This window comes from Oenanthe melanoleuca, chromosome 4 (genome assembly GCF_029582105.1).
Source record: "Oenanthe melanoleuca isolate GR-GAL-2019-014 chromosome 4, OMel1.0, whole genome shotgun sequence".
NCBI classification, from domain to species: Eukaryota; Metazoa; Chordata; class Aves; order Passeriformes; family Muscicapidae; genus Oenanthe; species Oenanthe melanoleuca.
Genome location: NC_079337.1, coordinates 63,946,431 through 64,017,633, shown reverse-complemented (window position 1 = coordinate 64,017,633; position 71,203 = coordinate 63,946,431). Strand labels below are relative to the sequence as shown.

General features: G+C 47.9%; 1 protein-coding gene across 1 annotated transcript; it reads right to left on the bottom strand.

Moving 5' to 3' along the window:
- Positions 1-47,335: 47,335 nt before the first annotated feature.
- ATOH8 (atonal bHLH transcription factor 8) lies at positions 47,336-70,444 on the bottom strand. Its single transcript, XM_056490051.1, has 3 exons — positions 69,779-70,444; positions 55,882-56,073; positions 47,336-48,146 (listed from the first exon to the last, which is right to left on the bottom strand). The coding sequence occupies exons 1-3, from the start codon at positions 70,199-70,201 to the stop codon at positions 48,141-48,143; spliced, it is 621 nt and encodes a 206-aa protein (XP_056346026.1). The 5' UTR covers positions 70,202-70,444; the 3' UTR covers positions 47,336-48,140.
- Positions 70,445-71,203: the final 759 nt, after the last annotated feature.

Sequence of the window (71,203 nt, the reverse complement as noted above, 5' to 3'; positions counted from 1 at the left end):
TGGCAGTAGTCAGGCACTGGAACTGCTCATTGGAAGGGGCTGCCAAGGCTCAGATAGAATGTGGTGGGCAAGTTGGAGAAATCCACATTTTTCAAAAGCTGGAGTCATCTCTCTGAAAAAGGAAAATTGGAAATCCGAGCAGCTGTGGCTGTGCTGAGCCTCAGACACTTCCTTCCCAGTGATCTTCGTGTTGCTGCTGTGTAGCTAAAATAATTATTACTGAATCACTAGGTTGGAAGAGACCTTCAAGATCGAGTCCAACCCATGCACTAACAGCTCAATTAAACCATGGCACTGAGTGGCACATCCAGTCTTTTTTTAAACACGTCCAGGCATGGTGACTCCACCACCTCCCTGGGCAGATCATTCCATACTTTGTCACTCAGGGAAGTCTTGAGCCCTAGCTAGGTCCTTCAGCATATAAACCAGCCTGGAGGGAAGCAGAAACACTGCTATTTGCAGATTTCCTCTTTTCCTACCTGATATCAGCTAAAAAACCCCCAAACAAACCCATTTTGCAGATCCTGGAATTATTTTCCCACCACCTTAGGCTGAGTTAAGGATGAGATGTGAGGACCTGGTGGAGCAGATAGAGAAGCTGCAATGAATTTTGTGTTCAAGTGGTGTGAAGGCATTGGCTGCTGGGTTAGATGGCTGAAGAAGAGAAACCTGAGGAAAAGACTTGGGGCACAAGGGATATGGTCAGGATGAGGAGGTTTGGCATAAGCAGATATGGAGGACTAGGCAGGAATATACACACATCTCATTTGAGCACCTGAGTGCAGCCTAAGGAAAGTTTGCAGCAGGACTGTGGCTGCCAGGATCACCCCTCTGTGTCACTGTGCTTGGACCTCTTGAGCTGCTGTAACATAAATGGCCACAGAATAGCTCAACAAAAATTTCTGGCCAACTTTTCCACTGAGGAGGGTAGGAGCTTGTGAAAAGCAGCTTTTTTTTTTTTTTTTTTTTTTTTTTTTTGATGTGGCTTTTCAGGGCTTGGTGCTACCAAAAAGAAAAATATCAGGATATATGTCCTGGGTAGTTTTATGACCCACTGTACTGCTCTGTCCAAGAAAGAAGTGTACAGGCTACCACAGTTGTTCATATTGTGCCTTTTTAATGCAAAATCTTCACAAAGAAAGAGGGGTTGGTTTGTTCTATCAGTTGAGCATTTTCAGTTTTAGGACTGGGTAGAGAGGTCTGGGGTTATTTTTAAGTAGGTCCTTTCCTATTTGTAGAAGCAGATAATTGGGTCAGTTCATGGCTTAGCTCAAAAACCCAAGCAGTTTTCCTCTGCATGGTCATGACAGTCTGAACCCTGTCACCATTTCTGCTGCCTGGTTTTATCAGGCTTAATTTCTAAACCTGCTCTATGACCCATCTAGCACATAACCTGTGCTCTCTGCTCTTCTTGAAGTCCTGATTTAGACTGATTTGTGCTAGGCAAGGGACACAGGTGCAGTTGGACACCCAAGTCCCTCAGCAGCTCTCAGGTACCTTGGTCCAGCTCTCAGACAGTCAAGGGAGAGGATTCTTTGTCTCAGAAGAAGGGGAATTTAGGGCTGTTGTTGATACAGGTTTTGCTATGTTCATGCCTGCACAGATGAGAGGAACTGAATGTGAGTTTGCAGCTCTTCACCTTGGGGGATGGCTCCTGCTGCAACGGGATATCCCCAGCCACTGCTTCTAACAGCTCAGGCTGCATTAGAAATTCCCATGATTTTAAACAGCTGGGTACCAAAACGCTGCCCCGTGCCTGACAGCACGCAGACAGGAGATGCTGAACTTTCCGCGGCGGTGTAAAAGCAGATCCCAGGTGAGGCGGAGGAGCCAGGGAGGGCTGCCCTGGGTGAGCAGAACAGTTCGGGCTCCGCTCCCGGCTGAGCGCAGTTCCCAGGTGAGGCGGAGGAGCCAGGCAGGGCTGCCCTGGGTGAGCAGAGCAGTTCCCAGGTGAGGCGGAGGAGCCAGGCAGGGCTGCCCTGGGTGAGCAGAGCAGTTCCCAGGTGAGGCGGAGGAGCCAGGCAGGGCTGCCCTGGGTGAGCAGCTCAGTTCCCAGGTGAGGCGGAGGAGCCAGGCAGGGCTGCCCTGGGTGAGCAGCTCAGTTCCCAGGTGAGGCGGAGGAGCCAGGCAGGGCTGCCCTGGGTGAGCAGAGCAGTTCCCAGGTGAGGCGGAGGAGCCAGGCAGGGCTGCCCTGGGTGAGCAGCTCAGTTCCCAGGTGAGGCGGAGGAGCCAGGCAGGGCTGCCCTGGGCGGTCAGCGCAGTTCGGGCTCTGCTCCCGGCTGGAGCTCAGTTCCCAGGTGAGGTGGAGGAGCCAGGCAGGGCTGCCCTGGGTGAGCAGAGCAGTTCCCAGGTGAGGCGGAGGAGCCAGGCAGGGCTGCCCTGGGCGGTCAGCGCAGTTCGGGCTCCGCTCCCGGCTGAGCGCAGCTCCCGGGCGCGCAGCCCCATCTAGTGCCGCGGGATACGCACAGCTCTGCCAAGCTCCACCGAGCCTTCACCACGGGAAAAACCCTCAGCCACAACCAAACACACCTGGGCTGCTGCTGGAATGTCAGCCTGAAGTGGGGGGAATGGGAATGAGTCGCTTTCCTTGTTTAACGCACAAGTGGAGCTCGAGAGAAGGGCTTTTATCCCGTGGTTCGTACAGCTCTGTGGAAAGGAGCATCCTCAGCTCTAGAGGGAGCATTGCCACACGGCTTGGTGTTGGTCCTGCCATTTCCCAGGGAGCTGGGCTGATGCACAGAGGTCTGCCCAGCCTGACTCAATCCTCCATGCCACCAGAGAAATTTGGAGGGCAGCAAAAATCCTGAGATCTCTGCAAACGTGGCTGGCAAGGACACTTGTGTCCAGAGAAGACCAAGTAAAGGGTCAGTAGCAGAGACATTGATTACCTTCTTCTCTCTGCATCATTCTGAGGAAAAAACAAGAAGTAACTGACAAAAAGCACTCCTGGGAGGTTTAGGTTCAATAAGGAGGTTTTTCTAACATGAGATTAGAGAAGCATTAGTGTGAATTGGGCTGGGAGGCCTTCCAGCACTGGAAAGTTTGAAGACTGTATTGGATAAGCTCCAGCCAGGACTGTTTCAGCTGCAGCTGATCCCACTGTGGGCAGGGGATGGATTTAGCTGCCCTGGGGGAGGAAGGGAGTGTTCTTTCCAGCCTCTCTTTTTGCCCTTTCGATTTGATGCATGATATTAGACACTGATATTGGGGCTGTGGTTACTCACCCTTGCTCCTGAGGCATTTTTGGCTCTCTCCTAGAAGGACATGCCATGAAAAAGTCATAGAACTGGGGACAGACTCTTCCCTGTAGCTAAAGCTGATGCTGGGGCAGAGGGGAGATTGATTCAGAATGAGCTGTGAGCTGAACTCCACCAAATTAGAGCATTTACTGGACTGATTAAAAATGTACAATCTTGGAAAAAGCACATTATCAGCTTGCAGAGGTTGTTATTTATTTGGGATTGTGTCTTCAGGTATGTTTGAGCACTGGGGCCAGAACTTACCTATCTTACTGGGTGATGATTGGGAATGTCAGCTTAGAAGGGGAAGTCTGGGGACAAAAGAGGTTCCCCATTGTCCAGAAATAAAGAGAAGGCTCAAAAATTGAAGGAAACCTGTTCTTTTCACTTCCATTTGATTTCTCTCTCCTCCTGTGAAAATAATGTGTGCAATCTGGAGAAGCCAGCTGGAGCCAAAGGATGTAATCGACCCTGACACTGTAAAACACTTCCCTGTGAAATCCTGCCTGCAGCCTGTCCAGGGAGGATTTGCTCCGTGGCTCATTGCACTCCCAGCTGGCATTTTGCTTCAGCTGCTCCTTGCACCTGCAGCAGTGGTGGCAGGGGGAGGAGCTGCCAGTGAGACCTGCAGCACAGGTGGGCTGGGGTGGCACAGGGGAGATGTGCTCCACTCTGTGCAGCATCCACCTGGTGAGACCAAGTGAGAGGAGCACTGGGTTCTTTGCAGGCACAAACTTGCTCAGCTGGGGGCTGCACTGATTGATGCCCCAGCAGGGTGAGCTCACCCCTCAATATCCACTGCAGCTGCTTCTGCTGTGTCTGATGTCCCTGGGCAATCTCACCCTTGTGTCTGAGGAGCCTCTGCTTTGTCTCTACTCCAGGTTTTCTGATCACTGTATCAGTGAAGACAGAAAGAGAAGTAAAACACTACTGGTTAGGACACTAGCCTGGAATTCTCAAGCATTTTTCCCAAGCTCTTCTTATCTCTGACCCTCAGCCCAATCCTTGACTCCGAAGGGATTGTGTGCATACCACTGCTGCTCTTGTTTTGGGATAGACTTGCAAGCATGACTTGTTCTTGGCCCCTTAGCTAGTCTTGTGAGCCTGTTCTGACTCCTGTTAGGGGATGCAGCCTGTCCCTGATCCAGCCCATGTGACAGTCCAACCTCCTCCCCCACTGTGGACAGCTTTCCTGGCTGCTGGTGATGCTGCAGGGTCAAGGCAGTGCAGTGACATCTTCTGGGCCCCCACTCCAGCTGACATTGCTTGGAAGTCTCATCCTTTTTAACTCTAAGCTGAATCCTAAGCACATGTGGGCCAGACAGGGACAACACCACTGCTCTCTGTCCAAACAGCATTTCCAGATCAGAGTTTTGCTGTGATTTCCCTCTGCAGCCCACAAAAGACAGCATTGCCATAAAATGATCACACCTGGTAGTACAACTTCCTGATCTATCTATTGTGAAGAGATCCTGATGTTGGACCCAGCAATTGGCAACCATCAACATGCAGAGTTCCAAATGAAATACTTTCCTGTGCAGCTTTCAATCCTTTGACAGAGATATTTCCCAGTGTAAAGCTGCCATGAAAATGTAAGCCAAAAACATATAATTTCTCAACCAGTGGTGCTAGGAACATGCAAAATCCAGGAATGAAGCAAAAGCACATGGAGAGATTTGATTCTGGTTCTGACTTTTTTTCCCCCATCTGTACTAGCTGTTAGGCAAGAACTGAGTGGTGCTCAACTCACCATCTCAAAAACAGCTGTGTGGAAGAAAGGAAGAAAGAAAGGAACAGGAACATCACAGGGAGATGCAATATGCACTTTACCCCAGCAGGTGAAACTTCCTATTGGAGAACCATGGAATATCTCCAACCTTTGAAGAACACTAAGGGAAATTTAAACTGGTGGATCTTTAAGCAGGTCAATTTTTTTTGTTTGATTGTTTTTGTTTTTTCCCCTTTATTTTTATGTTGCTGTTTTGCTTTTGCACTTTTTGTTTTTTGGTATCTGTGAGCGCAGGTTGAATTGGGACCCTTGATTTGGGTCCCAATTCTAATACAGGAGCAGTGTATATTTTAATGTGCCTGCAGTCAGGGATGGCCACAGCAGGCAGGGCAGGGTAGAGGGGATGTGGCTGCCACTCAGCATGTTGCCTGTGCTGTAGCCTGCACCTGGCTTTCACTTTGTCCTTGAACAAGTTATTGGTAAGTTGAATGAAAGTATTTCTTCCTTTTTTCTCCTTTTTTCCTTTTTTTAAAACCTTTAGGTTTACTGAAGAAATAAAGATTATATACTGTGACCTCTGCCTGCTGGTCCCTAGTTCATGGCCATTTAAAAATAAACTTTACATGTGGAAAAAGTTGTTAAAAGTATTACAAGTCCATAAGCAATGTAAAAATCTCTGCCTGGACAGGGCAGAAATAAAGGTAAGTAATTTGCCACCCAGTTTCAACCAGCCAGCTCTGGCAGCAGTACTTGTTGGGAATCCAGGCTTGATTAATCCTGCTGCTCACACACCTTCTAACTGTGGCTTTTGCAGGTGCAGTTTTAGGAGTGAATTTAGAGTTACAGAAGCATGATCCATGGGGTTTTCAATGTGCTGGAAAAGAGGATGCATGAAATTTCAACAGGGAATCTTTGCAGGCAAGGGTTTCATCCTCACCAGACAGAACTGATGGATTTGATGGCTTCCTTGGTAGGAACAAGCAAGGAATCATGATAGGGCTAGGAAACACAACCCAGCCTCATCTCTGGGTTGGACTGGAAGGAATGGAAGGATGCTGTCACTGCTGTGGTTATCCAGCTTGTGCAGCTTCTCCTCCAAAGCTCATCCTGAAGGGAAATCCTCTGGACATTCATGCTGTCCTTGGAGAACCTCGTTTGCCATTGGCTCTGCTTTTCTTCCAGCAGGCAAAGCTTGGTGGGCATAAATCAAAAGGGACAAGGGGAGTGTATGAAACAGGGTATTTCAAAAATCAGAAAGTCCTTTGCAGCAGCCAGGAGATTCCAGGTTTGGCTACAGGACTATAGTCCATAAAAGTTGCTGGGATAGCTCTGGCTCTTTTTCCCCCAAGAGAGAGGAAACCTTTTTCTCTGTTTCATTTGCTGCTTCTACTGATGCCAGATTTCCCTGTGAGAAAGAATTTCTTTTCCCTCACACCCTCAGTTAGTCTTTCCATTGATTGCTGCCCAAATTTGTGACCCTTAGATCCTGGAGCTTAGCTCTGAAATAGCTTCCTTCCAGATGAAAGGGAGGGGAGAGGAGCTACAAAGCAGTGGGTTTCACTTTTTTATCAATTATAGTGCTTCCCAGGCTATGTGGTTAGAGAATTGCAGAGCTTAGGAAAAATCCAGGCTGAGGATCTGGCCCCTGCATCAAGGATTTCCTTTCTGAGATGAGCTGTTGGTCTGCTCTCCAAAGTAAGGATCTCCCACTGTTTTATGTGATTGTATTGGGGTTTTTTTTATGTCACACACCTCATTCAAGGGGCGTCTGCACAGAGTTTTCTCATGGAAAGTGCAATCATTTTCTGGAAAGTGTTGCTGTGGAGTATTGCTGGATCCAGCCACTTAGCAAAATTCAGAGGGAGGTGGGATATCTGCAGGGATCACAACACTAGTCCAGATCTATAAGGGATTATGCTGACAGGTTTTGGAGCAGATCTGAGCAGTGCTTTCAGCCTTAGCTGCTCTCTTGTGCTTAGAGCTTAGGAGGAGGCTGTCACGTTCAAGAGGTTGTAGTCCTTCCTCAGCAGAGCCTTGTGCTGCATTTGAATCAGACCATCCATCCATCCATCCATCCATCCATCCATCCATCCATCCATCCATCCATCCAATGGTCAGTCTCCAGCAGTCCCATCCACATCAGTGCACAAACACACAGCTGGGTGCTGTGCAGTGAGTGCTGTGCAGTGACTGCTGCTGGCTCCCACTCACCCAGGTCAAGGTGGCCAGGCTTGAGGGAGCAAGTCAGAATCAATCTGCTTGTTTTCTTTTTTCCTCTATTTTCCAGTCTGTGCCTGATTTGCTACTGCCCAGTCCCATAAAGGGGAAGGGTGTTGATGGCAGTGTGCTCCTCTGCTCCTAATACTCAATATTCAATTTTATTGTTTTACCAGCCATCTTCCTTGTGTTTTGAGAGGATGCTCTGACTTTTTGCAGCCCCTTGTGTTTATCTTGGCTTCCCTCTGGCACCATTTGTCACCAGGACGCCTCCTAAGTGCACCTACATCATCTCTGCTGCCTTTTTGGTAATCACTGTGCGGATACACGTGTAATTCTGTCTGGCTAAAAAAGGACCCTCATGCTCTTGCTTGCTGTGCAGTTTAAGTAAACCTGTATTGTGGTTCAAGGGAAGTTATTACTGATATTACACCACTCAGTGTGTTTATAATTTATGGGTGCCATAGGTACCTGAGTCATCCCAGCAGGTTTTTGTGTGGGGGTGCCTCGGCATTGTGGCACCTCTAGCTGCTCCAGTCCGGGTTCCATCATCTCTGTGCTGCAGGAGGGAGCCAGAGCCGGCCCGGGAGCAGCAGCAGCAGCAGCAGCAGCAGCAGCAGCAGCAGCAGCAGCAGCAGCAGCAGCAGGTTTGCATCCTCCCCTCTGCACCCGCGGCACCGCAGCGCCGGTGCTCGGTGCCGGCTCTGTGACCGCGGGGAGCGCGCTGCCCAGCAGAGGGCAGCGACAGACAGACAGACAGACGGACAGACGGATGGATGGGTGGATGGATGAATGAGTGGAGGGATGGATGATGGATGAAGGGATGGATGGATGATGGATGGATGGAGGATGGATGGATGGATGGAGGGATGGAGGATGGATGGATGATGGATGGATGGATGGATGGATGGATGATGGATGGATGGATGCACAGCCCACGCCAAGCTCTGTTCTGCTCTCCTCCTGGGCTCTTTATCCAGGATCAGAGCCCAGCTCAGCCAGAGTGTGAGCCCTGTGTGTGGCTGGCAGGGTCAGGGCTCCGTCTCCTGTTTCCACAGCTGACAGCAGTGCCCATAAAACCTGAGCTTGGTGTGGGGCTTTGCTAGGATGGGATGTTGGGGGGGAAGGGTTTAAAGAGATCCCTGCACATTGCTAGTCCCTGCACAGTTCTCAGGGAGGATTTTTCTTTTTGGCATAATTTATTTTGTATCAGTGTTCTAGTGTGGGCTGGGGGAAAACATGGATGAAGTCCCATGTTCTGACCAGATTTTTGCCTGAACAAGTACACTGAGAGCAGATTGCTGACTGAGACCTTACAAGATGATGCCAGGAGAGAACTGCCACCCTAAGATATGCATAAATGTAATATATTTTTTCTCTTTGACTAGCCACCTCCTCCTCCCTTTAGATTCCCTGGTCACATACATACTCTGTGCCCCAAAGCATTGCACTCAGGCACCAGTATGCACTAACAAAACCTGTGTGTTTTGCCCAGCAACCCACTGATCAGTGAAATTTGAAGCAGGAGAGCTGAAATAAAATATTCAGTATTAACCTAATAAAAATTCCAGGAAGGACTTTCTACAAATTGACTGTCTCCTGGTTTGCCCCGAACAGCACAGTGTCCTCCTTATACTGCAGCTGCTCTTGTGAGGTCTCAAAAGACATGCAGCTCCAGGCCTGGTTAGCATTTAGATGGGAGACCTCCAAGAGCTTTGGCTGGTTGAGAAACAAGTATTGGAGTTTCAGTAAGTGGCATTTTCCTGTCCTGAGTCATTGTTGAACACGCTCCCATTCCAGCAGCAGCAGAAGATCTCATTCTTCAGTGCTGTCATTCTGGCACCCAAGAGCTCTCCAGAGTTAAAGCCCATCTTGTCAACACCAGATGCACTGAGATACTCTGGGTGTTTGCTGAAGAGGAGAGACATATGTGCAGGACATGGTCCTGGCAGCCATCACAGTGTTCAGTGACGGATGGGACCTTGGAATTCAAGAACTGAGCAAAAATTACATTTTTAATACAGCAAGGGTCGGGTTAGGTGATACCAGAGGAAGGAACTTTGAAGGAGGGGTTCAGATCTCCCTGTGCTTCTCTGTATTGCTTGATAGCATCAAATTGACAGTAGCTGGTCCTGACCCTTCCCTCCAAGGGTTGCTAATAGCAGCTTCACTTCTCTCACTGTGACTGTTCTCTTACAGATACATCACTTGCTGTCTTCTGGAAGCAGAACATCTGTCCAGTCTATGTTTCCCCCAGACTCTTCCAGGTGGGAACCATTACTGCTGATTTACACCTGATGATTCAGAGCAGAAGATGGAGAAGATGAGGATGTTCTCCTCAAACAGGAGCAGGACAAACTGCACCTGGAGTTTCTTAGCTGGAATGAGCTGGAGGTCTGGAGGGGGCCAAGCTCCATAAGCAAAGGGATTCATCTTGGTGAGACAAAAGAAAGTGTTCTACTGCCAGAAATTTATTGCATGGAATCTTTCCAGCAAGACCCTGAAGGTCACCAGAAGCTTCACAAATTCAGAATGGTTGCAGGGTACAGTATGGAGCAAGGGCAGGTTATTATTTCAGAGCAGCTGTATGACATAGATCTTTCTTTTATTCCTGTGGTCCTGTGTCATCCTAAGGGCTTACAGCTCCAGGATGTCAGTTTGATGGCTCTGGGCAGAGTGACATACAGGCAGAAGACACCCTCACACAGCAGATGTGGAGCTGGGTACCTTTCTCTGAAATACATACAGCAGAGGGGAGGAGAGGGTGACTCTGGTGCTTCCAGCAGGGCTGGGGACAGCCTGGCCCCTGTGGCCTGATCCTAATTGCTCTGTACTCCAAAATGGTGCATTGAATAGAAATTACACTCATTAGTGTGTTCACCTGCAGAGGCTTCCCACAGGTGGGCACTTACCTGGAGGCTGCTGGTGCTTCTGAGGGGGCGTAGTTTCCATGGGCTATTGGCAGGGTTTTCCATTGTCAGCAGACAGAAGGAGCCAAATAACAGATTTTCCCTGATTTTATCCTCAGACTGATGTGGGTGGAGAGGCTGTGTGAATTACTGAGGACACAGCTGATGTTTTGTGGGGTTCCCAGGAATTTGGCGTGGGCGCCTTCAGCCAGGGCTGTTTTGTTTTAAAAGCAAACGTGAGCTCTTGGTCCTGGCCCTGTGGGATGCTGACAGCACCTGGCAGAAGGGCTGTGCTCAGATCAGGGCCACTGTGTATGTTTAATTTTGAGCTGGAGGAGGAGAGCTATGGTGAGTCCTGGGTCAGTGACAGTGAGGTCTGGAGTCCAGATGTGCAAAGCCTGGCAGCACAGGATGGGAAGGCTGTTTAGAGAAGAACATTTTGGAAGCCTGGGGGAGTGCACAGTGGGATACTAGATCTCAAATTAAATCTTCAGCCAAACGGGGAGGAATCTAGCAGCAGTTTTATCAGGCTGGGCTACTGCAGGAATTGCTTCAGTTGCTGGCCAGGAGTGTTGCTGAGAAATTGGATCCTGCAGCAGCCTTATCTGATGGGGCAAGGGAGCAGCTCCCAGACTTTGCAGAGTGGCTCCTGTCAGGATGAGGCAGTGGGGCAGTGAGCTGGCTTGGGCTTGCTGTGTGAGCTTCTGAAGGTGCCCAGTGCTGAGCAGTGCTTTTTACTGAAGTTGTGCCTGTCTGGAAGAAACATTGCAGAGACAGCAGAGACACATTACTGCTTAAAATCTGCAGAGTTTCTGTTGCTTTTGAAAGCTGAGTTATCCTTACTGGTTTACCCCCATGGATGGGGTTGGTGAGGCACTGGGACTGGCTGCCCAAAGGAGTTGTGGATGCCCCTGGATCCCTGGAAGTGTTCAAGGCCAGTTGGATGGGGCTTGGAGCAGCCTGGTCTGGTGGGTGCCATCCCTGTCCATGGCAGGGGTGCTGGACCCCGTGATCTTTAAGGTCCCTTCTGACTCAAGCCAACTAATGATTGAAAATGGGAAGGAGGCTCTGCAGCACATGGTGCTCCTTAGATCCACAATCTCATGCTTCAGTGTTGGTTAGCCACAGAGTCATCTCTTGAGGTATGAGTGTGAGTCACTGTGGAGAATGAAGCATCTCCTGCTGCAAGGTCGCCTCTGCCCCATCTGTTCCTGTTGCTCTTGGCTGGTCTTTAGTGCCTCCTGTGACAAGTCTTGTCATGGCTGCTGTGCCATGGATGTGGGATCCATTTCCAGAACAAAATCCAAGCACTTCCCAGCACCATGACTTTCCTTGAATGCAGTGTGAGAAATGAGCAATGCCAAAATGAACAAAGTCAAAATGTGTCTTGAGTCTTTTGCAAGGACTGTGGCTGTGAATAGGCAAACCAGACATTTCTAGTGTGCTTTTCTTTCTGCTCCTGCTGCTCTTGGTGTGCCTCACATGGTGAGAACCATGCTCATTTTTAAATTGGATATTTAAATATTTCGTTCCATTAAAGCAGGAGTAAAAGGGGAGTAGAAAAATAGTGACATAGAGAAAGACACTGCCCACTGACAGGCAGGAAAGCACTTTGCTGGTGGGAGCCATAGTCTGTACAAATCTCAGGTATTTCCAGAAGTAAACAGCAGCTGGGCAGATTTGAGGTGTGTGAATTTTGAATTGAGCACTGAAAGTTCCTGCTATGTGTCTATCAGGTACCCAGCATCTTTGGTGGATGCAGACTGCAGGAGATGTTCCCTTGGAAAGCTCAGATGGGGAAGGGCCTTGAGGAGAAGCTGTGTGAGGAGAGGCTGAGGGCACTGGGCCTGTTCAGCCTGGAGGAGACTGAGGGGAGAGCTCAGTGCAGGCACAAATTCCTGAGAGGGGAAGAGGAGGGACAGACACTGATCTCTGCTCTGTGGTGACAGGGACAGGCTGAGGGAATGGCCTGGAGCTGTGCCAGGCAGGTTTAGGTTGGATATCAGGAAAAGGTTCTTCCCCCAGAGGGTGTTTGGCACTGCCCAGGCTCCCCAGGGCAGTGGGCACAGCACAGGCTGACAGAGCTCCAGGAGGGTTTGGACAATGCTCTGGGCACAGGGTGGGACTCTCTGTGCATTGGACTCAATGATCCGTCTGGGTTCCTCCCAGCTCATATTCTGTGATTCTATGATACTGCCATGGCAGTAATTTTGGATATGACCCCCCCATTCAACAGAGAGAACCTGTAACTGGTTCACTGTGGAGGCTGCAGCTCCTCCCTGGGCTCTGGGGTTTTCCACAGGTCAGGACTATCAGACATCCTTGTGTTACAGGGGTGTTCATGTGGGAGCTCTTTGGTGCTAAGCTGAAGGTTTCAGCTTTGGTTCACCCCCTAACTCAGGTCCTTAACTTTAAGGCAGCATCTGAGTTCCCTTTGAAGTCAATAGAGATGAATTGCTCTAGAGCTAAGGTTTGAATTGACCCCACAGGCTGTAAAGAAAACACAGAACAGTGGGACATCTTCCTAAGAATACAGGATGACTCCAGTCCCCAATCCCCAGCACTCCTGACACTTGTAAAGTCCATTGTCCATCATTTTTGCCCATTTCTCTTTCAAAACTACATCATTAATAATGCTTACCCCTGCAGACCTTGGGGATACCCAGAATCCCATCTCCCAAGGTGTTACCCCAACACACCTTGTTGCCATCCTGCTCCTCAGGGATTATCAAAGTACCCTGTGAACCTTGTAAAGATTTGGGTTGCTGTTATGGATTGCTGACACTAATGATGATAAACCCTGAGCAAAGTTCCAGCTCTAGGATCTCTGAGGGATAGCTGAGTTGGGGACATCTGTGCTTAACCTGCTTTCATGTCCCCTTTCCTCCTCCCACACCCTAATCCCAGCACTTTGTAAAGAAGAATGGGTTCTAAAACAGCATCCTATAGAGAAGCACAGCTTCTGCATGACCAGAGAACCATGTCCCTGCACCACAGGAGCACAACACAGCATCTCAGCTCTGCCCTGGGAGCACCTCCTTTTGTTCAAAGCCATTGCATCCTGCCAGGGAGCTCCCAGGAAAGCCTTGGGAGTGGGATTTCAAGAGTGGGTGTTGTGGGGACCTTTCTGCCAGCAGGTGTGGGGCAGAAGGCCAGATGACACCTCAGAGCAGAGCAGGGAATGGGGCAAGCCCTTACAAGGGAATGTACAGTATGCAGGGCACACACAGGCAGGTCCCTCAGTACAGTAGCAGCCTGGAATAGTTTGGCTGGGTAGCCCTGCATGAGGGAACAGTCCTGAAATAGGTTGATAGCCCTGATGTTATTTTTGTTGTGCTGGAAACCACAGCCCTGGCATCCTGAGTGGCTGCTGGCTCCCAGGTGGCTGCACTGGGGTGGGTGCATCCTAAAGTGGGAGGTGAGGAAGTCACCTTCCAGTTGGGACAGGAGGGGGATTTAGAGGCAAACGGTGGAAGATTTGTAAAAATGAGCTTGCTCTGTTGAGGAGCAATATGAGCATGGCTTGGGAAGTCAGTAACTTGGGATGCTGAGGGCCAGAGATGGAGGAGAGAGCCCAGGAAGGAATCCCTGCTCCCTTTTGCACAGATTCATTGTGTGCATGGCAGGCAAAGCTCCACTGCTGCAGTCACCTTTGTCTCCAAAGTCCACACAGTACTTGCTTCTCTCAGAGCCACCACCTTGAAATACACCTCAAATTGTAAAATGTCTCCTAAGGTGACAGTCTTCACAGGAAGCTGACCAGTGGCCAACCAAATTTCTGGTTCAAAGACTGTCCCAAAAAACAATCCTAGGGCTGTAACCTTAAATCACTCAGGACCATGGAGTTTATGAGGTCTGTAGAAACTTTCTGACCTCAGTGATTCATTTTTAGCCAAAAAAGCTCTGTTTTTTAGATCTCAGCATGAGGCAAACTTTAGCAGGAAAATAATTCAACACTCAGAAGCAAATTTTGCAGAAAAAAAGGTGTTAAGCCTAAAATTTCATGTAGGAAAGTTGGGAGGAAAGCTGTGCCAAGCTCCACGTATGAAGCAGGCTCTGGCTTACTAGGTCCTCAAAATAAGTGGCCACTTTTATAAGGTGACAATGATTTCCAGATTGCATGTTCCTGCCTGCTGTGAGTGGGGATAAAATTGGCCAATTTGCTGTCACTGGGCTCCAAGGTGGATTCCTCTTCCTCACTGCATCTGAAAGACAAGCACAGCAAACAAATTGACTTTGAAATTGAGGGACTTTGGGGTCACCATATGGTTTCAAAGAGTTGTGCTTGAAGACACTGCAGCTCTAACTACTGAGGTGCCAGCACAGTGACAGCAATGTGACACAGGATCATAAAGTGGAGAAATATCTCCAGAAATAGAAGCACATTTAGCTGCAGTGTGTTCTCCCATGCTCCTTTACTTATGGAGTATGGAAAGCAGGGAGGGATCACCTCCTTTGCTGCTTCTTGAGACAGTTCCTTAGGCAGATCTGGGGCTTGTTATCCCCTGTGGGAGGGTATGGAGAAAAGGATGTCCTCTGGGTGCACAGGAGATGCTCCCATGCAGGAACACTTGAGCATCTCATGTTCTTGTGGCTCCCTGGTGAATCTAACACAGTTCCTGTGTGAGAACAGGGAGCTGAAAAATGAGAGTTTCAGATGAATACGGGGAGTGGAGGAGCCTGTAGGGAACTCATGGTTTTCATGATATCCATCTATGAATTCCCCATCTACTGCTCTTGGAATGAAATGTCATGGCTCATTTATTCTTGTCACTATTGTGAGCTGCTCTGTGAACACTCTCAAATTAAATTATTCTTTGTAAAACGCCATCAACACAGGCACAAGAAAAATGTTCATGGGTTTGTCCTGCTCCACAAAGAGTTTAGTTCCTACTTTTGCAACCAGAATCCAGGTTTCTCTTGCAATTTCTCATCCTCCTTTGGAAGGACAAAACCCCTCCTATGGCTGGAAACCCCAAAGCTGTGACTTCATTTAAAGCCTGAAGGGGCCAGCTCTGGACTGTGTCTGGCAGGATGTCCTGGGACTTAAGGTCTTGAGAAGAAGTGATGGGTAGGACAAAAAAATAACAAAAAAAGAAAACCAAAAAAGGAAATAAAATGCCATTTTTATTCCTTTTCCCAAAGGTCTCCTTAACACCATTTCATTTTGAAACAAAATGTGCAAGAGCCATGTGCTTGAATGGGAAAATGGTCTCAATTCACAAGTGTGGGGTTAGCTCCTGGCCTCACACAGTGCTTCTCCAGGACACATGATGAGGAGGAGAATCACTTTGGACAACCCAAACTGGAGAGGACTTTCAATTATTCCATGCCTTCATCTTTCTTGGGAGGAGTGGGAGCACCTTCCTGAAGTCTGCACACCAACTGCATCTGAGGTGAAAGTGCTTTTGGAATAAATATTAAGCTAGACAGACAGGGGCTATTGCATGGTGGATTATTGCACAGCTGCAAGAGTGCATTTCTCTCTGTTGTCTAAGTGAGTAAAATTCAGTTATTTTCCTCTGGATGCACTTGTAGATGTGGAGCTTTTTGTGGCTCTTTTGGAACCAGGAGAATTCCAGAAAACAGTTTCTCTCTGATGGTTCATTCACCCTCTCTGATATAATTCCTCACATTTTTGGTCTCCAATGATCAAAAAGATCCTAAAAAGGTTTGTAGATCATGGAATGGAAGAAGAGCTGGAAAGGTTTTATGTAAAATGATTCTGTGCCTGTGAGAACAGCCATGGATTTTTACTGAAAAAATACATGTAATGAGTGCTATGCTTGGTAACAGCATCCCCAAGATTAAACCTAAAAGTACAGAAAAATCTGATAGGGGGTGGGGTGGGAAGGGTTTATTTGCCCTCATTTGGGATGACTGGGATAATACAGCTGGAGTAGATGTGAAAGATAACCTGGAAGTGTTTACAGAATGGATTTGAGTTACAGCACCTGAGTTAACCTGAGAATGGTTTAGGGATATCAGGGAACAAATCTACCTCTGCAATCTCTTTGCAACAGAGCCCTGGTGGGCATGAGAAAAAAAAAAAAAGGTTACAAAAATGGCCAAACTCATGGAAAAAATGATAGTGGGCTTTTTACCCTGACCTACATTTCCAAACATGGACACTTTGATGGGACCCCAGCGTGGACATGAGCTGGCCATGTGCACTCAGCCCTGAAACCTCTCCTGTCCTGGGCTGCATCCAAAGCAGGGTGGGCAGGGTGAGGAAGGGGGTTCTGCCCCTCTGCCCCACTCAGGTGAGACCCCACCTGCAGAGCTGTGGCCAGGTCTGGGGCACAGCACAGGAAGGATGTGGAAATGCTGGAGAGAGTCCAGAGGAGGCACCAAGGTGATCGGAATGATGGAGAAACTCTCCCATGAGGAAAGGACGAGATAATTGGGATTGTTCAGCCTGGAAAAGAGAAGCTTTTTTTTTAGGGTCACCTAAATTCCCTTCAATACCTGAAGGGAACTTACAGGAAAGATGGGACAAGATTTTTGATAAGGGCATGTAGTTACAGAACAAGGGGTAATGGCTTCAAACTGAAAAAGAGTAGGTATAGATCAGATATTAGGAAGAAATTCTTTACTGTGAGGGTCAGAAGACACAGGAATGGGCTGCTCAGAGACACAGGAACAGGCTGCCCCACCCCTGGAGTGTTCCAGGCCAAGCTGGATGGAGCTCTGAGCAGCCTGGTCTAATGGAAGGTGTTGTGTCCCTGTCCATGACAGGGGGCTTGGAAAGAGATGATCTTCAAGGTCTCCTTTCAACCACACCATTCAGTGATTCTATGATGGCATTGAAAATTCTTAGTCAAATCTAACATGTGTATCTATGTTTCTGTATTTGCCTGTGTGCCCAGCATATTGACACCTCCACATTCGTACAAGAATGTGGGATGTAGGAGTAGGAAGGATCACTTGGATGCATGCTGTGACCTTTGGTGTTTCAAACAGCAGTGTTGTACAGCCACCCCCACACTCACCCCACATCTTCATTAATTTAGTCAGATCCATCTGACTGAAAACCACTTTTTGTCATGTAGTCCCCATTGGAAGCCTGTTCCAGGCAAGAGCTTCTCAGAGGGTTGTTTTCTCTCTCTAATTTTTTGCTTAATTTATTCCTGGCCTCTTCATACCCGTTTGTTCCTGTGCCAACATTGTCTTTTAGCTTCAATAGCTCAGCTGCCTCTCTGATGCTTGCCCCAGTGTATTTATAGACAGCAACCGTGTCTCTCAGCTTTCCTTCTGTGGCCCAAATGAGCTTTTTTGGCAGATGACTACCTAGGGACAGGGATGTGCAGACACATCTCAGCTGGCCTGACAGTGGCTGGCGCCCCTGGCAGCCCCAACAAAAGCTGCAGGGCAACCTGAGCAGCTGATATCCCTGCTGGCACGTCCTGGGCAGCAGTGCTGGAGTCACACTGTGCCCAAAAGTTGTTGTTAACAAATGAGGAAGAAGCTGTGCTGGTGCTTCAGGAACCATGCACAACCCATTGGTGAGAGGCCCCAAAGCCAATTTCTTTCTCCAAGAAGTTTAAGTGGTGCAAGCATGGGACTAAGCTGATATTTCTATGCAGAAATGCCTCCTCCTCCCACATCACTCAGCTGGAGAGGAGGTGCACTCTCTATCTCCAGGTGGCTTTAAAAAGAGTGTACTGAAGCCTGCCCCACTCTCTCCACTCTTGGTGGGACATGTGGGTGGGAACAAGAGGTTTCTGCCCATCTTTTACCTTTTCTGGTGTCTGCACACAGGGTGTGAAGACATGGAGAGCGTGGCTTTGCCCCTGATGCATTAGGTGACCCTGTGACAGCTACTGCACCTCTCTTTGCTTTCTCCTCACACCTGTGGCCTGTGTCCCCCCTGGGGACAGCACACACTCAGCACACAGCCCACACCCCACAGGGACCCTGCTTCTGGGCTTCCTATGAGCTTCTCCAGCAGTGCCAGCAGTGGCTTCCTGCGTTGTTTATTGTTCCCCTCTGCCTCTGGGCCAGCTGCTCACATTGCAGGATTTACAAGGGCTGACAGTATTCCATGGGAAGGAAGTAGAGCTGCATTTTGGCTTATATTTATATGGTTCTCCTACTTCACCTATGCTTAGGGCTTCTGTGAGATCTGTCATCGCTCAGCAGAAAGGAAGGAAACAATGAGTCCTTGCCTGAAAGTGATTTTTCTTTTGCAGACACTTTGGATGAAAACAAAAGTCTTCTTGGGTTTGTTAAAACGGAATCTGCTGCAGCTGAGGGTGGCAGCAGTAATTTGCTTTTCCTGATCCAGTTTGTTTCAGACACCTGGTTGTCCATCCTGCTTTCTCCTTTTTGGTCTCAAACTGCTCTTCCAGTGCAGTCTGGCTGCACCTCTTGCCCCTGCAGAAAATGGAAAACCCAGGAGAAAACTGAAGCTCCCACAAACCACTGCAATGTGCATTTTAGGTCTGATGGTTTTCCTGTGGTCAAAAGAAAAAATTCCATTAGAAAAATTATTTATTTTGAGGGAAGGTTAGAGCATCAATGGAAATGTGACCATACATGGACAAGAAAATGCACCCTAGTTATGTGCATACAATGTTTGCTGCCATGTTATAGGAGTATTGGATGCAACCACTTTGCACGTGATGTGTTGCCTTGAGATTTGTCTGTGTCCTGATACAAAGGTAGTAACTCTACAAACTTTATTTCAGGATATGTTGGAGAGTTCAGGTGAATTCTCACACACAGCTCTAAGAAATACCACAGTAAAGACCAGCTACAGAAAAAGCTTTCTCCAGTGCAGAGTTTTTGCTAGGAAGAGTACTTGGAGATGATGATTTCCCTTTTTCGTGTGTCTCTTATCTCTTCCTTTGACAGCCAGTCTGATACCACCACATGATTCTCAGCCAGATCAGAACTCTTCAGCTCTGCCTTTCTTGCCCTGCCACATTAGCAAACTTATGTTCATTGACCAATTTTGTGAAATTTATTTTAGTCTCATTTGGCAGAAGGATAAACTTCAAAATCATTTTGTGGATGGACAGCAGGGATTGTTGGAGATCGGTGCAGCAGAGCCAAACCCTGGTGGTGTGGACACCCATGTGAGGTAGGACAGATGAGCTCCTCTTCTCCAGTCTGGTGGCATCAACATGAGGACAAGCTGCAGCACTTTAACCCATGAGCACCAGTGGGAGCCACCCAAAATGAAATAAAATTATTCCTATTTCCCAAACAGCACTCAGCAGGGCCAGATGTTCGTCACAGGGAAGAACAAGATGGTTGGTCTGTGAGGGTCTGGGGCCATGCAAGGGCGTGCAGGAGGATGTGAGCTGCACCCAGCCAGGTGCTGGGGGCTGTGGGTGCCCATGGAGGTGCTGTGACCCACGGGGCCGTGGGTGTCACCGCTGGGACAGAGGATGTGGCATCGGCTGAGCGCTGAGTCCTGCCGGAGCCACCTCAGGGTCTCCAGGAGAAAGCAATTTATCAGCCTCTTGTGCTTACTTTCTCCTGACCTGTGAGATCAAGAGCAAATTGCCCGGGACGAAACAAAAAAAGCGAAAAAATGAAGGGGGATGGAGGTTACAACCTTCCTGCTCACGAGGGGAGACTTAAAATGGCATTTGAGGGAAGCACTGGGTCTTTCCCACCGTGGGGCTGCCTCTGCTCACTCTGATTTTCAGTGTGCAAATATGTGCCAGAGGGAGTTGACAGTTGCATTTTTGTCAGCTCCCTCCTCAAAGGCAGAACTTGACATCCTGCTTCTCTTTCCCTCTTATTTGTCTCCTCCCGCCTCCCCTTTTCCCCGTCCACATGACAGTCATAAAAAGATAATGGAAACAATATGGGAATAGTCCCGGTTGGAGCAGCTTCCTTGTGGATGAGAGCCCCGTGCAGTAGCTGGGGAGGTTGTGAGGTCCCTTTGGAAAGCCAGCAAGGGCAGGTCATGGTGTCCTTGCTCCAAAATCAGTGCTGTGCCACTGGTGGAGTGGAACCATTTGGATACAGGCACTGGGCACTGTGCTGGTGGGATAGGAAAGCCCAAGATGAGGTTATTATATTTGAATTGGGTTTTGTATTGAAAAGCTCTTTAGGGCAAGGCCATCAGAGGGTGATAAAAGCATCCTGAACTCTGTTCTCCTCCCATCCTGGCCTTCATTCCCAGTCCCTGCCAGGCAGGAGCTGCTGTGGATGGGCCTGTTGACTGCAGCCTGCTGGCGGCTGCTTGCAGCCAGGAAGGACAATGTGCTGATTGCAGAATCCGGTTTAATTACTCACAGCACATGCCATTAAGAGAAATTGGCTCGGCTTTCTCAGGAGCAACACATCTGAACTGACTCACCTTCATAAAACTTGGCTCAAATGCTAATTAGATGGCTTGGCTTAAAAAGGTTGAGCCCTCATTCTGCCACCAGCTCAGAGGACCCGGTGTTATTTAAAGATCCTGGATTTCCTTATATAAGAGTTCAATTGTTTTTTCAGCAGAAAAAAAAAGAAAAGACTCAAAAGAGAAAAGAAAAAAAGAAAAAACTCTACCCACCCTTTAAACAGAATATAAATTTATACATCATTGAGTTCTTAATTTTCATGGAATTTCTCTCCCCCTCACAGACAGAAGTTGTATATACAGGATTTTAGTATTTCCTCTCCGGCTCCAGCCCCAATTTGAAGGACTGTAAAAGTTTGAACCGATTCCAATAGCGCGCGGTTTGCACGGTCTGTGCCGCGCTGCAGAGTCAAAACAGCCCACACAGTAACAGACATGCAGTAAATCTTGGGAGAAGTGTTTCCTTTCTTCACACACACACACACAGAGGACTGAAATTCAATTACAGTTTTAGAATAATACTGAGATCTGGAGGCAGAGGATGAAAGCGAGCGGCGCTCGGAGCGCGGTCGGGTTCAGGCGCTCGGCGCTGATGATAACGCGCTCAGCGCATCCTGCGCTCGGGCTCGTCTGCAAACATGGGCTCATTATTACTGAGTGATCATAGCAGTCAATTGTCTTTGGAGAGAGATTTAGAGCCCCCTTGCACTGCGTTTTTTTGCCTATCCCGTGTACTTTTCACAGATCTCGGGAAGAACAGAATGTAAAACTAGAGATCATCAAATTAGCCTTTAATAATGCTGCGAGACCTGCCTGCACCACAAACGCCCCAAATCCTTCCTTCTCCTCTGCCTTTTCTCCCTTGCACATATTATAAACAAAGGAAGAGAGCAGCAGGCTCTGTGCCAGATCTGCCCATGTTTTCTCTTTATCTTTGCTTCCATCACGCTTTTCACTAATTATATCGTCGTGCCTGTAGGAGAGGGGCTGTATCATCAGATATTTGCAAAATGCTCAGCAGCAGCAGCAGCAGCAAGGACTGTGGAACCCAAAACAGCCCAGGACGTTGCTGGCTGAGGGTGAGGCACGTTTTAATAGCAGAGTGACACTGGCTCGGGAGTTTGTCACATCAACCCTGCAGTGAGGCTGGGCTGAAGGCTGTGAGGAATGTTGTTCTCTACGGGAAAGGAGGCTGAGCTGTTATTTTGGAGAGGAGAGCAGCCCATTTTGGGGGAACTGTTCCATTTCCCATGCAGGAATGAGCCCAGAGACTGGATGTAAAACCTTTAGTTTCCCTTCCAGGTCAAGAAAAGCTGTGAAAAGAAAGAAACAACACAGAATCATAAAACATTTTGAGTTGGAAGGGACCTTAAAGATCATGTAGTTCCAAGCCCCTGCCATGGGCAGGGATGCCACCCACTATCCCAGGTTGCTCCAAGCCCTGTCCAACCTGGCTTTGAACACTTCCAGGGATGGGGAATCCACAATTTCTCTGGACAACCTGTGACAGGGTCTCACCACCCTCACAGTAAAGAATTTTTTCCTAATATCTGATTGAACCTGCTGTCTTTCATTTTGAAGCTTTTCTCCCTTGTCAAAAGTCTTTTTAATGGATTTGTGCAAACTGGTGGTGGGGAGAGCAGTGACTTGTCCCCAGAATGAGGCTACAGCCCCCTGCACTGCTGGACATGTATTTCCTGTCCTGGGAAAGAGGGGGAAAGCTGTAGGGAAGAAGTCTTCAGGAAAAGAGGTTTCATTAGGAAAATAGGTTTCATTAGGCCTGCTACTCCAATTTTTTTTTTCTGTGCAGCACAAAATCCATTGTTGCAGTACATTTTAAAATATATCTGTCTGGGGGGTTGTTTTATTTTTTCACATCCTCTTTCCAATAGTCCTTTGGCCATGCTGGGGAAGGACTCCAAAAGATGCTTTTCTCAAATTGCTGATGTATAACCCTAGATGTGGCTCCTCTCTAAGACCAGGTTACATAATATGCTGTAACACTTGGGTGTGTTGACACATGACAGTAGAAAGCATTCACCAGCTACTAACCTCTATTTTGGAGTCTTTGAAGTGACATCATCTCTAACCCCACTGGAGCTGGCACACAGGAAAGATGATCCTGCAGCAACATGCCTGAAATTTCAGTGTTCTGCCCAGCTGCTGTCAGTAACATACCCAAAAACTAAACTGAAAATGTCATAATAATTGAAAAAACACTGACCTGATTTTTTTGCCCCCAGTTCATTCACATATTTAGGAGTGAAAATGCTTTCACAGTTGATGGCTCAGTGTAGACTGGTTTCCATGCACCCCAGAGCTCTGAGAATCCCAATGGATGTGTAATTGTCAGAGCCATTTTGGGTCACCAAACAGAGAGGTTATTTCAGTCACTGCACATTAAACTTCTGGGAGCCTCTAAAGTGAGGATTTGCTGCCACATAAAACTGGTGTGGGATGGGCTTGGGAGCCAGGATTTGGAAGTATTTCATCAGAGCATTTGCAAGCAAGAGCACCAGAGCCATCAGGGGCTTTGGGACAGCCTGGACCAGAGTGGTGAGGAAAACGAGTCCTTTTGCTAATGGAACAACTTTATTTTTGCTTCCTGTTCAGAATGATGCCCATAAGACATTGCCTGGGGCCAGAAGCTCTCATCTACCACATGGGCAGAACAAGAGAAAAGGGCTCTGTTATTCAAAGTTCATTTAAAAATACTTCTATGACTCACAGGGAAGGACAAATTAGCTTAATCTTGCCAGCTCTTAGTGGCTTTTGGTTTTTTGTTTTGTTTTGGGATTTTCTATTTGTTTTTGTTTTTGTTTTTGTTTTTTGTTTTTTGTTTTTGTTTTTGTTTTTGTTTTTTGTTTTTGTTTTTGTTTGTTTTGTTTTTTGTCCTAAGAGTCTAATGCTCATCCAAAGGTGCGAGCTGGGCATCCTGAGGAATGGTTTGGGCAAATTAGAGGGACCATCCTGTGTGGAAGCTGGGGATTTCTCTTCCAGAGAGTTTTTTGCCTACTAGGTCCCTTCATGTAACCTGCTCCAGCTGAAGCACAGCATCAGCCTCTCATTTTGCCTCCTTTTGACTTAAAATAAGTGAGATAAAGGCTGGATGCACTATCATAAATTTATCATAAGCTGCCACCTGAAGGTGCTATTATGATCCTGTTGCTTTTGTTTTTTGTACCAGAAACATGGGCTTCTTGTCACTAGGGTGAATTTCTTCTTGTTTTTAAGCAGAGGTCCCCATCCCTCCAAATAAGCAAATACCAAAGGTGACATCTCATACCCACTGAAAACTAGTGGTTTGGAGAAAGATTATTTTATTGGGATGAGAAGCTGAGCTGTGAGAAACAGATATTTGTTTGTTTGTTTGTTTGTTTATGTGCCTTAGCTACAGAACCCAACATTTGTTAAAAATTTAGGTCTTGCCCTGGCCAAGCTTAAAATTTGTAGCTTTATTTAAATAACCCAAGAAATTGAAAAAAAAAAATTCTTGTGTCAAGCCAAAATGTTCCTTTGGTTTAAAGAAAAATGTTTTATCTTCAGGAGGAGGATGTTTTCCAAATTTACTTATTAGAGCTTTGTATGATGAAACCCTAGAAAACCTTTCTGACACAGAAAGAGAGCCCATGGCTTTCTCTCCAGCCTATAGATTAAATTTCCCAATATTCATAGAATAATAGAATGGTTTGGGTTGGAAGGAACCTTAAAGATCATGTAGTTCCTACAAGGATGCCATGGAAAGGGACACCCTGCCCATGGCATATTGATGCTGATCTATGAAATGTTTAATAGAGTCAGTAAGAGACAATGAAAAATCCCTTTAGCAGGGTGACTCAGATGGCACATTGCAGCCTGTACCTAGACTGGGAGTGTATTTTGCACAGAGCTCAGCAAACCATGATGCTTCCCACATTTCTGCAGCTGCTTTTGTGTCTCCTACAGCTCACCTTCCCCTGGGCTGCCATCCCCAGCAGAAGGTGCTGTGTGGCTGGTTCAGGGACAGCACACTGCCCCTGCAATGCTGACCTCAATAATCCAGCCCATGGGGCTTGGAAATGCTTGATTGTGAAGCTGTGGTCTCGTGGTTTGAGGCAGGGAGATGGGAGATCTTCAGATGGCCCCAGGAAGAGGAGGAAATCACCTCATAGCCCAAATGAATGTGCTAGCCATGAAAGAAAGGGATGTTGATGTCTGTAAGGGAGAAACAATCATAACTGCATTTTTGGATAAACTAACTCCCCACTGAAGATAAATAGTCTGGTCTTCTCTGCTAAGTCACAGCCTCCCATTCAAATCTTTGGGTTTTCTGTTCACAGAATGACCTTTAATTGTGTTAAAGGCTCTGCAAATCTCTGTTTTGGAGAGACTGGTAGCTAGAATGGAATGGCTCCTTACGTAAAGCCAAGAGACATGAATAGTTCAAGGCAGCTGCAGGGATTAATGCTTTGCAGGGCAGCTCTTTGTCTTGGGCCATGGAGAGGACTGGTATTTGGCACTCTGTTTTCCTGCATATTTTATGGTCTGGAAGAGGTCTTAGCAGCTTTTATAATGCAGTCACTCCACAATGGCTCTCTTCAGTGGGGCTGAGAGCTCCTTGGTATGAAAACATGCACAATTTCCCTTTTGCATGGGCATGTGGGACACGGTGCTCTCTACAGAGGAATTCCTTCCAGGTAGAGGAAAAAGACTTGCTGCTAGGATCTGAGGTTCTAAAGGTCATGAGATTCAGGGTGGAGCTGTGAGTTTTGGCAAGATGATGCATGGTTTTGGTTTGGTTTCTTTTTTCAGAATGGGAGCATGCTCATGTGCTGAGCACTTGGGGTCTGAGACTGTGACCAGTGCTCTGCAATGCCAGACCCAGGGATACAAAGACAACCCTTAACAGACACCAGCTCGAGATATTCAGTGGTAGAGGAGGTGACCTTGAGCCTTGCAGGGTGATTTGATCTCTGAGGCCAATTGCTATTGCATGCACTAAGCCACTGCTGGTCGCTGCATTTCAGGCAAACAGAAAACATCCCGGTCATTCCTCCTAAAAAAATCTTACAAAATCTTGCTCCTCTACCAGTTCTAACACCAAATTTCCTTCATGCTGCTTCTTTCTTGTAGTTTATTTCTTCTTTCCAGCATATATTTGCTTTCCATTTGTTTATTGCAAGAGAGAACAGCATTTCTCTATTCTGGCTCAGCCTTTGCTTCCTAAAATCCTGCAGCAAGTCCAGCCTGAGATGGAGGGACAAATAATGTGCAACCTCCTTCTAGGCTATAGGAAATCTGTAGGGAGGTGGTCCCATTTTGAAATTTTGTAGAGAGGAAATGCACATTCCGTGAGATCATCCACTGTGATATCTGTTGGGAGGAACTGGAGATGCCATGTGCTCAGCTCACCCAAACCCTGTCTGACAGGAAAAGGAATTCCTGTGTAATAAAAATTAAGATAATTGCCTATGAAGAAATGTTTCATTGTCAAGGGTATTTTCATACACATTAGTGGAGAGGAGGTCAAATTCAGAGAACATAAGATCAAGTCCTGGAAGAGATGACTGTTTTTGCTTAAATTACCTTTTTTTTCCTTTTTCTTTTCTTCTTCTTTTTTTTTTTTTTTTTTTTTTTTTTTTTTTTTTTTTTTTATCCCACAGATGATGTCTTCACTTATTTTTCTGTGGAACGCTTTAAAGTCCTAAAACTGTGGAACCTCTGAGCAAAGAGAATATAAAAGTTCTCTTTATCTATTCCACATCTATTGAGGAAGATATTCCACATATATTGAAGAAAACAGCTTTTTTTTCCCCAGCATCTCAAAGTGCAAAGCCAAGCAGTTCACCTGGCTCCATCTGAACCCCCAGACAGACCTGCACACCTCTGAAGGTGGGATATTAGGTATATGGAGTTTAAAGGAGTCACAGCTGGCTGTGGACAAGAACCTGATCCTCGTCTGGTATCTGCTCTGATTCTGCATAAACAAGCTTCATGTCAAGGGACAGTGAAAGTAAAGTGTGATTTTCATGTTAAAGAGAGGGAAAATTAAGGAAAGGAAAAATGTGGAAGGAATAAAAGCTACTATAGTGTTTTGGGCTTTTGTGGCTGGAGTAAGGGCAGTTGGGTGGAGAATGAGGGCAGAGACATTGAAAGAAATGTTTCACCACTCTGTCCTTCCACAGAGACCTCAGTCAGTTTGACACTGAGGGACCTTGGACTGAGCAGCAGTGGCTGCCTTTCTGCTCATCTCCTTCAGCTGCACTCTCCAGAGAACTCTTTTTTCCCCTCTCTGTCTCCTGCTTAATAATATCTCCTTCTGTTTGTCCTTGATTATAACAACTGAGAATGTGTTGTCTGCACTGGATTTTTGAATGAGTGCCTACTGGGCAGCTGGTGTTGTTGGCATTTTGGTCTAGACTGATGAGAAGAAAGGAGAAGGACTTGGATGCAGGACTCCAAAAATTGAAACCACCTCATTTTTCATCCCCCTTGATTAACTGGCTGGTTTATTTGCCTGTAACAATGACAAATGATGCCACCAGCTGATGCTATCATATTTGGCAGTGTCATCCTGGTTTTGAACTCATCAATTAAAACTCCACATTTTATGGTAATGCTTCATGAGCTCTTGGGGGAAAAATGTCTCTGACAGATACAAGCTAAGTAGGAATCTAAAAGGTTCCCAACAGTACAAAAAAAATAGCTCCTTCATGTCCTACTATTTATCCAGAACTACTAATATTCACCAATGCTGCTCACTGCCATGATTGTAGGATGTCGGTGTTTTATTCTCATTGGGTTTTTTGTCTGCTTTACTGGGAGTCTAAAGTTGAAATTATTTACACCAGTGTAAACTGGAAGCACTTTCACAAAAATCGACTGTGCTGGCTTTACAGTAGCACAGGCTCCAGAAAAGCCAAAAATGCCTCATCCAAGCAGCTGAGGGCAGGTAGCTGCTTTTTGAAGAAGAGATCTTCCACCTAAAATCTGGTTCCTGCCTTCCTGACTTTTGGGAGAGGCTCTCTGAATGCAGAAGTCTCAAACCAAGAAAGCAAACTAAAATTCCAAATGTTGTATTCTTCTCCTCTTGTTTTCATTTCCTGAGGAGTGGCTGGGATGGTGTCTCATGGTTGTTGAGTTTTCAGGTCAGATACTGCTGAATGTCAGGGTTTTGCAAGGAAGTTAAGCCTGTTATGTCCATTAATGCCAGCAACAGGTTTGGTCTCCAGGATGCTCTGCTTGGAATGGACCAAACCCTCTCCTGTCCTGAAATATTTTACATCCAATGGAGAGGAACACACACCCCAATCCCCCAGACCACCTGGCATGCTCCATTAGGGGATCATGAATCCCACCTGCTGTCCTAAAACCCAGTTTAATTGACACCATGAATTGAACAACTGAATTCAAACTTTGACCCTGCAAGGTCTGTACCCAAATCCTCGTGTCTCTGGAAGACAAAGAACTTGTCCAGGAAGAGAGGATAGGAGGAAATCTTCAGGAGAAGCTCCAGGCATGGCTCACAGGAGGATAAATTGTTCCCTTGAGTGTTCCCCTGCAAGAAGGAACAAGAAGACAATTTGGACTTTTTTTGCTTACCCAGGCACAGAGGAATGGGAGTTGTGTTCAGAGCCACTTTTCTGGGCAACAGCTCTAATAAAATCAGGGATGTGATGATCTGTGCTTGCTGCTGTGAGCTCTGCAGTACATGGGAGAGGAGTCAGGAACCACACAAGGGGCTGTGGAGGAGACACAAGTAGATCTAAATGGCCTTGAATTTGACACGAAGTTTAATTTTTGCAGGCAAAGCCAGTAGAATGAGTGACTGTAAGTCTGACCTGTAAAATGCAAAGTACTCATCCCCCACCTCCCCCTCCTGTGGTGCTGTTAGTAATTAATTCAGCACATCTGCTAATGCTCCTTGTCTCTCTCCACTGCCCATGGCTCTTGTTTAAATGTTAATACCGCATGTGCTACCTTTTATCTGGAGATGAAGATGGATTGCTGTGTCAGACTGGATTTAAATTCATTTTGCTGTTAAAAATTTGTAATTATATTGAAAGGTTGTATGAAGTCCAAGACCTCTCTGGGCTACTGTGGTTAATTAGCTGCTACAGATATTGCATTCAATCAAATTGTTCTCACTGCATTAAATCTGGTTATTAAACACTTGAAATAGTTGAGACATTAGCATTGCTTGATGGCTGGAAGGTCACACTCTTCGTTACTCATCCAGGCTGTGTGTCAGGCAATTTAAGTGCAAATGGATTTGTGGCTTGAAGAGCCCTCTGAGAAGGGATTTGGTAATGGTTGGCAGGTTTGCACAGACACTGAGGATGCTGTGGGAGGCTGGGACCTTGACAATGAGATGGGTTCTTCATGCAGCAGATCAGGTCAGATCTGTCCCTGCTGGCAGGCTCCACCAAGCAAACAGTGTTTGTGAGGGACCTGCTGAAAAGGTCCTGACAGGCTCTTTGCAGGAAGGGAGAGAATTGCTCCAAATAAATTCAGATGAGAGTGAAGAGAAAGCTTTTGGTGATTATATGAAATTGGGAAGGGAGATAGCTACCACACATAAATGGAAATGAATGTCTTTGTGCTAATACACTGGAGAGCACTGACTTTTGACAAAGCCTTGTGACCAAAGGAAGATGTCTCTTGAAGGTGGCACCAGCAGGCAGAAGAAAGCTCCTGGGTGGTGGTCAGGGCTGTTCCCAGTTTGTTTGAAACTGGGATGAAGTGGCTGAGACCCGTGGGTACCTCACACAGACACCTTCACCTTAGAGGTGGGGACACTGAGGCAGGAGGCTCGTCAAGGCCACAGACAACAGAAATCTGATCTTTTCTAGAAATTAACCCAAAGCTTCTCCATGCTCAAAGTGCACTTCAGTGCCTTGTTGGGGTCATTAAAGGCAGCTCTCAGCCCCTCTCTGCAGGGATGCTGCTGCTGCAGCACCGGGTCTGTATTTCAAAGCAAAGCACAGATCCTCCTCCTTGGTAGCTCTCACCTGCCACCTCCACGTCTCTAAGTGAGGAAGGCAGTGAGGATTCAGATCCCCCAAAAAACTTCAGCAAGCTGCACCCCGTTTCATATTCCAGGAGCTCCCCAAACCCACCACTGCTATCTGCTCCTCTGCAGGAATGTGTGTGCTTGCCTTCACCGGCCTTTCTTTTGGAAAAACACGGAGAGGAGACGATTCCCTCTCTCTGCACTGGCCATGTGCTGTGTCCCAGCCCGCAGCTGGTTCTCTTTGTGGGAGGATTTTGGCGGAGCTGCAGCGATAATTACACAGCTGGGCAGTGGAAATCCCGCCCAGGAGCTGACGCCTGCCTGATCGCCGCTGCTTGTGCTCCGGGGCTCCAGGACCTGCTGTAATAACACAGCCACTTAATTAGTCTTTTCCTGAGCAAAGGCTTTGGAAAGCAAAGCTGTCGCAGCTTCCTAGATCCTCTTAACTGTGTGAGTACACAAAACAGCCCTGATGAAGGGCCACAAAAGGAGCTTGTGCAGCAAGGCTTTGCCCTGCCTCAGTTTCCCCTTCTTGGCTTTCTTCATATCTGGTGTCAGGACAGCCCAAGTAACACCCACTCTTTATTACAAGGACATTACAGTTCAAAGTGTCAGGATAAATCAATATAAACATTTCCTTCTGTCCCAGGGCTGTCTGGCATTTCAACCACCTCTCCATTTGTGAAGCTTTCACCACGAGCAGCTCCAGCTCACCACCCAAGCTAACTGTGAGTGCATCTGAAACCAGCCTGGGCTGTTATTTTAGCTTGTTTCTAGGTTTGTATCAATGACAGAGTGTCTCTTCTGTGTTTGGAGAATTCAGACTGAATTAACAGTGAGTTAATTTACTGTGCCTGTGCTTTCCCCCTGTTGCAACTGGGAAAACTTTGCAGAGATTTAAACTAATTTATTCCCCTTGCCCTTCTTGCCTTGGGCTTAGGAGACAGCATTGTTAACCACAGCTCAGCTGACAGCATTGCACTGTGTCAAAGCTTAAATAAACTTTGCTGAAAATCAGAGTTAAAGGAGTGTAAAGCGCCATTATTATCAAAATGTGGAAAAAGAAAAGAAAACCCCTCATCTGCTCCTCTTCTTCATTGACCAACCAGACACCTCATAATCCCTCATTACTCTTTTCTTGTCTGGACTATGAGAATTTAACAGCCCCTCAGACCCTCCTCCTTGTCCCTCTGACCCCTCCCCAAATCCTGACAATACCTTCATCCTCATAACCAGCTGCTGACCTCTCTCCTCCTCACCCACACATTCTTTACTCCTTCCCTTCTCCAACACACCCCAAATCCATCTCCGTCAGCAGTTCTTGTCTTGGCTGATCTCTCCAAACATCCTGCTCAAAGTCCTCCAAGTTGACATTTTTGCTGTGTGGCAATCCCATTTTTGCTTAAATTTGAGGCTCTTCACCTCTTCTCTTCCTGGCACACACCTCCACTCATCACTGACGTGTGGTTGCCTTCCCTGTGCTGTGCTTCCTTTGCCTGGTCTTCCTCTGCCTGCTCTGGTAGGGCATCAAATAACAGCCACAGAAAACATCCAAACAGGCCCTGAAAGCAAGAAAAATAGGGTACTTTAAGGGAGAAACACAGCCATAAGATGGCCCTTCTTAAATATAAAGACTCCAAGATCTCTTTGGTTGGGTGACCGAAATTCCAAACCCAGTCCAAATTTTTATTGTCGTTTGCTTTTCAAAGGTGCAGTATTAAACTCTGGCACCGACTCAGATTTCCTCCTCTTCTGTGCAGTTTCTGGTATCAGTGTTGGGTCAGATCAAAGTTATCCTTGGAGACAAGGTGCCAACACCTTCATTCTGAGCTGGGTTTGCTCTTCAGTTTCACCTCCAAGTTCAGTGTTCAGAGCAGACATATATCAGTGTTTTTCATTTTCTGTTTAGTCCCTAGCACTATATTTATGCCATTTCACAATATCTATTTTTTCTTGCCCATCTTTCACATCCACATTTTTTGTGCCTAACTTTGAACACAGATTGTACCAGTTCTTTTTGGCAGATCCAGGTCCAGCAGTTTTAACAAACCTGTGAGTAATTAGGCATTTTGGGGGGCATGCACCAGCACCTTCTTCTCCCAGAACCACATGCCCAAATGTGTTCCCAGTGCAAACACTGCTGAATCCAGACTCCAGATATTCATTTTCCTTTGTTGCATTTCTTATTTCCTGAGAGTTGGTATCTCACAGAAAATGCTCAAGCATTCCCAGCTCAGAGTTGTCTGTCCCCCAAGGCAGATCCATAGCTCTAAAGCTTGGCCATGTGGTGGCCAAAACCTGACCAGGATCACCTTGAGTTCCCTGGGTTAGAAAAGAGAGGAGGGAAGAGGAGATAAAAGTGAGGGTTTCATAGTCCCTCCAATGGATCTGCTTACAGAGCTCTCGGGTGAAATTGTTCATTCAAAACATTATTTTTGCTGAAAATGCCTTAAAAAAAAAAAAAAATCAAAACAAGAATCTGTGGGAAATGTCCAATTTCAACAACAATTTTAAGGTTTTCATTGAGGAAGAAAAAGCTTGAAAAATGTGCAGTTTTTTTGGCAAAGTAAGCTAAGGAGTTTGGCAAAAACCCAAACAAAAACCAAAAACCAGAAACCCCAAATTGTTTTGGTTTCTGGCCAAAATGTTTCCAGTTTTTGATTGCCAGAAACCAAACATTTTTCAGTTTTTGCTTCTTGAATGAAAACCCCTGAACTTCTGCAGAAAAATGTTAAGATAAGCTTTTGTTTTCACCGATTGTCTTTCATAGGAACAGAAACCATTTCTGTCTTTTCCCTTTTTCCTCCGTAGATGGATGTGTGTGACTCTGGGACTTGTGATGTTCCATTTCTGAGCTCCATTTGCCTGTCAACCTGAGCTGCAGCACTTTCTCTGTCTGGCTTAATTCCTCCAGCCCTGGCTGTCTGCCCACTTCTGGCTGTTTGTGGGCAGCTTTGAGCATCCTCTGCAAAACACTTCATCTTCCAGAGATGTCAGGAGTATCTGAGGATTGCAAACACATTACAGGAATAGCTGGGCATTATGCAGGATCTGGTCCTCAAAAGTCTACCTTCATCTTGGTGGGGAAGCCTGGATTAGGCAGCACATCTTGGCTTCCTAATTGTGATTTTTCAGCCTTGCTTACCACCCACTGTGCCTGGGATTACACCTGTCTGAGTGTGCATGTTCTGCATCGCTCTGCTCCAGCTTGGATACACTCCCTTAAAAACAATTACTTCATGTGGTGGATCTAGTTAACACTTCTTCCAGCTCTGAGCTGCCTCTGACCCTGCAGATGCTAAGTGTTAGCAGTTGTGCTCTAGTTGCTGTAATTCTCATTACCTCAGTGTAGACAAGACCTGTTTGCACCTTAAAAGCTTTAAAATCTTTTAGGGGAATCCCTACGGAGGATTTGATGATGGGGGTGTTTTTTTCTTCCCCAAAAATGCTGAGTGCCAGTATCTACCAGTGCCTTCACTGGAGCTGTGTGAGATGGGCACTTGTGGCAGCTCAGCCAACATTCTGCCCTTTGCCAGCCTGCTGAAGTCATCGCCAAATATAAAGCCAGGCCCTTGTGGGTTTTCTTCTTGGTTTCAGATGTGAAGGTGACCAGCTGCTGATTGAGTGTTGCAGAGATCTTTGGAGAACAGTGTGCATTCAGCTTGGAGATGAAGGGCTAAATTCAGACCAGTTGTGCTCTTGGCATGCAGCTCCTCCTCATCGCTGTGTGTTTGCTTTAGAAGTCTGACTGGCTGACATGCCCCGGCCGCCAGCTAATGCGGATTAATTCCCACTCTCCTCAGGCTTCAAGGAAACAGATTGTGGAGGGGTTTTCATCACAGGGGGAATGAGAGAAGCTAGCAGAGTATCTTAACCCAAACCACGTCACCCATTGCTTTCAATCAGAAAGGAGGACAGATGAGATTAACCCCAAACCCCCCCGGCTTCCTTGCGGACACTGCAAACCACAGCGCCAAGTGAGAGAGGAATGCAGGAAGGGGATGATTTTTTTTTGTGGACATGTAAGGAACTGGACTTAGACCACCAAGCCCATTCCACACTGGCCACCGAACAGTCATCAGAGGGTGTTGACTTTTGACCACTACTGTTTTTGTTAACAGGAAAAATAAAACCATATGTTGCCTAAGTAGATGCACAAAACTTTTCTCCAAATCCCCACAGACAAACTGTCAGCAGCAAAAGTATTTACTTTGGTAATGCAGCTGGGCTTAATCCCAGCCCCATTGTGTTTGTGCATGCCTTTTCACCACGGAGCTCAATAACATGCTGTTTGTGAAGAGGGTGAATGAATGCATGCAGTATGATTTCGGTTATTAGGCCTATCGGTTACAGCCCGAGACAAAAGGCTGGAGTCAACAATGGTAGCACTACACAGGCCCTGCTCATGCTTCCAGTTAGGCTAAATGGAAATCTCAGTCATCAGTCACGTCAACTAGCCATCAGCTTGAGGTAGGACAGCAGGACTTGGCCCGGTGGAGAGGATCCTCAGCTGGCTTAAATCAGCGTAAATCCAGTGTAGTCCAAGGAGCCACAGCTGAGGATTTTGGCGCCTACTGTCTATTTTTGAGTTTAGTGGTTGTTGAATGCTTAATTCTCTGGGCTGCAGGCTCCTGCAGCTGAGCCATGGATGTGCTCTCAGTCTGCTTCCTCCTGGCTGGGGGGTCACAAATGTCACTGAGGTCCCTGGATGGCACCTCCTTGTGTGCCAGCCCCAGGGCAACCCCAGGCATGGGTGGAGAATGGGTTCAGACCAGCTCTGGGGAGAAGGACTCGGGGGTGTTGTTGGTTGAGAAGCTCAACAGAGCCCCTGAAGAAGATTGTCAGTGTGTACATGAAGCCCAAATAGCCAACTGTCTCCTGGGCTGCATCACAAGAAGGTGACCAGAAGGTCAGGGGAGGTGATTCTGCCCCTCTGCTCTCATGAAGCTCCACCTGCAGGGTTGTGTCCACCTCTGGGCCCCAACACCTGAAGGATGTGAACCTGCTGGAGCGAGTGCAGAGGAGGCCACAAAGGTGATCAGAGGGCTGGAGCATCTCTGCTGTGGGACAGGCTGGGACAGCTGGGGGTGTCCTTCCTGGAGAACAGAAGGCTGCACCTTCCAGTTCCTAACAAGGCTTCAAGAGAGCTGGAGAGGGACTTTTGAGAAGGGCATTGAGTGACAGGACAAGGGAGAATGGCTTCAAACTGACAGAGTTTAGATTAGATATGAGGAAGGAATTGTTTACTCTGCAGGTGGTGATGCACTGGCACAGGTTTCTCAGAGAAGCTGAGGCTGCCCCATCACTGAACATTCTCAAGGCCAGGTTGGAAGGGGCTCTGAACAACCTGGACTAGTGGAAGGTGTCCCTGTTTGTGGCCAGGAGCTTGGACAGAGATGATCTTCAAGGTCCCCTTCTAACCCAAACCATGTGAGGATTTATGACATGGCCTCATCAAAATTTGTGTGCAGAGTAACTCTGTGCTTGAACACTGTGAACACTGAATGTTTTAAACAGGTGCTGGGGGAGATCAAACCAGGCACCAAATCTGTTCTCTTGTGAGCAAACCTTTGCACTCATGGGCAAATCCTACAGCAGTAGGTCCATGCCTGGTGCTGACTCTGATTTGGGCATGGGTCCATTCCCAATGGGAGGGTGCTGTCAGTATACCCTGGTCCCCACTGTGCTGGGCTGGGGACAGGGCATGGTGCACCCTCAGCACAAACTTGCCAAAGGGCTGTTTTACAACCTGAAAAGCTGGAGCTGCTGCAATTGTAGTTTGGAAATGGGGTGGGAAGCCACCTGTGCTCATTGTCACAGAAGAGCCATGACATTTCAGAATGGTTCTTTCTGACACAGCTGCAGCTGGAGGTGTGAAAGTAATCCAGCTCCCATGAAAAACTGTTTTGATGTCTTTTTCTTGTGCTGGAAGTGCTGCATGGAGATGAATTTGTAGCAAACAGAGTTGTGCTTTAAGTTTGAGGAGCCCTGACCATGGTTAGCTTAACGCAAATTATCTGTTCCCAAAACAAAATAAGTGAGGAAGAGGCCAAATTTCTTTTTGTAAAAAATACAAAGAACTGCTTTTCTCAGGGTAAAGGCTCATAGACAAACCAGATGTTTCCAGATAAAAGAAGATCTGGTTCTGCTGACACTTCCATAAACCTTTTTTCTAATATAATAAACTTGAGCAGGTTGCTGATAGATCTGTGCAACACAAACCATTCAGACCTGCAAAAAAACACATGACAAGATGGGTGATTTAAAATATCCTTTATAGACTTGCACAACAAAGTAAAACACGTGATGAAACTTAGGGACAGCCCTGAAATACCCCTGTAAAATATGGGACACTTGTGTTAAGGCTGTTTGACACAATTTGCTTCACAAAAAATATTTTAGTGCCACCAATTGTTACCATAACACCAAACTTTTGGGATGAGAAGTTGACATATTTTGGGCAGTATCAGAGAAAGGCAAGAGGAAATTAAAGCAGGGAGAAAGCCCAGAACCTTGGACATGCCCTGGTAACACACTTTCAGCATCACACAGCTATGAAGCTATGGCTGTGCCAGAGTATTGCCATCAGTAATAGAACCTGATTAAAACACTGACACTGTGCTGTGAACTACACAGAAGAGAAACCTTCTGTCCTGAGGAGCTGATGGGCACCAGCAGGCCAGGGCAGGACTGGGAGACTTTGCAGAAGGAACATTGATGTTGAAGACAATGAGGCAACCATTAAAATGGAAAATGCTGGTATTTTTTCTGGTTTTCTGGGGAGTGGCAAAACGACTCTTTTGTGGAAGAATTTCAGCTTTCAGCAGAAAAAAAAATGATCCTTTTGATATTTTTTTCCCCAAAGAAGTTTTCCTCTCTTTTTTTTTTTTTTTTTTTTTTTTTTTTTTTTTTTTTTATTTAGGCTGCTGTTGCCACTGAATCGCAAGATTTTCTTCTAAATTTCCTGTGGGGTGTGAGACTGGGAATTAATTTAAATTATTCTTTCCATATGGAAGTTCTAAACCTCTCAATGTTGTCCTCATCCTTCTTCTCCTCCTCATTCAGGACTCAGTCCCCTATTCAAGATTGTCCTTGAGCAAAGCTGCTTGAAGAGACTCCCAATGCTTCTTAGCCCCACACATTTTCCTTCTGTTGCTTGGCAGTTTTCTGTCCTGCAGCCATGCCAAAACAGCTGCTCGTGGGTCCTGCTGCAAATGGGGTCTGTGCAATTTCTTTAAATCTCACTTATTTTGTTTCCCCCACTTTGGTGCCCAGTGTTTCCTTTCACTGACCTGCTGTACAGATGGTTGAACAGGTCCTAAGGAGGAAAGCATTCAGGGGCCTCTTCAGCTGGCTTCATCTCTGGGAAAATGTCACATGGAGGATGTTAGGGGTGCATCTTCTGGCCTTGTGTCACTGAAGCAACCAGTTCTTTGAGTTCAGCCATGGGGAGAACAAGGTCTCCTCTGCTGATCTCAGTGCTGTGTCTTCCTATGGCAAATACCTCCAGGTAATGAAGGTCTGAGCAGCCCATCCAGGGTGGGTATTGCTTGGGAAAGGACACGAGCACGAGCTCCCAGAAGGGTCACGGGTTGTTGGCAATGCCATTTTCGAGGCTTCCCATGTCTTTGCCTGGCCACAGTGGCCAGAGCAGGCGGCTGCGGGAGAGAGGGTTGAACCACAGCGAAATTATAAGTGAGTTAAAACATCCCTGGCCTCCCCAAGCCAGCTAGGATGCTATTTAAAGGGCTGTATTATTCCCTGCTGCATCTTCTGGGCTGCACGGGGAGCTTTCATTAGTGCGGCTGGCAGAGAGAGAGGGAGAGAGAGAGGGAGAGAGAGGGAGATACAGTGCCTTGGAGAGCTCACACAGCTTTCCACATCTCAGCTTGAAAGGGCCTTGACTGTGCATCTTGCAAAATGTTTTCTCTGAGTGTCACAACAGGCATCTGTCACACCAGAGGGGTCTGGAATGCGTTTCGTGCGCGCTGGAGCCGCGGGGAGGGGGCACAGCCTGAACCCCAGTGAGGACACCGTGGTCCAGGGGGGATGTGTGAGGTCTAGCAAGTACCTCAGCCCCTCAAGCACAAGTGAGGGGTCTCTGCAGGGATCACTAATCTTTTGAACCCTCTTAGGTTTGCAAGCAGGCGACATTTTGCACCCCTTGCCTCAAAGAAGGGCAGGTTTTATTTCCCTTGGTTTTCTTCCCTTCCACATGGATAGAGCCTCCCTGCACAGGCAGGGACACAGGGTCATGTGTCACAGCACACAGTTACAGCCTGCATGGGCTGAGCTGAGAACCCTCACAGAGCTTCCAGAACTGCTGTGGTCCTGCCTTGCCCCAATAAAACTTTTGTGTGCTGGAGGCTCTCCTGCCCTGCTGTGTCTGAGCTGTTGAGGAGTAGGACACTGGCCACCACTCAGCCGTGAAAACATGTGAGGTGCTGCTGTAATTTGGGATTCAGTCTCAGGAGTCCATTTTCTGTGTCTCATGCCCAGCCCTCAGGACATTGAAGGCTGTTGAAGGGGGCTGTTCCAGTGTGCTGGATACTGCTGGGAACCAGGGAAAAAGCAGCCTTGAAGCCTTGGGTTTCTCAAGCTTCACAAGGACAAGAAATTATAACAATGATTAAACACCTGCAGGGTGCATGAGAGATGTGTTGTTTTGCAGAAAGCATGTTTTCAAAGAGGTGTTGCCTTCTTGGACAAATGAGTCTTTTCTATTCTGTTTTGCCCAACTACCCTATATTTAAGGGCAGTGTTTCTTTAAATAAAGCTCTCTTTCTTTTGCTTCTCCATTACACCAACTATGTTGCATTATCCTTTTCATGGCTCTTCTATAGCCTCAAATGCAACATTCCAACAGCCAAATTTTCCTCAGGAGAAGGAAAGCACAAAGCAAACTGTGGTAACACAGGGATGGAGAGGCAGGCAAGCTGCTTTTAGTGAAACTGCTGGGCACGTCTCTGGAGCCTGTTGGAAGCTGTTTGGAGGCACTTCACTTCGAGAAGAGATGTTGGAGTCGTGTGTTGTCAGAAAACACCCAAGTGAGTCCTGATGATGGCCAGAGGGTGTCCTTCAGAGCACGTGGGATTTCTTGGCTGGGCTTGGGGGCTCGCTGTGCTGCTGGAGCCCTGCTGAGGGTGCCAGGTGCCAGCCGTGTCCCCAGGGCAGCCCAGGATCCTCCCAGGCTATCGGGAATGCAGGCATAGTGTTTCCATGAGTAAGCCTTGCTTGCAGGGGTGCATGCTTGCAGGATGAGGCCATGGAGCGAATTGGTGGCTGAGCCCCTGCCCTGCTGCAGAGCTGACGAGGTACATGTGATGTGGAGCTGGGCAAACCACGCTCCAGAGCTTTTAATTTCACGCTTCCTGAGCAAGCACACTGTGCTGCGTGAAAACTGCAGGATTGGGTGGGTTTATTTCTGTTAAATCTAGATTTTCTTTAAAAGTAGAAGAGGCTTAAAATGGGAGTGATGCTGAGACGGGGTGGATTTGCCTGTGGGCTGGGGCAGGTGGCATCTTTCAGGTTTGCACAGTGTGGTGTGGTCCTGCCCTGTGGATGAGACGCTGCACATCACTGAGCATCCAGAAATGCACATTGCAAATATCTTGCTCAGTTTGAGCTGTGTCCTTTCCCTTCTAAGCACACTGGGTAACAAACGAGGTGTGAGTAGGGTCGTGCAAGGAGTCCCCAAGCAAAGTCAGAAAGGTTTAGCACCCCCAAACAGCAGGTCCCCATTCAGTCCTGACTGCAGTCTCATGTCATGTTAACATCACATAACTGGAGCTGATGTGCTCCCAGAAGGACTAATTAGTTTTGATTTTGGATGATGCTGATGTGGCCAGACCATTTCCAGGTCTGAGGTCACCTCTGGGATCTGTGCACCGTGCTTTGTGCTGCTGTGCTCCCAGGTGTGCACAGAAAGACACTGCTCCTCCCCTTAGTGAAGTGCAAGGAAAGAAAGGTAGAAGTGAATGGAGCAAAACTGTTGGGTTTGTAGGTTTGTAAATATAATTTCTTTTCTCTAATTCACTGGCTGCCCTTTAGCCCTAAACACCACCCTGGAACTACAAATCCTTACCAGATTCCTAGTCCTTACCTGGCTTCCAATCCTTTAAACCCATTTTCTCCCATCTAGCAGATAGCACATGGAAAATTTTGGGTTCACGGTCATACTCCCTGCACGGATGTGAGTGCAGTCCAAGCAAATAAATCCTGAGTGCAAGCATTCATACATGAAGAACTTCACACTCGGAAACATGACCACACTCAATTGCTGCCAGAGTTTTAAAGGCAGCTTTTGAAAATATTGGCCCTGCATCTTGTGTTTCTGCAGCGAACGGATTGATTCATCAGGGAAACACTAGGACTGCATCCTGGAAATGCAGGGAGCAGAGGCTGGGATGGAGACAGCTCTCTGCTTGTGCATAAATACACCCTGGACTGATTATCTACCAGAGGAAATCTTTACGATTTCTGCCTTTATTTGCCTTGTCTCTGTAATTACAAAGACTTGATATAGAAGAATATCTTTCAAGTATATGAAGCATATGCTCCCCAGAAACACTCAGCAGCAATGTTTTTGGCTCCTGTGACTAATGCTTGCAGAAGGTTCAATTTCCTGACCGTCAGCACCAGGTTTTACTAAGAATGAACATTTTCCTTTTATTTTTCCCCCAGTTCCCAAAGTATTATTGATAGTTGATTATTGCTATTTTATGTGAGGTCATAGCAATTAGTTTTGAACTGCAGACCTGCAAATGTGCAGTCTGTAAAACTCAGGTCAGTGCTGGAGTGCAGAGGTAGTATATGCCTGTAAGGCACTCTGAGGCTGTAAACTCCATCCTGGAGAAGTCAGGAGATTCCAGAGTGAAGAAGACCTGATCTCCAGTGCTCCTTTAGCTTTTACAGACTTATGTCTTGTGAAGGGCTCGTGCCCACTTTGCAGTGTTTTTGTGCAGGATCTGCTCCTCTCAGCTCACCAAGAGGCACTGCTCCTGCAAGGAGCACCCACTCAGTATTTCATGTCAGCCTCAGGGCTGCTCCAGTGTGCTACCAAAGAGGTGGGACAGCTCTTCCCCTCTCAGCCTTGGCTATTTGGGGCCCTGCTCACCCCACAGTTCCTTTCTCTCTTCTGCTGGCTCAGGGCTGTCCATGGTCTTGCCAACTTGTCTCACTTTCAGCCCTCTCAGCCTTCTTCCAAAACAACTGCCTTGCTTTCCTCTGTACAGCAATCCCAGGAGTGATTTATGGTGTAATTCATGAGTTATATACTATTACAATGCATATCATGGAAAGGGGTAGAGCTATGGGATCTTCTGCTTCATTGCAAAGACCCCTAAACTTAATCCCGTGGTTTAGACTGTTTTACACATTTGGGATGAGGGCCAGGATATCAGGAAAAAGCTCTTTACTGAAAGAGTGGTTAAACATTGGAACAGGGTCCCCAGGAAAGTGGTGGAGTCACCATCCCTGGAAGTGTTCAGAAAACAAGAAGTGTGGCACTTTGAGATATGGCTCATGTTATATTTGGTCAAAAGTTAGACTTGATGATCTTGCAGGCCTTTTCCAACCTTAATGATCCTATGGTTCTATCATTTTATCAGAGGGAACATGCTCATGGGGACAGGGCCTCAATTTTAATACCTACCAGTGTTTGAAGCAAATGATCTTTCCTTGCACACAACCCATCCCTGACACTGTCACTGGTTTCTTGTGCTTAATGCTGTGAGAAACCCCTTGGGCTTCAGAAAGATCAAGCACACTGATGTCCCCAAATCACACTTGTTTCAATATTGATACAAAAAGACACTAATTTTATAAGTTATTGGTGTGTTGTGGGTTAAAACTCTTAAAGCAGTGTCTTGGGCAAGCTTATCCTATGTGTAATTTTGAATTAAATTTTATACCCCCTCAGCTCTTAACTTTTATAATATGTTTTGATTCAATCAGGATTTGCTTGAATTCACCTGGTTATATCTGAGGGCAGCATTTGTCCTTCTCTGCTGCTAAGGGTGGTTACACTTAAAGTGATCCTCGAAGGCAAAGGTACAACTAATAACAGTAAAATTAAATTACCAAATACCTACCAATGACAAAGTGTTGTTGAAAACACTTTGATCTGAATAAAACACTTAGCTCCAAATGAAATATTGTCTGATACCTAGGCCTTTTCATAAGCAAGTGGAAACAAAAGTAATTATGATAGGCAGAGAGAAAAATCAATGTTTTGATTTGAAAATTAGCCTGTTAGGGATTTTTTTTTCTGGCTGAGACAATCTGACTGCATTTTATGAAATATTTTGATCTGCTTGAAATTGTCTCTCTTTCTTTCTCTCTCTCTCTTTTTTTTTTTTTTTTTTTAACCAAAAAGTTGCATTTTTGGCTGAAAATTTTTACTGCATCCAGAAAGGGAAATTGTTCTGTCAAGGGTATTGTAAAAGGCCCTGTGTTTCATTGCCTTTTAATGGAACCTTAATAGAAGTTGGCAGTGCAGATGACGAAGCTGGAAGGCTGCAGTGAAATTTGAACAATCAGAAGTTGTTCTGAGGTTCATGACCATGAGAGAGCCCTCGAAGCCCATAACTATTCACTCTGCCATAAAAGTGGCTGATCTCATTTCTTCCCATCACCTCCTGTCCTTGGGAGAAACGCTCACAACTGCAAGGAGCCCACGGGGGACAAGCCATGGCTTAGGTGGAAGAGGTGCAGGTACTGCAGTGAGGATGGGAAGGATCAGCTTCACCAAAAAAAAATGCATTGAAATCTGGAAAAGCTCTTGGGCCTGTGAAGGAGAGGATAAATTTAATCAATGTCAATGTTTCCAGCTGGTTCAGAAAAGCCTGACTATGCATTAAGCTGTAATGACCTCTGGCAGATTTTTTTATCTAGATGTGAGCATTTTAACTTTCTTTTTAATGAGGAGCATGGCTTCTAAATCCTTTGAAACAGTGTCATCTGAATGGGTTTATGCTACTTGCAGCTTACATTGCACCCACTGGAACTTCCTTGGGTTTTTGCTGGAGTATTCCTGAAACCAGAGTTAGAAGAAATATTCCCCAGGGATGGCACTACCTGGACTGGTACTTCTCTTGCTCTCCTGCACTGCTTATTTGTTCCTCTTTATTGCTGCTACATATTCAAAAGGCTTTTAGTTCTCAGTCTATTGGTTTGTCTATTGCAGAGCCTTTAATAATGGTTATTTCCTGGTACAGAATGCTGAACTTGGTCTAGGGGGACCTGTTTGTAGCACAGTTTTCTGCAATTACCCAAAATTTACACAGCAATTCCAAGCTTATTATATGGAGCACGGTATGTAATTACAGGCATAACATATTAGGTCCTAATAACAGCAAATATATCATTACACAAATCATTCATGTTACTGTGCTGATATTTTTATATGGAGCAAGTGAATGCAATTACTAATAATGACAATACCCATCTTACAGCTGCAGTGTAATTGGTGCCACTGTGACATGTAGCAGGGCAGGGGCAGGAGTAAGGAAACTTACACTAAAATATGGTCCAAAACCAAGGTGGAAGCCCTGTCTTTATAGTTTATATATGAAAATTTGATTCATCAAAACCCAGCAAGAGGGATCCACATTTTCTTGCTTAGATGATGGATCTCCCAGTTATTTATGGGAAGGGGAGACCATTTTCCAGAGTTGTGGAGGGAGGGAAGGAATCCTATAAATGCAACAGCAAAGAGTTGAGGCAGCAGGTCACCAGGTGAGCTGTGCACATGGTGTGTCTCACCTTCCAGCTTGGAAAAGCTGGGCTCAGCCCAGGATTTGTAATAAAAGGGCTTTGAGCCATGGGAGACCTCCCCTAAAAGGTGCCCAGTGATCCCTGCCAAAGGCTGTAGGGAGAAGGTGCTAGTGCTGGCATCTGTCAGACAGCCCTGGGTGTCATTAAGGACACAGAAGGGGTTCAAGGCCAGTCCTGACCTTGGCATGCAGCTCTGTGAGGGATTTGGGTTCATACATTTGGGTTTATGAGGCTTTAAGAGTGATTTTATGATTTTATGGGTTGATGCACATTGGTTAATGGGTTGATAAAGCACTGCTGTCCCAGCACTCCAGGATGCACCATCTCAGCCCTTGGTGGAGGGTAGAAACAATGCAGATTTCTTTTTCCTGTACTACTATATAAAAAAGTTCAGGCAGTGACTTTTGTTTCAACATCTACATATTTATATCTGCTGCATAGTTTAGGCTGAAATCTGTTTCCTTTGCTGACAGGCTAACCTGCTTTCTGGGGTCTGTCTGCAGCAGCCCACCAGCACCTTTGCCAACACTAACCTGGATTTACAATGCTGAGCCCCCATTTTCCACAGCAGCAGGACGAGGGTCAGCCACTCTCATTCTGTTCAGGTCTCCAGAGCACTTGGAAGTGACAACAGGAGGAGAAAAAGACAATGGGCTGGGGTCTGCCCTGAGGCATATCCTCAGGGACACATGGTTGGGAGTTATTAACAGGACCTAGTTTGCACTTGGCCACCTTGGTTTGGGGAGAAAATTTCTGCTTTGCCACCCTGTTTTGGTATGGAAATTAGTTAGAGAAGAGATGATGAACAGAAACCACGGCAGCTAGAAAGAAGCAGCCTGCCAAAATGATTTTACCCAACCATGCAAAGACTGATGGGTTATACTCCCACTGTGTGGGAGTATTTCTGCTGATGTGGGGCAGAGGGAGGAGATACTCAGCTGAGCCTGGCCAGGGTTGTTGTGCAAATGTGGTTGTGTTGGTCTAGAAATCATATAATCATAGAATACCCTGAACTGGGGAGGACCCACAAGGATCATCAAAGCCCAACTCCTGGCCCTACCCAGGAGAATCCCAAAATTCACACGGTGTGCCTGACAGCATTATCCCAACTTGTCTCCAATTCTGTCAGGCTTGGTGCTGTGGCCACTTTGCTGGGGAGCCTGTTCCAGTGTCCAACACCTTCTGAGTGAAGTACATCTTCTTAATATCCAACCTAAACATCCCTTGACACAAGTCCATGCTGTCCTTCAGGTCCTAATGGTTATATCCAACACTGAAAGCCACTTTGACCTCAGTGTTCAAGGACAGAAATGGTAAGGAAAGGTCATATTACTCCCCTGCATCTCTACTGGCCCCACCAACCATGAGCAACAGTAAATCCTCAAAAGAAAGGGATCTGGCTTTATGGGGCAGATTATTCCACACATCTTTGAGACTTCATAGACAGCCTTCACAGTCTGCCTTTCAACCCCTGGCAACTTCAAGCGTTATATAAGTGGTGATACAAAACATGGCTTGAAAAAGTTTGGATTTAGAGGTGCCTGCAGGACAGAGCTCCTTGTGCAAGAAGGACTTGGCAGCTGCAAGGACATTATTTAACAAGCAGGTAAATGGTGACTGCTGCTGCAAATCCTGTGCAGTACTTTGAACAAGTCTGGCAGTCTTGTCACATTTGTAAGATGATCCTTTGGTATCCTTTGGTTTGGTATCAGCTGGGACACTAAATTCCTTCAGCAATTGCTAGATTAGAATTAAGGGGAAGAGCTGCTGCCCTTCACCCACCATAGCTGGCACCTCTGCACTGGATGCAGGATGAGCAATGGGTGCAGTGCTTTACAGCCAGGCAATGTTTCAGTGTGTGATTTCTGACTACATATGGCATCTGGATCTAATATGGCATTCAGTATCTGTGAAAAACCCAAATATCTCCCCTTTACATAATGAACATCATCTCCCCTTGTCCCACGGTGGGTCATGGCCAGCTGAGCAGAGCTGCCATCCTTGGTGGGGGCTGTGATCCAAGGCTCCTGTGCCCTCCCATCCCAGTACTGGAGCTGGGGGTCTGTGCCAACTGGGAGCAAAGGCTTTGGCTCCACTGAGCCCAGGGAGGGGACAGCACCAGGGCTGTTTTGCTTTTCCAGCATGAAAACAAACATCATTCCCTTGTTATCTTCAGGGAGGGGTGGAGTGAGGCAAGGTCAGCTCAGTACCTCAGCTGACACCAGTGTGTGCCTGGCCATGAAAACCTCCACCACAGTGCTCAAACTCACATGTTTGCCACCCCTTGGTAAACATTTATCCTTCTTGTTGTTGTCAGGGCTGGTTGGTGGAGCTGGGCTGAGATGTGGGGTAGTGGCAGGGGTGGCACTGCTGCTCCTCTCCCCTTGCCTGACCTCCCTGTGATTCAAAAGCATCCACACAGCCTCTTCAGAGTCTCAGTCACTTAAATCAGGGCAAACCAGTTTATTTTTTTATCTTTTAGGGACTATCGCTCTGCCATCCCATACTGGAGGGTGGAAATAGCAGGGAATATCTCAGGAAAGTGAATTTGGGAATTTGTAAGTGAGCAACATGATCCCAAGGGTTAATATTTCCCTAATCAGGGGGACAAAGAATACTGTGTGACCTCAAGCCCCAACTGCAACCCAGTGATGCTGTCCAGCTTGTGACTTTTGTATTTGCAGCCAATTCCTTATCTGTAACAGGCATTGAAAGGAAAAAAAAAGGGTAAATAAAGCCTATCAGCAGTATTGTATTGCTGACTTTCCCTGCAGACCTTGCTTTAGTGATAATTATTAACTCTCTCAAACTGAGAACCACTGCAGAACTCCTAACTAAAATATGATGGTATTTCTAAGGTAAAAATGCTCAGTGAATGTTTCATTCTGCTCAAAGAAAGAAATACCCAGGGGGTTTCCTGTGTGTACCAGGACAACTTGGGCTTGTCCCCATTGCTCTTGCTCAAAACCCAGATGTCAGAATTGCAGCATGGCCATCTCAAAACTAACTGGTTTAGGTCATCTTGTGAGGTTGTTTTAGTTTTTTTTTTTTTTTTTCTACTGCCTTCCATTTCCCTTTTTCTCACTGTTTTCTCTGGCTGGGCCACACACACAAGGTCCAGTTGCTTGCTGGTTCTTGAAAGCAAATGCACTTTAAACCCAGTCCTTTGACATGAGTGCAAACAGCCCTGGAGCATCTCCCACAGTCAGTGAGCTCAGCCCCTCTCCCCATTATAAGCTAAAAAGATGGCTTTAGTGTATACAATAAAAGACATCGTTAAAACCCGTGCTTTAATAAAGAAATACAAATGACAATCTAAAAATGTATTTTATTGGGCTGCTAATAATGACCAGCGGTGAGAGTGGAGGGGGAGCAATATAATGAGCTCCTGGGAGGGGGTTTGGACACAGCTGTCCCATGTGTCCCAGAAGCCTGGTGGAAGACATCTCGAGCTCACTGGCAGCCAGGGGAGCTGGCATTGAGCAGCCTGGCACCCCAGGCTCACACCCTGCTCTGGTGAGCTCAGGCTTTGCACAGCAGCTCCCCAGCTCGGGGCTCTCCAGCCAATTGCTCAGCTCAGGAAATGAACAGGAGGCACTGAGGAGTTCAAGTTTTGTACACTGATGTCAGTAAAACAGAGACTATTCCCTCCCTTGCCAGTGGCCCCTGCCTGCCCCATCCCCTCGCCCCAGTGCCTGGCAATGCCTGGCCAGACCCACACTGGAGTAAGTCAGACACACGGGAACCTGGTTCACACTGAAGTAGCCAGGATGTGAATCTGGCCTCACAAATAATACTTCCCCTTGAGATTAACAAAACATGTTAATCTTCTTGGTTTGGAAAACTCATATTTTTTTACTTGAATACAGAGCTCTGTCCCTCCATCATTAGCAGATGTCCTGCATACGAACTGCATTAGCTTCAAAGTCTGCTTACTCCAAGCAAATGCTTCTCCATCTCTCCTCTTTTTTTTTTTTTTTACTTCAATTTGAAGTGAAAGGTACAGTATAGGATTCAAATGCTTTTGCATTACATGGGTTTCTGACCACTTGAAAAACCCCACGGAAAAAACGACTTCACAAACCTGAAACACCGGCTGAATCATTTTGCTGCACTTCTTTCTGCCTGGCTGAACTTTCTTATTATTTCTTTTTTTTTTTTCTCTCTCTCTCTCTCTCTCTCTCTTTGCTTTACATGGCACTTTGCTTTTGCTTGTTTAATTTTATTTCTTTATTAAAAAAAATAAATTCATAGCTCCTGTTTCAGCTCTCACTTCATGTCAGTATTTCTACCCTGTGGATGTCTCGCACAGGCAGGAACATCAGGAAATTGCCCAAAAGGCAGAACTACAGAGTAGCTCAAAGGAAGAAGCAAACCTGAATGCCAAAGCATGGCCTGGTGCTGTCCCAGCTCTTGCCCACACCAAATGCTGGCTCCAGGGTTGCAGGCAGGGAAGTGCAGGCTGAAGAAATAAGAGGTAACTCACAGAAGGGAACAGAAATTGGGCTTTGTCACTGACAGCTGGCTGGCCTGCTTGCCACGATCTGAATGGCACCTCTGACTTCTCTTTGGCTCAAAGATTTAACATTAAGGCAAAAATAAGACACAGTGTAGAAGCTCCATCAAATCTTTGGCACAACAGCAACAACAACAACAACAAAAAATTTCTGTACACATGAGCTGAGAGGGTAACATTTCCCAGTTAAGCAAAGGGAAAAGTGCTAAATAAATTGCACGTACTAAAAGGTGGCTGGCTTAACAACAATAAGAAGCATCCCTGTCCTTTTGTTTTTTCTTCTCTTTTCCTTTTTTCCTTTCTGTTCCAGAGATTAAGAAAGTTCCTTGGCCAATCATCATCTCCAGTAGGGGTTTCTGCAAAAAAGCTGCTTTCAGTCTTCATCTGGATCGTGCAACCTTTGCCAAGACCAGATGTAACTCTGGTTGGAAGCTCTTCAGAATCCTCCCTTCCTGGTTATTACTCCTGGAAAGAGAAAGATGCACCATGAGAACAGTGAACACATGGTGTCCCGGCGGCTCCTCGATGGACCGGCGCTGACGCACGCGGGAGCATCCTCGGGGAATGGATCTGCAAGTTTTAAGAGCTGGGCTCACAGTGGAACCATCTGTAGGTGCCACAATGGAGGCCAGAGCCTGCACAGAGGAGAGGGAGTGGCAGACAGGAAGAGGAAGGCTCGGGGAAGAAAAACAACATAGTAATTTGGTGCTGGGTCCAACTCCTGCCGCAAGAAAAAAATAAAATTAGAAGTGACAGCAAATACCTGCTATTTTCAGTTCAGGAGCTGATCTCAGAAAGCAAAGGAGTTGCAACTAGATGGGTTTATGCAGGAGATGGACTTCCATATTTTAGCTGTTGTATTGAGTTTTCTGCAGGAATGGCTGCTCAGTCTTTGGGACTGCAACAGGTCCCACGTGTGCGAGTCACAGCTGTGGCAGATTACTTAAAAATTGCACTGGGCTACAGAATATTATAGCCAGGTCCATAGGAAAATGGTCAACTCCATACCATGGCAGCTTTAGACAAGGAAAATCTCATCTAAGCCCCCTTCAGCATTAAAATAAACCACACAAATATCCCACAAACAATCGTTAGCATAGTTCAAAACAGAGGAAAATCCTCAGGGCCCGAGGATTTCATGAGATCACATCTCCATTGTCCAAACTGCCTTCATCACGTGGGCTCTAAATCCTCCTTTAAATAACTTTTGAATTAGAAACTTGGAAATGAGATCACATTTAGCTAGTGCCAGCATTTCTTGCTTTTTGCCACTGGGTTTAAGAACCTTTCAGAGTGCAGTACAGCTTCTGAAAGTCCTCTGGACACAGCCACCAATTCCCTGGACAGGTCAGCCATCTTTCTGTCAGTCTTAACAAGGTCAAACTCCTTAAAGCCTGGCCTGACATACTTTCTTCCGCAGTCTGTTCTCTTTTTGTACTGCCATGACTGGGTATTATAACATCAGGATATAAAATAGTAGTAACCTACTGGTATTTATTTGATTTATGACTATCATTAGTGCAGCTGCTGTGAAATCAACAATTACAGCTGATCATTCATGACAAGCTAAGGGACAGGGGAACTTAAAATTCACCTTTTCACCCTCTCCTGTCAAGTGCAGACCCAGGGAAGCTCAGGACTGCTCCAGGACCATCAAGGCTTCTCTTGATAAGAATATTTCACTAAGAGCACCCAGGTCATCCTCCATGCAATAAATGCCAGTGTCTGCAGGACCCCAGATTCCTGGAATTGTCTCTGGACAATCCTACCTAGTGCTGCTCGGAGAAAATGTAGAAACTATTGCCCTAATCCAAGGCCTTATTTGGGATTTTGAATAAATGAGGTTTAGGTGGGAGAATGACAAACAGCCTTGTGTATTGCCAACATTTCTGTTGGGAACCTTCAACAATATGTAATGTATATTAATAACCTGTAATAGAAAAGTGGGTTGTTTAATTTATCCCACGTTTACCTACGGAAAGAAAATGTAAAAGAAGGGAAGCAATGACTGCTGTCATTAATATTAAAAGACAGCAGGGAGATCAAAAGCATTTGTGGGTTTGGGGAAGCAGGATGGCTTCAGGAAGAGGGGTCTCAGGGTCAGGTCTCTGCTCTGAAGTCTCTGCAATTGGGGAAGATCAACCATGGTGGGATGAGAGGGAACATAGACAAACCAGGCAAGGGCAGGTAAGGGTATTTGTGCTGTACCTTCCAGACACAGGAAATGGGAAGGGGAATGGAGAGATCCCCCTGCAGCACGATGGACATGCTCAGCACACCTCACTGGCACCACTCCTTTGGTCCCCAGGCACTGCCCAAGGCTTGGCCATGGGTTATGCTTGGTTCTTTTCTTTCCCCCTCCACCCTTTTTCACTCCAGCCAGGAGCTCTGAAGACAGATTTATGAGCCTGGGTCTGCTTTAAACTAATAACATCAGAACTCCCATGGCTCTTGAATTTGACAACTGGCCCAATGACCTTGGTGAGTTTGCAGCATCCCGGAGCATTTCAATCTCTATAAATCAAAGCACTTCTGGAATTGAGTCAGCCTTTGTTCCAGGGCTTCTCCTGTCTCTTCTACTCACATTTTCCTTTTGCTGCAGTTACCCAATATCTGTGGGGTGGATCTTACCCTATTCTTGGCAACACCCTTGCTACAATGGGGGTGGACCCTATGCTGGGATCCTGCTCCCACCACGGGAGCAAATCCCTGGTCTGTCTTTGTGTGCTGTGATGTGACTGCTCCAAAAATGCAAAGCCTAAAGCTCCCTTAAAGCAAAGGGGCTTTTGGAGTGCTGGGATGCAACAGGGGAGTCCCCCATCACATCCTTTTGTAAGGAAAGCTTTGGGCCATACTCTTTGGGGTACTGGTGCTCAGTGGGCCTATGCACGGTGTGCAGTGCCCTTGGGGTAGCTGCTGCTGCCTCCCTGCCCAGAGTTGGGTGATCTTGCTCATGAACTTGTCATAAGCCTTAGCACCCATGTCCCACCTGCAATCCCTGTTTTGGGCTGCAGGGACATACAAGACACGAGTGATAAGCAAATTAATCTCGCTACCCTCTCACTGCCTTGTTTCCTTCTTTACCCTGGGTGGGTAATCCTTCAGCCAGCAGGGATAACTCACGGCTGGGCAGACCCAGGTGCCCTCTGTCCCCCCGGGGATGCTGAGCCATGGCAGATGGACAGATGGGCAGGCAGCTGGGAGCAGGTCCCTGCTCCCCTGTGGTCCAGCTCCTCCCTGGGGCCCGGAGCTGGGGCCGTGGGGATCAGACTGGCTGGCTGCCCGCTCCCGCCGGCGAGCCCAGCAGGGAAATGAAGCTATTTTTAAAGAGGAACCTCTGCTAAGTCAAGCTGCAGGGAAAGGGAGGTTGAATCTCATTATGAGACCCCCTCCTCCCCACACAGGATGGGAAGCCACGAGGAAGAAATGCCATGCAGATCATCAAGGTTTTACTGTGCTGGCTCTGAATGGTTCTGATAATCAATATCAGATGATCAATAACAGCAAGACCCTGCAGCCAGGATCATCTGCACAAACCAGGGGGTGGGAGCTGTGGCTTTATCTAAATAAATGATACATGATACAGTGTTATCAAAAAAATATGCTCCAAGCAAATGGCTTCAGTGCTGTACAAATCAAATCTGCCACTACCATTTCTCTTTTATAATATAAACCCTTAACTTGCTCACTCCTGCAAGTAAATAAGCCTGTAAAACGCCCTCCTTCCATTTTTTTTCAGTGGGAATAAGTGTTACCTACAGCAGGAGCTCTGCTTTTAGCAAAGCAGCAATGAGAGGGCATCAAGGCATGGCACAACACCATAATAACTATTTTTTATAATGCAATAATTACATGCACAATGTCAGCCTTTTTAGTGCAGCAGGCTGCAACAGACAGAGAAGCTTTTCATTCCATATATGTTTCTATATCATTTAATTATCTGGGAAAAGATATACATTTTTAATTTTTAATTCCTTGCGTCTGTGCTCATCCACACACACAGGCACAAAAACAAGAAACTAAATTCCAGCCGAAAACTTTTATTGAGCTCCAACTGCTCGCCTGTTATTCATAACCCAGTTTCCTCTCTCACAAAGAGACCTTTCGCATGGTTTTGGTTTTTTTTTTTTTTTTTTAAATGTGTGTGTGTTTCTTTTTTTTTTTTTTTTTTTCCTTCTGCCTCGCTAACAGCTGCTCGCAGTGTTGTATCCTGAGTGATGATGAGGTTCTGAAAGTGTTTTTTTGGAACAGATGGCCAGGAGAGAGCTGGGGAATGTGCCAGCAGCGAGCTGGGGAATGCGCCAAGTCCTGCAGTGACTGAGTACTCCGGGTTCCAGCTCGCGTGCCTTTCCCCTGCCCTCTGCCCCAAGTGGCGCCAGCAGGACTTCCCAGCTCGCGCTCCGAACATCTGGAGTCTGCGCCTGCCAGGAGAGCCGCGGCGGGGGGAGGACGAGGAGAGAGAGAAGGAAGGATCCCTCAGCCATCCCTGCCTGCGAGCCCAGGGCTGTGTGCTGCTGCCTGCAACAGGGGCTGGGGAGGGAGAGAAAAGGAAACTTGCTCTGGGGTTTGGGTGCTGCGTGTGCTGTGCAGGGGTTGGATCCTGCTCGGTGTAGACAGAGCTGCCGTGGCTGTGCTGATGGCTGGGGAAATGAGTTCTGCCCCACAGCTTTGGGGACAGATCCCTGGGGGGCTGTGATGCACAGCTCTGCACCCCCACCAATGTCAGTCTCCAGGGAGAGCCCCCAGCCATGAACCATGCACCCCACAACCTTATCCTGACCCTGAGCTGCTCTCCTGCAGGGCACCAGAATTCAGCCCTGGAAAAACGAGACTGTGGGACCAGCAAGCTGGACACCAAACACTACAGAAGCCCTGTGAGGCTTTCAGATGACCCCTGGCCACTGAGGGTCATGTGCCATGCAGAAACAGGGCACCCTGGGGTAAGAAAAACTTGGACTTCCCTTTCTTTTGCTCTTGCACCCTCTCTGCTGCTGGAGAATGCTCCTGTCTGGAGCTGAAGGCAGGTCCCTCCTTTTTCCAGGACTTCACTGTGGCCCCATCAGGACTTGGGGCTCTGCTGAAAGTGTTGCAACCCAGATCTCCAATGTGGTGCAACTCTTGGGTGCACAGTTAAGGACAAGGCTCAGCCCAGATCATTTGTATAACCAAGCAAGAGGCAGCTTTAAAGAATGAAAACTATCATCAGAATTCACCACCACCCCCCCCACAGTCAGCTTTTTTTCTTCTTTTTTAAGAAAAGGCATCTGAAGCCTCCTTTGTTGCTTATAAATGAGATTTCCCATCACCAAACACCCTTGGTCAAGTTTCAACTGCAAGAACTAAAATCACCTTATAACTGTAGTTAGGACAGGGAAGGCGATTTTTTTTTTCTAGTCAACTTTGAAAGACTAAAGCCAACTTATCTAATTAACAAAATGGCAATAGAAAGGGGGGGATAAAACCACTCAGTAAATTTCCTATTGCAACAGCAAAATCTGAGCAACAACCCAACATTAGGGACACAGGATAATTCGCCCCCAAAAACAAAGCAAAAAGCAATGCACAATCCAGCAAATGCAACATCTGGAGCCCCTGCCTGCCAAAACAAACTCCAACCAGCTACTTTTTTGTGTGAAAAGCTCACGGTGCCACAGCACATCGCAAGCAGAGAGCTGAGAGAGGCAGACACACAATAAAATGGAGATGACAGGAGATAAGGGTGCTGTGGACCTAACGTGGAGCTCACGGAGCAGAGGTCTGCGCTCAGGATCCCTGCGATTTTTTTTAAGAGAGAGTATAAAAGGAAACTTCAAAAAACAACAACAAACTAACAACCAGCCCAAAGTCGATAATTCAGAGGAACTGCTCAGTGAGCAGTGGTTTCAGAGACCTGATTAAAACCACACAGAGCTCACAGAAACGTGCCGATTCCAACATTAATGAGGGCGCGGCAATTTCGGGCCAAGCCATTGCATCCTATGCAGAGACCCCCCAGGAGAGACATCCCTTCACACCACCTGACATCCAGAGCTGGATGGTCTCTGCACAGCCATCCAGATCTGCAATTTCCCTCTGACAGCAGCCTTTTCCTCCCCTGTGCTCTCCATTTACTTGGCTCAAGGAGAAATGTCCTCCCAACCCAGGCTTTGCATCCCCACTCCTATCTACTGGGAATTACCAGAGCTCCTTAGTGGTACCTGCTGGTTTTGGCTTCATCAGCAGCTGGATGTGCTCTTGACATCACCTGAGCAAATACTGCTGGAAATAAAGCTGACTTGTCATCCATAAGGGAATCTAAACTTGCAGCAGAACTATAATTTCCAGCAAGAAGAGCAAGGCAGAGCAGGGATTAAGACCTTGCCTTGGGTACCAAGCCTGGCTTTCTTTTCTGAGAGGCTTTTGGAGAAGGGTTAGTATCTGTGCCCTTCAAGAATGTGGAGAAAAGGCAGATTTTCTCCTGGTGATGCTGTTTCTGTGGGTTGGTGGTGCCTGGGAGGTGGGAGATGCCCTGCCAGAGTTGCATTGTTCAGGCACTCTTGATGGGCTTGGGGCTTTTCTCCACACATCCACTCTGGAGAGAACTTTAGAGAGCAACCACCATAAATGGAAGGCTTTTCATTCTTAATTTATTTTTTTAATTAAGGATGGCCCCTGCCCTAACCCTCAGATGTGAATACCCTGGGATTTGGAGCCATTTAAAATCTGGCTCCTTGTTTTCTGTCTTAAAGCCTGCATTGGTTTACATATGCCAAGACCAGTCTCAGCCCACTGGGCACCCAGAGCCTGAAGAGCAGCCCAGAAATGTGCTGAAGCCCCATGAAAGATGCTCATTTTCTTCTTTCCCTCCATTTTGACTTTGGGAGGGAACCCAAGACCTAACTAGCAATCTGCTAAAGCCTCACAAAGGATGCTCATCCCCTTCTTGACCTGGAGAGGAGTCCCAAGACAACAACAAGCTGAAGCCCCAGAAATGATGCTTTTCTTCTCCCCCATCTTAACTTGGACAGGAGACCCAAGAACCAACTCTCACCTTGCCCCAGGGCTGGCAGCACCATTTCAGTGTCCGTGGGACACCACTGCCTGTGGCACTACAGACCCCAGGGCGAGCCCCCAGTTTTGGGCTGTGCCCAGGAGCTGCCCCACACCTCCCAGTCCCAGGCAGTGCTGTCAGCTGTGGGCAAGTGGTGCCTGGCACCGCTGCTCCCTGGGCATAAATACAGCCCCTGACAGCCAGAGGAAGCAACAGGCAGTGTGCTATTGTGTTTATTTATAAACTGGATTGCTGCAGGATGATTTGTTGGGCTAAAGAGGAGGAAAAGTGAGGAAACCTGCCCGAATGAGAGGCAGATCTTAACAACACCGGGGAAGGAGCCTGCTCCCCAGCTTAGCTGCCCATTCATCCATTAAAATCCTGCTGATTTATTATCCCGCCTGACAAGCAAGCTCAGAGAGCAGGGGGAAGTTCAATTCAAGTTTACAAAACTCTTTTTGTCATAAAAGCCTGAACAAAGACATCAATCACTCCTTTAATTCACCCATGTCACTCTGTGAGAGGAAAGCTGGCAGAACGCTCTGCTTCCTCCTCCCGCCGCTTGACGATGATTTCACCTAATTGGTTCAGTGTTAAGTAACCTAAAGGAATGCAAGGCATAATTAGATTTAACGTTGTTTCCTCAAGATACCCACATGTCCTTCAGGTCATACATCTCACTAATGTGTTTATACATACAATGTCTCCATTAGCTACCTTTTTTTTGTTGTCGGGTGATTTTTCTCAAAGATAAGTGTTGGATTAAACAAAACAGAAAACACAGGCGGGCGACAGCGTTGCACAGGCTCCGAAAGGCAGCTCAAGGTTGGTTTGGTTTAACAAGTAACAGTCCCAAGATGACTCTTAATAGGATCACGCTGGTGTTGAAACACACGATGGGCGACTAACGAGGAAGAGCCCGGCGCGGAGGACGGGGAGGAGAGAAAAGCTTTTGATTAGGGAGGAATGTGGTTTTTACAAGATCAGATGGATGGAGGAGAAAAAGAGAGAGAGACAGAGAAAGGAGAGGGATTGAAAAATCAGGCAAATTTCACAAGGTTCGGAAAGGAAGTAAACCACTTTGGATTTTTCTTTTCTTTTTTTTCCCCCCTCCTTTTGTAACTTTTACCATTATTTAGGGGGTGAGCTGGGGGAGAGGCTGTAACATACCTTCCTTTTTTTAGATCTTCCTTCTGCTTGTAAGGTCCTAGTGCACTGCTCCACGCATTCAGAGAAGCTCATGTTACTGTGGTCAGCGCTGTAATCCAGGTCTGCTAGTCTGGCCAGGGAAAGGATATAGTTACAGGCTATTCTCAAGATGGCCAGTTTGGACAACTTTTGACCATAAGAATAGCAGGGAACCTAGAAAGGGTAACAGGGAAAAAGAAATAATTAAAAATTAGGCCAGATAAACAAAACATCTTGCTTGAAGCATGACAAAACAACTGTGAGTTATTTTTTTAGCGGTTTTAACATAAATAGAAACTCTAGTGATAAAATGCCATATGGTCCCAACAGGTTTTTAAGAAGAACTCCCCTGCTGATCTCCATGGGGATGAAAGCAGCACGAAGCCTCTTGATTTCAGCAGGACAGTTCTGCTGAAAATATGATGGCAGGATACGGGCTGGGACATCTGCCTGCAGCTCAGTTCACTTCTTGGAGGCCCTGCTTCTTAGAAACCTGCCCATGCCTCCCAGCAACTTCTCTTGAGTAGCTTGCTCCCCACAATTAGCTCCCATGTCATCACAGGTCTTGCAGAATAAGGCAATAAGAAGGTACGAGCAACTATATCACAACCTGGTGTTTTTGTGCTCAAACAACATCAAGTGTGACTTTCAGCCCATGCAAAAACATGATGATGTCAAGTAACAAGATCTTGAAGAGGCAGTAATTTCTCCATCATGGTACCTCACCCCACACAAGAGACCAAAACAGAATCTGTTTCAGGGAGCTGGGTGTACCTCATGCAATTTACTTCTTCACCCTTAAAGATTTCTACTGTATTGTGAAACATTTGAACAATTCAAACTAAACTGAATGTGTCTCAATAACTGAGCAGTGTATGGCTCTTTCTGCAGAAGGGTGGGTTGCTTTTCAATCATGATCCAGCAAAACATTACATCTACACTTGACTTTAGGCATACAACTCTAATATGCCCAGCTTAAAGAGAGGTCTTCTGAGTTTGATAGGCTTGGGAACCCCATTTTCTAGTTTGCAAAATTGCTGAAGGTCACTCAGCCTTTAAGGCACAAGAGTCTATTGCCTGTGGGAAACTGAAGCTGTGCATTCATCTGAAATCCATCCAAGCCCCTCAGGTTGTCTGACCACCTGTCAAAGTTTTCATAGTAACCAATCATTGGAACACCTCAATGTTTCTCTACCACCTGCCTCCATACCAGCTCCAGCCTCCACAGCCCTCTAGGGTGTCACACTCAGTTTAGGGCTGGAGATTTTTATTTCCTCTTGCCACGGTCATGCCTCAGCTTCTCTCTCCTCCACGGGGACACAAAGATGGGATCACCCCCAGAATGCTCTCCCTGACTTTACAGAAGGTAAAATGGGTTCAGCCCCTCCACAAACCCCACAGCAGCCACAGTCAGATGCCAAAGGAGGAGCAGAACAGCTCAGGCATACACAGGATTTCCCCAAGTGTTCTGCCAGGCTCCAACTCCCATCAGCTCCATCACTTCAGCTACATGTGCCACCCCTGTATTTAGCAACCATGAGAGATCTTTTCTGTCCATGAACTTGGTCTGCTAAGCTGAACCTCTGCTGATTTTGAGCAGCCACAATGCAACATTTGCAAAATGTTCTCTCCAGTCTATATAATTTTTTTCTCTTTTTGTTGTTTTGAACTTGGCTCCTACTGTCTCCCCTTGAGGTTCTACAGTTCGGTATTAGAAGAGAGGACAACAGATATTTATTCACCTCATAACATGAGGTGACATATGTTTTTAGTTCACTCTCATCTTTTCAGCCTCTTTTCCAAAAGAAAAAGATTAATCCTCCTTAGCACACAGTTCCATGGAAGCCATCCCATATCTTTGATGAACCTTGCTGCCCTTTCCTGAACCTTTCCTACTCCCTTTGGAGCTGAGATGATCAGAACAACACAGAGGGTTCATGTTGTGGGTGCATATATCTAACAGATGCTTAAGTTCTCTGTTTTGTTTAATACTCCTTTCTTTCTAACTCCTGATTTGATTTGTGACTGCTGCCAGACACTGACCTGAGACTTTCCTTGAACCATCTAGAGAAACCCCAAGGTCTCCCTTCTCTGAAATAAAGGTCAGCTCAAGGTCTGTCACTTCATTTGTGGATTCTGGTATGGTTTTTTCCATGTGCATCATTTCACTTTATCTGTGTGGTATTTATTTCATCTGCCATATGATTGCCTAATCACTCAGAGTCATGAACTTAAGCACAGCTTGCACAGTCACAAATTCAGGTGGTGGGACCTGACATTCCCTGTTTAAAGCAGAGCCAAGCTCAGAGTCAAATCCTGGTTTGTGCACTTGTGATGTTGGTCCCTTTTTCCCCACCCACCATTCCCTGCCTGTACACTGATCACTAATCCATGCTCCCATCCAAGCTGTTTGGTTTCTTCTTTCCTAGGGAAATCCAAACTAATGGCTTGGATCACCCTCACCCATGAGCACAAGGATTTTAGTACTGCTGACCCTATGGGCCATGTCTTGTACAATTCATAGAGTCCTTTATGCTGGAAAACACCCCTGAGGACATGGACTCCAACCATTAACCCAGCACTGCAAGGCCACCACTAAACTGTGTCCCCAAGCACCACACCTACACATTTTCTGAACACTTCCAGAGATGGTGACTCCACCACCTCCCTGGGCAGCCTGTTCCAATGTCTGATCATCCTTCCAATGAAGATATTTTTCTAATATCCAATCTAAACCTCCCCTGACACAACTTGAGGCCATTTCCTCTTGTCCTATCACTTGTTACCTGTGAGAAGACTCCAAATCCCACCTGGCTGTCCCCTCCTGTCACAGAGTTGTGCAGAGCCAGGAGGTTCCCCTGAAATTCCTCTTCTCAGGCTGAGCCCCCCAGCTCCCTGAGCTGCTCCTCATCAGATCTGTGCTCCAGACCCTTCCCCAGCTCTGCCCTTCTCTGGACATGCTGCAGCCCCTCAATCTCCTTCTTGCAGAGAGGGACCCAAAACTGAGCACAGGATTGGAGGTGTGAGATGGCTGAGGTGCCTCTCCAGAAACCAGCCATAAAACTGCAAATTGCCTTTTTTTTATACACACCATCTACAACTGATACCCCTGCAAACACAAGGAATCACAGAATAGCTTGGGTTGGGAGGGACCTTTAGAGGTCACCTAGTCCAAACTCCCCCCTGCAATGAGCAGGGACATTGCAGAGAATCTGTTTAAGAGCTCCTTTTTGTCTTACAAAACCTCTCTCTAAATCCCTGCCTTCCCTTTTTTTTTGCTGCATTTTGCACCCAGCAATGCCCTTGCCCTCAGTACCTGGTCCCCAGATGCAATGAGCTGAGTTATTCTGAAAGCAAGAGCTTCAGGCACCACAAACACCCAAGTCTCTTTCGACGCCAAGGCAACAAAAACAGCAGAGACCCCAGATCAAACAGCATCAGGAAAGAACAAAGCAAGATGGAAACTAAAGTGGAAGGATTCAGTGAAATGTGGGAGTAATTTCAGAATTAGAGCAAGAAGGAAGTTAAATCGAGTGGAAGGAAAATAGACCATGAAATCCTTGAGGCTGATGCACAGACGCTGTCCAGTTACAACACAAGAAGGCAGCCTAATGTCTCTTTCCCTCATCTGTTTTGCTCTTTCTTTTGTGTTTTGGGATTTTTTTTTTTAAAAAGGAAACAAAAAGAAACAAAACAAAACCCGAACTGTTTTGTAGGACGTGTTTGCTACAAAAGGCAAGGAAGATCTCAGTGCTAACACAGCTGTCAAAACCCTCAACTGGGATTACACAGCACTTTTCCCACCCTAGTGCAGCAGAGCCCAGACTGGAGCTGCCCCTATGCCCATGGGAAGAGGCTCACCTTGAGCTGTTCAGATACTCTGTGCTGGGTGCAGGGCACCAACATTAAGAGATAAGAGGTTTTTTTGCCATGGTAACAGTGTTAGAAAAACTATTTCACAGGAACCCTCCCTGTCTTGGCTCAGCTCCTGCCATTTTAATGTTTCCTTTTGAATTAAACATGGGAAATTAGGAGAGGAATGAGCCACTTAGTTCAGATCCAGAGTCAAAACTTCCCCAAGCGTGTCTGTGTGTAACTTTGGTATTATCTCTTCTTTAACATAAAGTCAACAGGAAAGAGGGGACAGATTTGTACAAACTGCAATGACACACCTGGATGCCAAGAAATCTTCAAACTCAAAACAGAGAGAGGGTTTTAGAGGTGGGAAACTCATCCTGAGGCTGGTGTGGCCCTGCAGGTGTAACCTGCCCAGCTCCCACTGTCTCCACACAGATATTTGGCAGGCAGTAATGTGAGCAGGTATCTGTCATGCTCCTGGCAAGGACCAAACCCTTTCCTTCTGTCACCTTCCTGCTCCTCAAGCCTGAACTGAACAGATTTCAGTGCTTTAATGGGGCAGCTGTGAGCTGAGCAGGTCCACACAGAACCAGGGGGAACCAGGCTCGAGTTGCTGTGCAGTAAATGAAAATATTTCCCTTATCTGACCTCACCAGTCTCTGCCCAGCAGCAGCACAGCTCACCATCTTGCCTGCAATATTTGCAATGATTAAAAGGAATTAAGAAAGAGCTCCAACTGAAATTTCACACCAATCCTGAGGAATGCAGCTGTCTGCTAGAAAGGCAAGGACACCAGCACCATCCTCGGCTTTGGGACAGAGTGAGCTGGGACCAGCAGCAACCAGAGCTCCAGCCAGAGGATGTTTGTCAGCTGTGTCTGCAAAGGGCTCTGCAGAGTCTCATGGGTCTTATCAGTGATTCCCAGGCTGGCAGGAGTTGAAGCAAGGCAAGATGAACGCTCCTGGGATATATTCCTGTGCAGAAGAGCCCTTCTTTGGCAGGGAAACAGAACGGGATGTGACCTAACAGGCCTTTTCTACCCTTGACGTCTAAGGTTCAGAGGCAGCGCCCTTGGAAAAGCAGAGATGCTCCCTTTGAAGTCTGTGGGAAGCCTGCTGTGCTCCTGACCTGCAGCCAGCCCTCTAGGATGGCAGGGATCCACTGCAGCTCCCTGGAGTGTCACTGTCACCCACAAAGACATGGACTGGGAGCTGGTTCTGACATGGCACAGGAGAGGAGGCTGGGGAACAACCAGAGATGGGTGAAAGGATTCAACTATCCCCCTGCCATATGGGGGTACAGGGTATGTTCACTGTGATGGGTCTGCAGGGAACAACCAGGAGCATCCCATGCACTTTAGGAGATCAAGCCAGTTCACATCATTGAGCTTCTGTCTGTGCAGCTGTGTCCTTATTAATAAGATACCACTTCCATAAACACCCTCTGGACCTGTACAGATAACATCTGTAAAACCAAGTCTGCTTTTACACTGGATGAAAATGCTGGGGTAAAGAAGGGTGTTGAGTGCTGGGGGTCCAGATGTCTCTGTTACTGTGCTCAGAATGTGATTTAGCAGCAAAGACGTGCACATGAAGGTCACACAGGGCAGAATTGGGCCCCCTGGGCAGAGCAGGGAAGATGGGACAGCTCTAAGGCAGTGCTTGTGATGCAGCATAAGCCAAGCCCTCCTGACAGATAGTTCCTCAACATAAGCTGCTGAATCTACCTGTCTGCTAATTCTGGTTTATTTTTATGCTGGGAGTTAAAACACATCAGGGCCCCTCTCCTTGCCCCCCTTCCCCAGGAAAACATTTGGCTGCCTCTCCCCTGCATCCCAACAGGCAGCCCAGCAGCACTGTCTCATTGTTTGTGCTGTGCTTCCTGCCAAAAATATTTCCAGAGGTTCATATAAATGTCCAGTGCTTAACAGTTCTGGCTTTTGTACATCCCTTTCTAACCCAGGGTGAGTCAGACACTTCCTGGGGCTGACACACCTTGGGGGAACAGTGGCAGGGTGGGGCAGCAGGACTGGCAGTGTCCCTTGCTTGTCAGCCTGGGCACAGGGGAAGCCCCTCTTTCAGGATCTCAAATTATCTCCAGGCTGGCATCTGTAGAGCTACTGTGGATGTGTGGATGCCTCATCCCAAAGCCAGGCTGGATGTGACTTTTAGTAACTGGTCTAGTGGAAGGTGTCCCTGCCCACGGATCTTTAAGAACCCTTCCAACCCAAACCATTCTGAGATTCTATGAGTAAGAACCTTAAGCTGATGGCCTTGCTCAGAAGATCACTGCCTGTTTTCAAGATGTGTTATGTTGTAGAGTGTTTTTGGGAAGGGTTTGGAGCCAGCCTTTTTCCCTTTCCACCCAGTTCTGGGGGTAAAGTGAACACATCCAGGTCCTTTTGCTTCTTGCAGGACTCATTTGATGACTTGGCTGGTGTGTTCAGGTTCACCAGCAAGGTGACTTGGCTTCCCTACCTTGCTCTCAACAGCTGCAGGCCCTGAGTCCTTCTAATATTCCAGGTGGGACAATGATGACTTACACAGCTGCATGATGGAAAAGCCTGCAAGTATTCCTGGGACATCCTTCCACAGTGCTGCCAGATCCCTTCAGACTTGATTCCCAAACACCCCTCCTGCAGCACAGCAGCAACCAGGATCCTGCTGTGCCACTGGTGCTCACTACACTGACAGGACCTTTGGGGCAGCACCCTTGGTTTAAACCCAGCAAAGCCAGATCCCACTGTGGATACATGGCATGGCTCAGAGGGACTGCTTCTGGAAAGGGCCCCATAGAATCACAGAATAGTTTGAGCTGAAAAGGAACTTTAAAGGTCATCTAGTCCAGCCCCCTGCAGTGTACAGGGACATTTTAACTAGATCAGGTTGCTCAGAGACCTGTCTAGCCTGACCTTGAATGTTTGAAAGGATGGGATATGTATCACCTCTCTGGGCAACCTGTGCCAGGCTTGTAAAACCTCATTGCAAAAACTTTTTTCCTTCTATCTTGTCTATCTTCCCTCTTTTAGTTTAAAATCATTATGCCTTGTCCTATGACAACAGGGTGTACTAAACAGTTTGTCCTCATTTTTCTTATCGTCATTCTTTAAGGGGAAGGGGTGAGGGGGGGTTAAAAAAATCTCCCAGAATCTTCTCCAGGCTGAACAATCCCAACCTTCTCAGCCATTCACTTGATCAGCTTGGTGGCCTCTGTTTGCTCCAACAGCTCCACATCTTTCCTGAGCTGAGGATCCCAGAGCTGGATGCAGCACTGCAGGTGGAGCCTCACCAGGCAGAGCAGAGGGGAAGAATCACCTCTCCTGACCATCTGTGGTGTCACAGTGCCAGATGTCCCACAGAGCTCTATTCCAGCCAGCAAGGGGCAGCTATTCCATGCCATGAGTCTGAGAGACTTCTGCTTCTCTGCCACCAGAATGCAGTGACAGAAAAGGGGCAGCCCTGTGCTAGCAGTGCAATCCCAGCAGTTTGAAAGAAAACCTCACCCCTGCCTCACCACAGGGAGCAAAGTGCTCAGCCCAGGCACAAACCCAGCTGGAAAATGCCAACAAGAACAAAAGCTCAGGCAAAGAGGAGCCCCAGTCCTGACTGAGGTGCCTTTGCCTCTTGGGTGGGTCCCCACTGTCAAACAACCAGCTCTGGTTCCCTCCCAGCTCCTGGCTCCCCCATCGCTCACATTACAAAAACATGAGTTCACTCCTTGGAGCGAATGAATTGGCTTCCTCCAAACAAAACCTAGGTGTGGTGCTGGGTGAGTTCACCCCAGAATCTCTTCCAAATGGCACTCTGGTGAATGCTGCCCCAGGCCTGGCTCTGCCCTGCTTTGGGCAGTGCTCCTGCACTTCCACAGATGTGTTACAGCCCCAAAGTCTCCTGCACATCCTCAGGGAACACAGCACACCCCCTCAGTATCGTGCCTGAGAAATATCACATCACCAGGCTGCAGCAAAACTCTTACTTTATTGCTGGCTCTTTGAACCACTTCCCAAAATAATTAGACAGACAATTACTGGGATTATCAGAGGAGAAATCCCAGGGCTACTGGGCACAGAAAATCTCCTCTGAAAGGGGCTACCTTCCAGCACTATAGTGGGGAAACACCTTTTTGGGTGGTAGTTTAGTAGTGGACATCTGCATCTCAGGTCCAGTAGATCCAAAACCCCTGGTAAATAGGAAAGCAAGCTCCACTGGAGAAAATGGCATTACCCCAGCTTGGCACTGGTGACTCTTCAGTCACCAGCCACTGCTGGACACCACGGGGTTTTCTCCTCCCTTGGCATCACTGCTGAGCCCCAGGAGCTCTCATGAGCCTGTGGCAGCTGCACAGGAGCACAGCCTCCCCCAGCACACACATGGCTCTGATTCCATCCCTGCATGGCACAGGGGACAGTGCAAACCAGGACCAGGATGGGACATGTTGCTTGGGGAATGCACGTGGCACAGACCAAAGGAGATGCAGGCTGGGAACAAAGAGCCTGAAAAAGTGTCCCACCTCCCCACTGCAGCCCGGAAAGGAATTTGACAGTGGATTAAGGCAGGGAGCAGAGGCTGGATTCAAAGCTTGATGGAGAAAAGCAGACTCTTTTCTCCAATTTCAGTGGGAGCCATAAGAAAACACAGAGGTTAACTCAGGGTGGCTGCAGTAGGCAGAGCAAATACCTCCCGACAGGAGCAGGATTTGTAGCAAAGGATAAAATCAGCTAGACAGCAGCCAAGAGAGCAAAAAAGCCCTGTTCTTGGTGACACACAGGCATTGTTTTCAGGATTTTTGCCCTTTTGTCTGGTTTCTCCCTTATTTTCTTCCCTCCTGTGTTGCTTCAGGCCAGTATTTTGTCATCGTCTTTAGCTGTTAAACCACAGGGCTGCCCCACTCTGTGCTGTACATATCCATCAGCATCACTTGGGACTGGCAGCAGCCACGGAGATGCTCTGGTTAACACTGGGCTCCTCAATGACAACACACAGCAGTGGCACTGTACACTGTGTCTGGAAGATGCTCCTGCTCTCCTGGAGTCCAGCTGCATCTCTCCAACAGCCAAACCTTTCCACCCAGCCTTCACCCTCACGGAGCTCAATGGGTGGTTTGCCTTCAGGAGCTGGGTTTTCAGGCATCTTAGGAGTCACAGAGGGATGAATCACTGAACAGGGCTGGGAGGTGCCAGCAGGTGACTGAGGATAGCTCTCAGCCTCCCCACCACACAGGACACGCCAGCGACGCTGGTGACACGCAGGGTCCCGCCTGCAGAGGTGACAAACCACAGCCACCCTTGGGATGACACACAGAGAGAACAGCCTCAGCCTCTGCTGGCTTGTGGCTAAGGCACTGCTCAAGCCACAGCTCCTGCCTCCATTTACTGCCTGGTTTGTCCCTTCAAACCTCTGCAGACAATTTGTCCTCACAGCCACAAAACCTCCTCCTGTAGCCTGGAGGCTTCTGCTCCTGGTATCCCACCATGCTCCCAATGGGAGTGAGCAGGGTCTCTTCTGCACTGATTTAACAAGCCACAGCAGCCATGTGCATGCCTGCAGCAAAAAGTGAAAGGATGCTAGTGTGTGTGTGGGGAAAACCTCCACTCCAGCAGCTAAAACGCCCTATAAAACCCTAAAGTATCTCCAGAACCCACATCAGTGCAGAGAGTGAGGCTGTCAGCTGCCGAGGCAGAGACTGCCCTGGCAGCGCGGTGAAGAGATTTAGAAAAACGCCAATACACTTCAAGGGAAGATGAATGTCAGTGGACACATTTGCTCCCAGCACAGACTCCAGCTCACTGTGGCTCGATGCATCACTTTCTTCAGGAGGAGCTGGACAGCAGTGCTCCAGAGAAAAACCAGATGTGCAAGCCCAGGCAGGCTCCAGATCAGGAAGGCTGCTGTGGCTGTCTCCATCCACCGAGGGAGAGTTTGCTGCCACCTTAGGGTCTGTCAGCACAGCTGAGGAGCTTGATCCAGCTCCCAGGAGTACAACACACTGGTTTGCTTGGCTGTCCCATGGCAAAGAGCACAATTCCCTTCTGGCCAAGGCCTCCAGCAGAAAACCTGGTGGCTAAGGCCATACTGTAATAAACATTACAATGGTTCAGTTTCACATTTGGGATTTGCTGGAAGATGTGTTACTTGCTGCCAATAGGAATTTACAGACAAAAAAAAAAAAAAAAGAGACAGAATTGCTTTGCATGGCGAATAGCTGCTTTGAAGATAGGCAAGGCTGTTGTTAACATCTTGTCTCCTCCAGATGGTTGCACCACTTCATGAATTTGAACATCCACCAGCAAAAGGACTGGCAGGAGTCTTCACATGGAGGACAAGATGACCCCAGGTCCTTGTGAACTCAGTGCTATGACCCTCTCTGCATCAGAGGTGTTTGGGTTCATTGGGTCCCTCCCACCCACCATGGCAGAGAGAGGAAGATGAAAAGGATGGAAGTGACAACCCACCATGTCACATGTGGAGGGTCCTGCAGCAGCCAGGCAGTGCAAGAACTCACTGACCAGCACCTGCCAGGGCATTTGAGGGCAGGAGACCAGTGCTCCAGATAGGAGGTGCTCAGGGACAGGAGCAGCCCCCACCAGAAAGGCAGCAGCAGAGGGACAGCCAAGTACAGCAGTACTTTAAAGTGCTTCAGAGCAGGTCAGTGTTTTCCAAGGAGAACTACACCGTTTGCCTCAGGAGTCTGCTGTCAGTGGAAGGATCACTTGGACAAATGATACTTGGGGGACTAGGGGGTGAAATCTCTTCCTGACTTAATAGCTGAAGATCACAAGCACCAAGCCCAGGAGGAATGAGCCATTTCTCAGGAGCATCTGCTCTTCAGTGCTACGGCTGTATGGCAAATACAGCTGAATACAGAGAGGGAAGAAATCCTTGTTCCTGGTGGCTGTGACACCAAGGGGTGAACACAATGGCAATGACATGTCTCTCCCAACGGCAGGCAGCTTCCCAGAGCTGGCAGCTGCCTGCCTACCTCCCACCTCTGAGGAGGCAAGCTGGGGACAGCTCAGTCCTCAGGGACATGGCTGGGTTAGCCTCTCCTTGTGCAAAACAACTGTGTTTGGCTCTTCCTGCACCAAGAACTGGGAGAAAAAAAAAAAAAAAAAAGAACCCACACCCCTTCCTGCCATCTGGAGAGTCAGCAGACACAAGCCAAAACGTGTGTGCCATATGCACACAGCTGTGGACGCAGGGAGCCGCCTCAGCCCATCTGCCCGGAGCGCTGCGTGCCAGGGCTGAGACAGGGACAGCGTCCTGCAGAGAGCCTGACTGCCCTTTCCTCCTCCTCATCAGCAAGCATGGATGGGCTCCCCACAGCAGGCTGTGGTGGGTCTGATCCCAGAAGCAATGGGGTTTTTATCTCCCATGTGCTGGTGAGGATGGGTATCTCCATCTCAAGCATCCAAACGGGGCAGGGACAGGGATGACACCTGTGTGGGTGCTGGGTACAGGGGCTGGGCGAGGCTCCCCTACAGCAGCTCCACATCCAGCAGCTGACCCCCACCCAAAGCAGCGTGGGGCCAGGGCGGGTGTGCGCAGGCACGGCACGGTCCCTGCTCCTCACCCGCCTGTCTGTGGGGACGTATCAGTTTCAGCGCCTCAGGAAAAGCCTCCCAGCTGCTTAAGAGCCTGATATGTGATGACAAGGAGGGGATGGAGGACTAACCAAGGAACAAGAAGAAAAGGGAGGCCGGCAGCAGGCAGCACACAGGGATTGCCTCCCTCAAGGGGCTGAAGGCTCTCTGTATGCCCTGCCATGTGGGAAGACGGTGCTGACCCACCGCAAGAGAACTTCTTGCTACTGCATGTCCCTCCACCAGGGCATCTCCACAGCCCTGCTGCCCACCCGCTGGCCAAGCGGGACAGAAAGCAGCCTTCTGTCTCCCGGTCTGAGCTGCACCCCAGAACCCCTCCGCTGTCACTGCTGCCACGGCGTGAGTGACAAGGCAGCGCCGTGCTGTGTGCCATGAAGCTGACTGTCACCTGATGTCACGCACGGCACCAGGCACGCCGCTGGCAGCCCAGCAGACATGAGCACAAATGTCATCCAATGATGGTCGGGACAGCCAGCCCACCCCTCAGCAAACTGCGGCAAACGTTTCCCAGAGAATGATTTCTTTCTCTCTGCAGAGTGAACACAGCCAGTATGTTCCCGTGCTGACCCTAGAGACCAGCTTTCATGGGAAGAGAGGACAGCAACTTGTTCTCCAGCCTCTTTGGGCTCCCAGCTGAGTCCATGGCTGAAGTGATTTATAGAGGCAGGGCCAAGGCCAGGAATCTGAGGCTTTTCAAGAGTTGCCCATTTCCCAAAAGAGTGCAGCTTTAATTTGTTGCCTGCCTGACTTCTGCTTGAGGCTCAGCCTAGAACAAGATTGCCAGTGATTTGGGAAATCACTGCTACTTCCCCTTGCGGTTTTGGTGGTGTAGATGTCTGTCCATGGAGAATTAGACTGACACTTCCAGGCGTGTTACACACAGTCACTGAACAACCAAAATGTGGAAGCAGCTTATAGAAACAAAATATATCAAATCTGGAGTTTGCATCTACCAGAGGTGGCCTCTCAGCACCCGGGGACAGCACCCAGCACACACTGGATCACTGGGATTATAACAGGAGCAGTCAGATCCCACCACTGCACAGTGATCAAAAATGCTCTAGTTTAGCTGCTCACCAGTGATTCTCTCCTGACACACAGCCCTAGTCCCAGCCCCTGAAATCGGCTTGCAGAAGTAGGTGACAGGAAAGGATTAATTCTTAGGACACAAGAGTCATTGAGAAGGGCTGCAGGCAGCATGCTGAAGATAGGAATAAGCACATTTCCTCAAAGCAGGACAGGGGATTGAATCCTAAAATGAGCACACTTGGGGAATGGCTCAGATTAGTAATGTCCAGGAGACAGCAGGGAAAAGTGTGTGAGCTCTGCAGCAAGCAGAGAATGTTGCTCCCACCAGGCTGGAGGGACCATCCTGGGGGAGGTGATGCTTAGCACCTCTCACAGTCAGACTCATCTGCAGCTCACAGCCCTCTGAGCCCTGTGCATCTCCTCCTTCCTGCACACCTGGAATAGTCCCATCAGCATTTAACAGAAAGGCAGAAAAGCCAGCACAGCTGGGCTTGCACAATGTGACAGCACATCTTTGTCTATCACTGCACTCTACAGGGTGCCTTCATGCAGAGAGGGCTGAGTACAGGGGCCAGGGCACTGACTTCTCCTTGTGCAGAAGATACAAGAGCCCTGTGGCTTCCCCTCATCTCTCCTCATCCTGGGGAGGTGATGCAACTATTTTGATCAAAACCTTTCATTTACCTTTCAATAGTGCGACCCCGATAGTGTGAACACATCTATTATACTTTACAGACAACTATGAGGATTTCCAAGTCCTTTCAGCAAGAAAACCCAGCACCAGACACACTTCAAACACACTGTACAGTAAAAATCATGGGAATCTAACTGGCAGAGGACCACAGCTCACCTCGGCTATACCTAGCACACAGGGCGTATAGAAAGTTTCAGAGGCTGCTGTAAGAACCCCAAGAGACCCTGAGGGATAACCAGGCACCGTGCACCGAAGTCAAGAGGAGCACAGTGCTGCCCAAATTCCCGGTGAACCCTCTGGGATCTGGACAGCTGGCAAGTACACGTGCTCTTGGTACAGGAGCATCACCCGAGGTCCCAGCTTGACCAAGTGCCTCCCTACACACTGTTCTCACCCGGAGGGATTCCTCGGGTTTGTTTTATTTTCCGCTCTCTACACCACTCTCCCTCCGGGGAAAAAGAAAATAAAAAAGCCCAAAACTTTCTAACTGCAAGCAAATCAGAAGCCCTTATTTATTTATCTTGAGCGCTAGCGCAGCTCTAGGGTTGGTACTTCCAGGCATTTTGAAGCGACTTCCCCTCCTGTCAGGCGGCCGCTCGGCTCCTGCCCTTCACCTCCCCCGGCCCCGGGGTCCCGCCGGGCAGAGCCGCCGGGAGCGGGCGCGGGCGCGGCGCGGTGCCCGGGCGGGCGGCAGGTACCTGCTTGCGCAGCGCCTCGAAGGCGGCGCTGATGGTGTGGACGCGGGTCCTCTCGCGGGCGTTGGCCAGCAGCCGCCGCGTCTGCTGCAGCGCTTTGATCTCGGGCGAGACGCCGGCCGCCTCGCCCGGCCGCGGGCGCGGGGAAGCGGCGGGCGGCGGCGGCGGGGCGGCGGGGAAGGCGCCGGCGGCGGCGGGGCCGAGCGCGGCGCTGCGCGGCTCCCAGGCGGGCGGCGGGGCGGCGGCGGCGCTGGGGGGCGGCGCGGGGGGTGCGCGGAGCGCGCTGCGCCGCCCGCTCAGCACTTTGAGCTCCACGCGGAAACTTTTGCAGCCGCCGTGCTTGCGCCGCAGCCGCCGCAGCCCGCCCAGCTCGGCGGGGCACAGGCGCGGCCAGGGCTCGCCCTCGGCCAGCGGCGCGCTCCGCATGGCTCAGCCGCGGCCGCTGCGCCGCTGCGCTGCTCCCGATGCTGCCGCTGCCGCTGCTGCTGCCGCCGCCCCGCTGCCGCCCATCTGCGCCCGCCCTGCCGCGGCGGGCAGCGGAGCCCCGGCTCCGTCCGTCCGTCCGTCCGTCCTGCGAGCCGTGCGCCCGGCCGCAGCTCCCCGCAGCCCGCCTGCCTCCCGCCGCCGGCAGCCGGCCGCCGCGCAGATGAGCGGCTTTAAAGAAACAGGAAGGCTGGCCCTTTTTTTTTTTTTTTTTTTTTTTTTTTCTTCCCAAAACAGCTGTGCTGCCAATCTCCTTTGTTCATCCCCCCCCACCCCCCCTTCCCTTCCCTCCCCTCCCACCCCACTCCCACTTTCTTCTTTAATCTCGCTCTTCCATGCGATGGAAGAGAAATCCTGCCCCCCGGAGACTCGCCGCGACCCACCGTGCGCGCTTCCCCTCCAGCCCCCTGCCTTGCTTCCCCAGGGAAATCTGGGATTTGCTTTGGTTCCCAACACACTTAATCCCGCTTCCCCTCTCTTATCGCTGGTTTTCCGCATCTAGACCCTCATCTGCGAGGCGTGGGGTGCCTGACTAAACGTGCCCGGGAGCACAGCCGGCACCCCGGCGGGATGGGAGACTGGGGGAGCTCGGGCGCTTCTCACACATCCCTCCTGTCGCTCCCGGATCCTTCAGCTGCTGCTGCGCCACCGGCTCGGACCCGCTAGGAAGAATTATTCCACAGGAACAGTCTGCCCTGTTTTTCACAGGGCTAACAAGGGAGCCCGCACGCGTGGGGAGCCGCTACCAGATTTGGGCTGCCTTCTGCTGGCACCCCAAAACCCCCCAACTCCCCTCACCTCAGGCAAGGGGGAATCAGGGCAGGGGGCTCTGCAGAGTGGGCAGGCAGGGTATGAAGGAGGGAGGTGCAGTTCTCAGTCAGAGCTGTGGCATAGCTGGGAATAAACTGCATTTTTCAGGATCGTAGGAACGTTTTGGGGTTGAAC

What these genes read in the sequence shown, in the direction of transcription:
- ATOH8 (XM_056490051.1), bottom strand. Translation starts at nt 70,201, where the DNA reads ATGCGGAGCGCGCCGCTGGCCGAGGGCGAGCCCTGGCCGCGCCTGTGC. An exon ending in TCGAGGCGCTGCGCAAGCAG is followed by an intron (nt 56,074 to 69,778) that starts GTACCTGCCGCC and finishes TACCCTTTCTAG; the next exon opens with GTTCCCTGCTATTCTTATGG.